The sequence below is a fragment of the Pecten maximus genome, chromosome 7 (assembly GCF_902652985.1).
Source record: "Pecten maximus chromosome 7, xPecMax1.1, whole genome shotgun sequence".
Classification (NCBI taxonomy): Eukaryota; Metazoa; Mollusca; class Bivalvia; order Pectinida; family Pectinidae; genus Pecten; species Pecten maximus.
Genome location: NC_047021.1, coordinates 8,718,014 through 8,790,102, shown reverse-complemented (window position 1 = coordinate 8,790,102; position 72,089 = coordinate 8,718,014). Strand labels below are relative to the sequence as shown.

Genomic DNA, 72,089 nt, shown 5'->3' with positions numbered 1-72,089 from the left:
TACAGTAATTATTATGTGTCATAAGCAAACATAAGATTTATTTAGTAATCTTATGGTTGTCCAGAAAAGATACAGACAAGTTTTGCTAAAAATAATCAGTCTTTTAAGATGTTGTAAATTTTTCTAAGTCCAGAAAAGGTACAAAAAAGTTATACCCGAAATTTTCAAAGTCCAGAAAAGGTACAAAAAAGTTATACATGCAATTTTCTAAGTCCAGCAAAGTTTTGCTAAAATTAATCAATCTTTTCAGATGTTGTAAATATTTTCTAAGTCCAGAAAAGGTACAAAAAAGTTATACCTCAAATTTTCAAAGTCCAGAAAAGTTACACAAAGTTATACATGAAATTTTCTAAGTCCAGAAAAGGTACAAAAAAGTTATACCTGAAATTTTCTAAGTCTAGAAAGGTACAAAAAAGTTACATCTAAAATTGTCTAAGTCCAAAAAAGTTATCAAAAGTTACATTCATAAATTCTAAGTTTTCAAAAAGGTACAAAAAAGTTATAACTTTTCTGTACCTTTTGAAAAAGGTACAGAAAAGGTACTAAAAAGGTACTAAAAAGTTATAACTTTTTATACCTTTTTTTGGTATGGGATATCAACGTAGAAAACCCCGTACCTCAGTAGTCAGCTATATCAACATAGAAAACCCCGTACCTCAGTAGTCAGCTATATCAACATAGAAAACCCCGTACCCCAGTAGTCAGCTATATCAACATAGAAAACCCAGTACCTCAGTAGTCAGCTATATCAACATAGAAAACCCCATACCCCAGTAGTCGGCTATATCAACATAGAAAACCCCGTACCTCAGTAGTCAGCTATATCAACATAGAAAACCCCGTACCTCAGTAGTCAGCTATATCAACATAGAAAACCCCGTACCCCAGTAGTCAGCTATATCAACATAGAAAACCCCGTACCCCAGTAGTCAGCTATATCAACATAGAAAACCCCGTACCCCAGTAGTCAGCTATATCAACATAGAAAACCCTGTACCTCAGTAGTCAGCTATATCAACATAGAAAACCCTGTACCTCAGTAGTCAGCTATATCAACATAGAAAACCCTGTACCCAAGTAGTCAGCTATATCAACATAGAAAACCTGTACCTCAGTAGTCAGCTATATCAACATAGAAAACCTGTACCTCAGTAGTCAGCTATATCAACATAGAAAACCCTGTACCCCAGTAGTCAGCTATCACATTACAATAGAATCTGAGAAACTAAATAATGAAGCCTGTAGCCGTTATATTGGTCAAGATAATATACTTCAACAAATGGCATTAATGTATCTTATACAGGCAAGCTCAAAGGATCAATATTACATACTGTCCTCTTCATGGTCAAACTCAGAGATTCCATCCTATAGTCACAATTCTAATGACTGGAACAAAGTAAACTAAACCATTCCTTTTTTTTTGATACATTGTACCTGCAAGATTTTAAATCTAAATAATAATCTATTAGAAGAAATTTGATGTCCTTTTACCAGAGCATGCAGACTAAACTGATGATACCTGTAGGAATTCTGGTGCTAAAGAATGTCTGTCAGTTACATAAAACAGCTGATTGACAGGTGACCAGACATTGAGGCAAAGATCACGTCAAGACAGCTTAATAATTATAAATAAGATAAGTTCTATGAATTATTGAATTAAAGATTAACTATAAATGTTATCGGTTGTAATCCTGTCTGTGCAGGCCCCAACACTTACAGAGTCTATCCCACACTGTATATCTATATATGGATTCCTAGCCCCTATTTCCACTCCTCTATAGATTATACACCAAATGTGGAAACTGCAGCATCCGCAACTTTTATCAGATTAATCACCTGCCTGCCAGACGAGGGTCTTAACCAGAGATACCCTTATCTAAACTTTTTTTTCAATTTATCGTTAATATTGCTTTAAATATAGATAGCAACAACATCACACGTGTCAACATTGAGAGAATGAACCAGAAAGCCATACTCCATCATTATCAGGTTCTTATTGGCACTGAAGCTCTTTCTAATCATCTAAAAATATCCACATAATACATTTTAGAAGTCAAAATCAAATTGTTTTTCATGTCGATCAGTACAGATCCCTTAATTTGACGTTCTCATATCTAAAATTTCACACCAGTGAAAGATGTGTTAAATTGTGGTAAAGCTGACAACATTAGAAATATTGGTTAGCTTAGAAAGTTGGTAATTTCAATCAAAATCAATATAAGATATTTCTCATTTACTCTCAATAAATATTTATCAAAATATATATTCCTTGTTAGGTAGCCGAGAAAACAGTACTACTATGAGAAGGCCTACTACTGTATCTCATAACATTCAACGATTCAACCAACGAAGAAGCATTAATGAAATATCAAAATGATCCAACTCTGACAATTGTAACCAACTTGTGTACTTGACTTAAATTTTGAAGTGCAACATCCTCCGAAAAGCAAATTTGTCCTTATCTTTGTGACTGTTTGAAGTCATTGATTGACTCGTAATTTTACATGCTCCTTAGCAGTTTAATCCCAATATGTTTCTCTAAATCCTGCTGAAAACTGTTTGTTTATTTTCGTTTATCGTCCTATTAACAGCCAAGGTGATTCAAGGACGTGCCAGGTTTTGGAGGTGGGGGAAAGCCGGAGTACCCGGAGAAAAACCACCGGCCTACGGTCAGTACCTGGCAACTGCCCCACGTAGGTTTTTAACTTGCAACCCAGAGGTGGACACCTTTACCACTCGGCACCGCGGCCCCTCTGTTGAAAACTGATTTTGGTTGGTCCTAGATAAACATGACCTCTTATGGCCAATACATATAGAGTTCATCCTCATATGAAAATGAACAATTGGGTTAAGTCTTAGATTATCTTCAAACTGACATTGTCTACAGAAAATGACCCATTGTGACTTTGATATTTGACCCTTCCTCTGTAAATTGATGTTATCTTTTCATGAAGTGGAAAAAGTTATTGCTTCGCTTTATTGTTCTCATGTTTACCTCCAAATCATGATGAAACCTGGTTACACAAATCTAAAATGACCTCATACTTTGATTGTGAATCTTAAAATGACCAGGGTTGATATTATCAGGAATACTCTCAATCTACAGAATAATTTCCCCTTAACCATGATGACCTGCTCAACACAGACAAAAGGAGGGAAAGCAGTACTAGATGATCCAACTCAGTATTTTCCAAAACACAGAGGTATATTCCATTACAGAAACATACTACATGATTTAATGTATTTCTAAGCATTGGTAAGATTTATTATTAACAATCCACATCTCTCAGCTGTAGCATTTTATTCTCATAACCAGGGAGAAATATGTAATTTCCGTTTCATTTCAAACTGTTACAGGCCAGTAAACTACTGTTAAACAGGCTTCTGTTGGGTCTCTAGGAGACACTATCCTCTCTATAACTTACAAATATAGTAATTCATCTCCTATACCTCTCCATCCAGAAACCCCATAAATTCTCCAAATCATACACTGGATATAGTCTTAGGCTGAAGACCAGAAATGTGTTACTGAAATTCTCCTATTAATTTTTTGAATAACAAGTATTTGGAGCTGCCAGTCTCACATCATGTTTTACATACTGCTATCATATTACACAATTTCTGGAGTACTTCATCATCCCTCTATACGGGTAACATATTGTACAAATTGTTTCCGACCAGTCAGAATCATGTACACCATTTTATGGCCTGTTGCCGATTTTTAATAGGTCAGAGACACATATTTGTGGTAGGACAATAGCTTCAATGGAGGATAGTCACACACTGGTTCATAATGGGGGTTTATAGCCTGAACTAACTCCCCGTATATGTAGTGGAACTGGACTGGACTGGTTAGAGTGTCCGTCTAGAGCTCAGAGGTACTGGGTTGGAGTCCTGTGTTATCACTGCATTTTTTCTCTCCTGTTACATTTGATACACAACTAAATACCCATGGAGGTGATATAACGTTTCAGGTATCTTCTAATTCGAAGACTTGTTGAAGGAGTAAAAAATAAAGCAGAACTGGACTGGGCTGACTGCAGATTACCGTGCAGGTAGCTTAAGGGTCATCTATATAGCATGTCTAGAGTTCTCTATAGTATCTAATATGTGCATTTTTGGCGTTTGAAATACCTTCTTATATGCCATAATTGTCTGATCTTATTCACAACCGCCATTTGCATTTCAAGGTCTAAATAAAATCAGTGTTAATACATATCATAAAGTCCAATCTAGTCAAACCAATGCTCCTAGTTTGTGCTTTAGACCCTAGTGAGCAAAACGACATGACTGTTTTGCACAATAAATGAGATACGAATGAGTTAATTATGTCCCCCTGAAACATGCATTTTTCCCATGTTTTGTTGAAATTTACAAACAGATGAACAAATTAAATGTCAACAGCAAGGCCCAAAGTTTGACATGATACATATCAAAATTTTATCAAGTTACTTCTATTAAATTGCATCCTAGTAGGGATGTATAGCCTTGTAAAATATCAACTGTTTTGGCTGGATTTGCTGTTTAGATGCCCCTTAAAAGGTTAGAGCATCAATATGTCTACAATTTGGAGACTCTGTTTGAGTCCCAGTCAGGTGATCATAATTTCGTCCTCTGCTGATACATACACATGTATAACGAAATTTTGAACAGTAAGCAATAGATTACTATCCCCCTACTGATGGTAGTAAATCACAATGTAGATATACTGTGTTATTAAAATAATAACGGTTACTGTTGTATGAGCATTATTCCATAAAAAAATCTTATTTTATATTTGGAAGTGTAAGTGGATAGGACTTCTATTCCCTACTGACCAAATATCAAGTCATTTGTAAAGTAAGTGAATTCTGCCATGTCATAAAAGTGTTAAAAAAGTTTTATGAGCATTATTCTGGAAAACGATGTTTTATTGTTTGGCTATGGCGCAATGATGCAAAGGGGATAATTTAACTCCATATATATAATAGCTAGATAAAACTGGCAAATGTCTGTAAGACATAAATGTCCCTACTGCCATGTGACCTTTGCAGAAGTTTGACCAAAATCTGTGAAAGAATTTGCACAGCGATTAAATTGAATCAATTGATGGTTTTCTATATATAGCAAGCAAAGCATAATATTACACTCTGAAACACATGTTGTCCAAAGTATACTCGTATACTTAACCTACTCGTATACTTAACCTTCGAGTAAAGTTTGACCAAAATCTGTCAAAGAATGAAGCTACAATGTGTTAATATTGAATCAGGACAGGATGCAACGATGTCGATGAAGTGACTTGGAACTTGGAAACCTGAAGCACAAAAACTAATGTTCAATGACATTGATGATTTTTCATATTTAGCAACAATGACCTTGCCCTCGATACCCTGAATCACATTATGATCGACCTTTATATAAAGTTTGATGAAAATCTGTCAAAGAATGAAGTTGCCCGGAGTTAAAATGGAGCCGAACCATATTAATCATAGCAGCATCAATTTGAGATCTTCGAATCCTATACCAGTATTTTTGTTAAAATTGAACATTGTCACATTATCATCACTCCCACATTGTTTCATTGTGATCGGCATCAAATAGAACAAAAGTTATTTCAGCATATGATTTCAGTAAGTAAGGTGAACAAGACATCCTACTTATTATGTATGCAAAGTTTGGTGAGCATCGGCAGTTGCTGAGATAACTATAGTTACATTGGACAGGACAGGACGTGACACGGTGAAACAGATATGGGCACAATATACTTTAAAACTTCTAGACAAGACATTGTTGTCTATAATAATATAGCCAAATTGACTAATTTTTTGCCCAGCCCCTCAGCCCCCCGAGTGACGGCCCCACCATTTTGTACAATTTAGAATCCCTACCACCTAGGGATACTTCCGGTCAAATAACATTAAATTCTGAGAGGTACAGGCTGACGAAGACTACGGCCAAGTTTTATAGCCGCCATTGTTTTATGTCCTTGTGTAATATGTATCAGACATGGATGCCAGCAGGGTGATTTTGACATTACTACAACAGTTCATGTTTAGAACTTGACATCACATGGAATATATATTTTACATGACAGGTGTTGTCAGTGAAGTAGACTTACCTTTCTCGAACATCTGGTCTGGCTAGTACTTTTTAGGGGTCTCCTTTAGTCCATATTTTGACCTTGTATAATTGGTTTTGAGTTATATCTGCAGTTTTTCTACATGTTCCGTTAATAATATTCAGTCAATAAATCGTGTTGGTATCACCATAATTAAGGTACACTATTTTCTCAGTGCTATATGAATGCAAGGGGATTTTGATGTTTTTTTTGGATTTTTGTTTGCATTTTAGTTGGTTTTTTTTAAACAAAATAACACTTACCTTCACTGTACAGAAGGTTCCCAGTTGACGGATATCAGAAATTTAAACTAAAATGGTCTTGAGTACAGGTTGCTGTTATAAATGACAAGATGGACAACAGAAACAATCAGCACAGCTACATCCAACTCCCGTTCTCCCTTCTGTAATCAATACAAAAATTTTCTAATTAGCAAAAAGTAACCCTCTCTACCATTACAGCATAATGGTATCATACAGTAAAGCTGTAGATTTACCAACACATTTTTAAGAGACCAAGGTCAAGGTCACATTGAATATTTTAACAAATGTTTTGAAAAGTCAGCATGATTCAGGAAAAAAGACTTGGCATTGAGGTAATTAAGTTTGACATACTCAATCTTCTTCATAAAAGAATGATTTATATCTAGAGTTAGGGGTCAAAAGGTTATGAATTAAACGTGTTCTCATTTACAAAATCTTGTCACAAATCCAAGGACGTTAAGTCTGTAAAGTACAATCAGCTGTATAAATAGGTCACCTGCTTTCTTCATTACAAAAAATTACAAGTGCCATATTTGTGTAATATAAGCCAACACACAGGGTAAAGAGTATGGAGAGCAGGGCAAAGATAGATTAAACCACACACTGATGAAGTGATTTCAAATTTTAACAACAACGTCATACGAGCCATTTTTATTCACGTGAGAAGTGCATCCCACCCCGAGTGTAGAAGACAATAGATAGTGTGATGTAATGTGGCTGGTTGCTAAGGTGACACTTGGTGTCCAGGTTTCCTGGACTACAGATGGTGATCATCATTCTACCTATACCAACTTAACATGGTAGAGTGTAACCATTTGTATAATGTACAAAAACCAACAACATGTTTTCTGTCCTAATGGGTACATAGATCAACTGAACCTTTAATATACACAGCAGCCATGACAGGGCATTTGTACACAGCTAGTGTAAATCTTACTTTGCCATATAAAAACACAGTACAGCATTGGCAGTAAATGAGAAAACGGAACGTCACTCGGACTGGTTATTCTAGCCTAAATTGAGCCTTGTGTTTTCAAATGAAGTGAGGAAAATGACTAGAAAGCACTACTGGTCTGCGATTTGTTTCCAATTATAGGCCTGCAAGATTGAGTGATTTTATGGCAATACCAACTGATGGTTTCCCTTAGGTTTAGTGATGGAAAGTCTTCCTGCATGTTTGCAACACAATTTCCATGTACATCAAACCAAATCTACGTCCACATCTTAATCTTGCAACATCATGCCATGGGATGAAACTCCACACAAATTGTAATGAGCAATTACATCTGGTTTAATCCTGACACTTCCCGCAGGCATTGTGTCTTAAGAAATGGAGAAAAAAAACTTGTTTTTCAGAGCCAATCTTACACTCAGAAAAAGCACTTTTCAATCTGCAGTAAAATGTCTCATTTCAATACAAAGTATCTTTTTCAGAATGACAAAAATAGCAAATATATTTTTGTAAAAACATATTTATGTACCTATATATATGTACATATTTATGAGGTAACCTCTTAAGATAAACAAGAGGCCCAATGGACCGCAGTGCTCATTTGTTATCATCTCACGTCTATGACCTTCATCAAAACAGGAGCAGGTTTACAAGGGTTTATCACCCACATAAATGAAACTCATCCTACTCGAGTATTCCAAGCGTAGACTGTGATATATACATGACGAAACTCATCCTACTCGAGTATTCCAAGCATAGACTGTCACCTGGATTTACCAATCACTGCCATTAATTAGTTATAACCATATTTGGAATTTTCTGATAGGTCAGACATTTTTGTTGTTGTATGAAGTTAATGAGTATCGTGTAAATTCCCAAATCCTGTATGTTTTCATAAAGTATTTAATTTGACACAGGTATATCTGTAATTGCTGACGACCTGACTACATATAGATATCACAGACATTTTATATCTGTTACATCTGTGGGAGGGATATGTACTTTTATTTTGATTAAAGAATCGGTCAATAAATTCAATTTTAGAATTAATTTGAACTTCACAGAAAATAAAGGTTTAAAACCTGAAGAACTAGAAAGGCTATTGCCTTATTAGGTGGTGTAGTTTTGAATTCTTCAGCACTTTCCTAGTCTAAAGGTACAATGGTGTGAGCTGACAAGAACAGCATTAACATGGAATCTAAATACCAATACAATCTCAGGCAAAATTCATCAATTCCATATACATACATTACAATGGGACTGGCAGGTCAATTACTAATATGCTAGTAGCTATAACAGAAAATAAAAACTCAATTTTGAAACAGGCCAGAATCTCCATCATAACGATACTTAATTACTGCACTTGTCGAATGCAGAGCAAGTTTCACCAGATTGTATTAACCTAACATTCTTGAATGAATATTCAATTTTCATGTCTGTGCAAGTACCATTTTCGACGTGCAGCTTGCTCTGTGATGAATTAAAGACTTCAGAATGGAATAATAAGGATTATTGCAATGTACTTACCGAGGTCAATGTCATTTATCAAAATAAATGTCAGCATAAAATTTCATTTGCAAGAATGAGACTCTCACAAATCAAATGTGACATTTCCTTCAGGTATCGCTGGTTGCCTGGTAACTGCAACCACAATTTGATTATTTTTGTTGCCTAGGAACAGCAACCACAACTTGATTATTTTAGGTTTCTCCATACAAACATTAACCATAATTCAGATATCTGTGAGATAGTCTCCAGGTATTAATTATATGGGATATTTGAATATGGCAAATTATATTGGAGTTTCAGATGTTTGCATGAAAAAACAACACAAAATAAATGTTATACTATTATAGGCATTGTTTAAACTGGCAAGTTATGCAGGTATTTACAAATTATTGCTTTGAAGTTAAATCTTACTTAAACAAGAGGCCCATGGGCCTCAATGGTCACCTGAGCTTTGAAATATTAGAGTTTATTTGACTCTTTTTGTCCCCACCGATCACCCCACTGGTCAGTCAGGGCCAACATGTGCATACCTTCAAACTGTCATTCTAACCTGCTAATTAATTCAGAATTAATTCCAATCAACAAATGATCAACAAAAACAGGTTAGCCACATGTTCTAGGGTTTTACTGACACCCCAGGTTGGCCACATGTTCAAGGGTTTTACTGACACCCCAGGTTAGCCACATGTTCTAGTTTTACTGACACCTCAGGTTAGCCACATGTTTTAGGGTTTTACTGACACCTCAGGTTAGCCACATGTTTTAGGGTTTTACTGACACCCCAGGTTGGCCACATGTTCTAGTTTTCACTGACACCTCAGGATGGCCACATGTTCTAGTTTTACTGACACCCCAGGTTGGCCACATGTTCTAGTTTTACTGACACCCCAGGTTGGCCACATGTTCTAGTTTTACTGACACCCCTGGTTAGCCACATGTTCTAGTTTTCACTGACACCTCAGGATGGCCACATGTTCTAGTTTTACTGACACCCCAGGTTGGCCACATGTTCTAGTTTTACTGACACCCCAGGTTGGCCACATGTTCTAGTTTTACTGACACCCCTGGTTAGCCACATGTTCTAGTTTTACTGACACCTCAGGTTAGCCACATGTTTTAGGATTTTACTGACACCTCAGGTTAGCCACATGTTTTAGGGTTTTACTGACACCCCAGGTTGGCCACATGTTCTAGTTTTCACTGACACCTCAGGATGGCCACATGTTCTAGTTTTACTGACACCCCAGGTTGGCCACATGTTCTAGTTTTACTGACACCCCAGGTTGGCCACATGTTCTAGTTTTACTGACACCCCAGGTTGGCCACATGTTCTAGGGTTTTACTGACACCCCAGGTTGGCCACATGTTCTAGTTTTACTGACACCCCAGGTTGGCCACATGTTTTAGGGTTTTACTGACACCCCAGGTTGGCCACATGTTCTAGTTTTACTGACACCCCAGGATGGCCACATGTTCTAGTTTTACTGACACCTCAGGTTGGCCACATGTTCTAGTTTTACTGACACCCCATGTTGGCCACATGTTCTAGTTTTACTGACACCCCAGGTTGGCCACATGTTCTAGTTATACTGACACCCCGGATTGGCCACATGTTCTAGTTTTACTGACACCCCAGGTTGGCCACATGTTCTAGTTTTACTGACACCCCAGGTTGGCCACATGTTCTAGTTTTACTGACACCCCAGGTTGGCCACATGTTCTAGGGTTTTACTGACACCTCAGGTTGGCCACATGTTCTAGTTATACTGACACCCCAGGTTGGCCACATGTTCTAGTTTTACTGACACCTCAGGTTGGCCACATATGTTCTAGGGTTTTACTGACACCCCAGGTTGGCCACATGTTCTAGTTTTACTGACACCCCAGGTTGGCCACATGTTCTAGTTTTACTGACACCTCAGGTTGGCCACATATGTTCTAGGGTTTTACTGACAACTCAGGTTGGCCACATGTTTTAGTTTTCACTGACACCACAGGTTGGCCACATGTTTTAGTTTTACTGACACCACAGGTTGGCCACATGTTCTAGTTTTACTGACACCCCAGGTTGGCCACATGTTCTAGTTTTACTGACACCTCAGGTTGGCCACATATGTTCTAGGGTTTTACTGACAACTCAGGTTGGCCACATGTTTTAGTTTTCACTGACACCACAGGTTAGCCACATGTTCTAGTTTAACTGACACCTCAGGTTGGCCACATGTTTTAGTTTTACTGACACCCCAGGTTGGCCACATGTTCTAGTTTTACTGACACCCTCAGGTTAGCCACATGTTCTAGGGTTTTACTGACACCTCAGGTTGGCCACATGTTTTAGTTTTACTGACACCTAATGCCTCACATTTGGAGTTTGCATTTTCTTCCATCTGACATTAGACATATTATCTAATGTACTATCCCCCTTTTCCAGAGTGATACTGTACCTCTTAAGACTAACTGATCATACAGACATTTCCTCTATTTATTATACTTAAGCAGTTGTAGATTTTCAGTTCTCAGTTCTCTCTGACCTTTGTTTCGGTACAATGTTCGGTTTACTATCCCTCTGGTCATCTTGTGTCCATCTCGTGTCCACCACAGGTCCAGACTATAAGGACATGACAATCCAGCTGACCCAGATATTTCCTGAGATTAAGCAGAGGAAGCTCCACGTCCATAGGCTGTTCTCAAAAACAAATCAATTTGGCTTCGAAAGCCTTCTAACTCTATTTCCTCTGAAAAGACAGGACATGTGCGCCATCTACAAACAATTCAATTGTCATTTATCGAGGAAAAGTCTTAAGAAATGTCGATCTTCTAAGATGAATAACATGTTTTTCACTGTATTTGACCTCCCGTCATCAAAAGACGTTCACATTTCAATTCCTACATTCTAAATCTACAAGACATTCAATATACATAGACAATTTAATTGGCAGTCATTGCATCAAACCTTCACCTTAAGTCTTATCTGAAGAACCAAAACATGTTTAACATGATCTACCAAACCTTCGCTAGAGACTTACCATTTGGTATATTTTTTCTTCAATCTTAGTGTCCAGTTTAGCTTAGGGATGATTTGATTTTCATTCATCTCAGAAAGACTTTTCCTCTGAAACTAATCATCTAATACCTATGAAGTATTCTGAATATTCTCCACAGAGTTTTAGTTGTTTAGCTTGATGCAGTTTAAATACGACAAAATCCATGATGTAGATGAAATGCGTATAGCCTGAAGAGGCTAATGACACTGTTTGTAATATTCAACAGTTCCATTTGTCTGAAACAAACCCAATACAACTAAAACAAATGGACAAATCCAATGCACTATTTACAGAATTAATCCCAACAAAATCTCTGTAATTACTTACATCAGATTTCTATAGTTGCTTAATAGGTCCTTGGTGGGTTTATCTTAAAGATTTGAATTTTCCAAATTACCGTTTCTTGTTGCACATCAATGAAATAGAAGTAGTGGTCTTAATCTAACTATCTAAAGAGGGGTTTCCTGGTCACTCGGATATGTTTTAATTGTGTCCATCACACAATGAGATCTCCAGACATTTACATGTCACAAAGATGTCCCAATATATGGGGAGGTCTTTGTAATGTCTAGGACTTAGAAGAGACCTATTTGACCTGGAATCCTTAACACAGCATGTACACCCAATGATCTCAGGAGCGACCCCCTCCACATTGTCAAGGGTGTATTCTCTCTCAAAGATAGTTAAAACCTATGGTGTTATCATGATCCTTGTTTAAAAACCCCTTTGTGTACAACTGTTAGGTAACACACATCATCACATGTACACTACAGCTTACGTGGACTTTGCGGTTTCCACGCGTCCGTCACGGACGTGGGCAGCGCGGACCCCACTCGCCCACCGGATATGGCATTCCGCGACGTTCCGTCATATATCGTGGACATCAGCTGACTGATACGGTATCCACTCGGCATCACGGTATGTGACGATACGCGATTAGTGGTGGGCATAGTTCAACTCGAGACGTGTTCCACGACGATCCACGATACGTGGTGGACATGCATTTCATTTTAAAGCCTGTGGTCCATGTTGATCCGCGATATACAGTGGGTACAAGTTGTTTGCTGTTCATTTCTGATCTACACGAGTTATATCCCTTCGTCTTTCGGTAGCGGTAGTGGTATCGGTATCGTTTATCAGAATTATGCGTGGTTCCATGTTGGCGGTGTAGATAAGCCTTTATGATTCGGATGAAATTGAAGAACATTTCAAGTTTTATTTAAAGCTTTAGACCCTTGGTCCATCAATAACGTTATTATGGCCATATTATAAACATTAAAAAACAATTGCAATATATTAAGCACCATTAATATTTAATGTAACTTAACATAAGCTGTTTCATCCATCCAGCATTCTCCATTGACGTATTCACGTTTTTAAAAAATATTCATTTATTTTAGAAATATTGCATTCATTACACGACATTGAATTGGGAAAATAGAAAATATCACTGCGACATAAGAACAGCTTTACCAAATCTCATCAAAATATCTAAACTTCGGCATTTGAATCCTTATTCCGTTATCTTTTAAACATCGGTGTTATCATGTTATCAGGCTCCGACCATATTAAAATATGCGGAATATCGAATGTTGTGACAACTAGTTGTACAAAAAAAATGTATATTTATTCTAAAGTGTACACACAAAACAGCTGTAAATAACTGCCTATCTGGGTATCTTGTAAACATGTAATATCGTTAATGTGGTATCTAAACGGAAAACACAAAAATGAATTAAACATTACATTATTGCATCAAAAGCAGAATGGATTCAGAATGTAATTAAAACATTACTACGGCCCTTTCTGCAATATTATTTACATGTACAATGTTTATATACATTCCCTAAATGTACCGATTTATGATAACCATTTAATGTCTTTATATTTATTATGTATATTGAGTGCTTTGCATTCAGGTCCAATTATGGTTTCTGTTTCTATCACCACTGTGATTTCAATGATTTGTATTCAATCATATTTTAAGTCATAAATTACTCATTGAATGCAACACTTTTTATGCGGTGTTTTGCATAAACATGGCAGCCATAACCTCTGATTTTCTCGGCAGCTCGTCACACGCAGATGATTCTATTTTAGCTGTCTGTCAATCAAATGGGGTATCTGACGGCATCCGTGAGTTTCATTGGTTAGTGAGAATGATTGACAAGACACTAAAGCTTGTTACACTCCAGTGATCTCTGACTCTGTCAATCAAACACTGTAGAAAGGCGTCCGTTAATTCCATTGGTTGGTGAGAATGATCGACAAGTCAGCGTACGTGCACATGTTTTGTCGTCAGCTGTAATAGCAGACGTAAAACCCGTTAAATAAATATTGAGAAATATTATCAAAAACTGTATCGATACATACCGTCAAAACTGATTATCTACCGGTTCTAATAGCCTATATAGGGATATATTCCGCACAGTGACCTCACGTGTGAGGTTCGCCCAGAGACCGTATTTGAGTCATTGCATTAATAGTCTATTAAAAGTTTATTCTAGAGATGCTAATATTTTAGGCAACAATGTTGCACGATTTGTGATATTCTGTTCCGACTCATCCACTCATCGGTTTTGGGTTACATTTCATTTGTTGGAGAGCTCGAGCTAAATTATTGGAGATAGGAAAGTCTCAATGCACCGTCGATATCAGAGACGGGAATCGGTTGATCTGTGGAATAAACAATAAAAAAGTCCTGTCCTAGGACTGGTCATGATAATGTTATATGAATATCTACACGTAGAAACACGAACTGAGATACATCCGAGTCCGTTTTATAACCGACGAGTGGCCAACACCACAAAGGCCAGAGACCGGCAAGCCGCGGTCACAGAAGCGTGTTAAGATAATAGCCCGGTAAATACCACATCTTACAGGTGTATCTCTAAACTCTAACATGTTGAATTTACCTGTAGGGCAGTTTGTTTTGATAATAATTATATAAAAGGACTCCCAATGCCAAGAAGTGGATCCTTAACTGTAGGTAAATTTAATTCATTTATTCCTTTGGCGTTTCAGCCAATCTGATTTTACAACATATACAAAGACATATACATTAGCAATACAAGATCGTGATATCACAGGTTCAACGGGATCAGACCACTATTTAGGAAATATATATAAACAAATGTAAACACGTGCCTGCAATTAATGCGAATAAGACAACGATAATGCAAATGTAACATTTGGTATAATGTTCTATTATTACGGGCCGTATACAACATGTCACAATTATATAATGTTCTGTTTTAACGGACCGTATATAACATGTAACCTCCCACTAAATGTGTATTATAACGGGCCGTAAATCATATGTAACATTTGAGCAATATTCTATTATAACGGGCCGTATAAAACATGTAACATCTCACTAAATGTCTATTGAAACGGACCATATATAACATGGAACATTTATATAACGCTCTATTATAACGGGCCGTATACAACATGTCACAATTATATAATGTTCTGTTTTAACGGACCGTATATAACATGTAACTTCCCACTAAATATGTATTATAACAGGCCGTAAATCATATGTAACATTTGAGCAATATTCTATTATAACGGGCCGTATAAAACATGTAACATCTCACTAAATGTCTATTAAAACGGGCCATATATAACATGTAACATTTATATAACGTTCTATTTAGTGTTATAACGGCACATATATAACATGTCACAATTATATAATGTTCTGTGTTAACGGGCTGTATATAACATGTAACTTCTTACTAATTTTCTTTTATAATGGACCGCATATGGCATATGGCATTTGTATAATGTTCTATTATAAACGGGCGATATATAACATGTAACTTCTTACTAATTTTCTATTATACGGGCCGTAAACAACATGTCACAATTATATTATGTTCTGTTTTAACGGGCCGTATATAACATACATATTCTTACTAATTTTCTTTCATAATGGGCCGTATATGACATATGACACTTGAATAATGTTCTATTTTAACGGGCCATATATAGCAAGTAACTTCTTACTAATTTTCTATTATAACGGGCCATATACACCATGTCACGATTATATTATGTTCTGTTTTAACAGCCTGTATATAACATGTAAAATTTGAGCAATATTCTATTATAACGGGCCGTATACAATATGTAACATCTCACTAAATTTCTAATATAACGGGCCGTAAACAACATGTAACATTTCACTAATTTTCTATTATAACGGGCCGTATATAACATGTCACAATATATAATGTTCTGTTTTAACGGGCCGTATATAACATGTGATGCTGATGTAACCTCTTACTAATTTTCTATTATATCGGGCAGTATACAGCATGTAACATTTGAATAATATTCTATCATTAACGGGCCGTATACAACATGTAACATCTCACTAATTTTCTATTAAAACGGGCCCTATATAACAGGTCACAATTATTTGATGTTCTATTTTAACGGGCCGTTTATAACATGTAACTTCTTACTACGAACCTCACCTTACGACCACCTCAAAATTACGACCACCCCGCTATTACGGGCACTTTTTTTCAGTCCCGATTTTTTTTCTATATATATCTTTGTATTGGTCGCTTCACTATTACGACCACTTTGCTATTCCGTATTACGACCACCTTGGGCAGTCCCAACGAATACTAATTAACGCTTATTACCCCCACAATTACGACCAGTTGGTCGTGTCTAAAAAAATTACCTGGTGTGTAGCGAACCGTGAACAGCTTATGGTAATGCGTGTCAAACTGGCCATTGACGTGTGTATACGTAATTATCGATCTTTTGTTTACTGACCAGTGTATCGACAGGTGAGTAGAATGGCTATTAATCTTTTTGAAATCTTCGCACTGACCGGAAGGTAAAATAAACATCCAGTCTTTCATTGTTCGTAACAAGCCAACATGTGCCGGGTTTTAGTTTGTAGTCCTTTGTTTACCGTTACGGATGATCGCCCTTCCTTGGTGGCGCTGTGACGGATTAAATACACAAGTGATCAGATTATCTATCTTGCCTTGAAAATTGTAATAACCGTACATTTACTTATTAATTATGGTATTCAAATAATTGATTTGTGGCTGTTGGTCGTTTTAAGACCCGATTACATACAAGCGAGTAAAATAAACATAGTAACGTTTGATTTTTTTTTCTGGTTTTTTTCAGCGATCTCGATGTTTTTGTATCAATGCCGAATAGGGTCTGTAGATAGATGTTATTATAATTTGAAACAAGAGATCCCAGAGGGATCTTGGCGCCCACCACTGAATGTTCTTCATAGGTTCCATGTCAGATTGATCTTTTCTCTACTTTTCTCTTCTTCTAAGTCTTACTAATCTGTGTAAATTCAGAAGAAACCTCTAATACTTTTCAAACAAGGGAAACCTATATATAAAATTTAAGATTTGGGCACCAAGGGGAACCTATATATGGAATTTGAGAAAGATTCCTTCAGTACTTTCTGAGAAATAGCAATAACGAACTTCAATGGTCAAAATCCAAAATGGCTGCCTGTCAGCCATGTTGTTTTCCGATTGGTCTCAAAATGCATTATGCATAACTCGGCACCTGGGGGAACCTACATATGAAATTTCAGGAAGATCCCTTCATTAGTTTCTTAGAAATAGCGATAACCAGTTTCAATTTTCGAAATCCAAGATGGCTGCCTGTCGGCCATGTTATTTTCTGATTAGTCTCAAAATACAATATGCATAACAAAGCACAAAGGGGAACCTACATATGAAATTTCAGGAAGATCCCTTCAGTACTTTCTGAGAATTAGCGATAACAAACTTCAATGGTCAAAATCCAAGATGGCTGCCGGTCGGCCATGTTGTTTTCCGATCAGTCCCAAAATGCGATATGCATTACTAGGCACCAAGGGGAACCAACATATGAAATTTGAGAAAGATCCCTTCAGTGCTTTCTGAGAATTAGCAATAACAAACTTCAATTGTCAAAATCCAAGATGGCTGCCTGTCGGCCATGTTGTTTTCTGATTGGTCTCAAAATGCAATATGCATAACTAGGCACCAAGAGGAACCTACATATGAAATTGGGGAAAGATCCCTTCAGTACTTCCTCAGAAATAGCGATAACAAACTTCAATGGTCAAAATCCAAGATGGCTGCCTGTCGGCCATGTTGTTTTCCGATGGGTCCCAAAATGCGATATGCATTACTAGGCACCAAGGGGAACCAACATATGAAATTTGAGAACGATCCCTTCAGTACTTTCTCAGAAATAGCGATAACAAACTTCAATGGTCAAAATCCAAGATGGCTGCCTGTCGGCCATATTGTTTTCCGATCGGTCTCAAAATGCAATATGCATAACTAGGCACCAAGGGGAACCTACATATGAAATTTGAGAAAGATCCCTTCAGTGCTTTCCAGAAATAGCGATAACAAACTTCAATGGTCAAAATCCAAGATGGCTGCCTGTCGGCCATGTTGTTTTCCGATCGGTCCCAAAATGCAATATGCATAACTAGGCACCAAGGGGAACCTACATATGAAATTTGAGAAAGATCCCTTCAGTACTTTTTCGGAAATAGCGATAACAAACTTCAATGGTCAAAATCCAAGATGGCTGCCTGTCGGCCATGTTGTTTTCCGACCGGTCCCAAAATGCAATATGCATAACTAGGCACCAAGGGGAACCTACATATGAAATTTGAGAAAGATCCCTTCAGTACTTTTTCGGAAATAGCGATAACAAACTTCAATGGTCAAAATCCAAGATGGCTGCCTGTCGGCCATGTTGTTTTCCGATCGGTCCCAAAATGCAATATGCATAACTAGGCACCAAGGGGAACCTACATATGAATTTTGAGAAAGATCCCTTCAGTACTTTCTGAGGATTAGCGATAACAATAATTGTTTACGGACGGAGGGACGGCCGGACGGACGGACGGACGGACAGACGGACGGACGGAGGGACGGACGGAGGGACGGACGGACGACAGACCACGGACGCAGGGCGATTTGAATAGCCCACCATCTGATGATGGTGGGCTAAAAAAACATGTTTGGTTTCAAATATTTCGCTAGAATTATGCTATTCTTTCTAACTTCATTTCTTTTTTCGCTCATGATGGCCACATCATGTCAACGTAACGAGTTATCACTAAAAAAGAAAATTGACAACGACAACTTGCTGAACAGTTTGGGGTCGGCAAAACATAGGTCAGAGCATCTTGAAAAGAAAGACAGAAATTTTAGAAGGAAATGAAGAAAATAAAGGAAATGATAGACAAAAACAGTTGTCTTTGTTTTTATTTAAAGTTAAGACTATGGCATGTATTTAGCCAAATCTATACAACTTGCACCTGAGTTCAGTCAATTAAGAGTTACGGTTCCTGATGGTCTAGCTCAAATTGGTCCACCTCGGCACTTTGACCCGGACCCCCAGGTGTTCTTAATGACTATTTTTCTTAATAGTGAGGTTTCACTGTAATTTTCTTTTATAACGGGCCGTATACAACATGTAACATCTCACTGAATGTCTATTATAACGGGCCATATATAACATGTAACATTTATATAATGTTCTATTTTTCTGCTTGAACGGACCGTTTATAACATGCTAATTTGCTATTGTAACGGGCCGTATACACCATGATACATCTCACTGATTTTCTTTTGTAACGAGTCGCATATAACATTTAACTTCTTACTAATTTTCTACTATACTGGTGTAATGGGCCGTATACAACATGTAACATTTGAATAATGTTCTATTTCAACGGGCCTATATAACATGTATCTTACTACTTTTCTTTTATTACGGGCCGTATACAACATATATAACGTGTAACGACTTACATCACCCTGTTCATAGCCTTTATTACGAGGACACGGGTTTCGTTGCATACCAATAACGATTTCGATTACAACACTTCTAATAATATAAGTTTAAAATGGAATTCGTACATGAAATAAATGCTTAAAGTAAAGTTTCAACATCGTGGGTATGTGAATGTTCAAACTTAGGCTAATTATTTTATTTGTGATACGAATGTTTATTGTTTTAACTCAACGGAATTTAAATGTAAATAATGTGTTTAATTTAAAAATGAATCCCTACAGTAAAAAGAAATTTTTAACAAAACTCAAGCTAAATATACGTACAACCTGTAAAAGCATATATTCGGAACATTTTTGACGTGCACGGAAACCATACGTGTCAACTCACCAGCAGTTATAGGCGGGTTCCGATTAGAACACCCGACAGATCAGATACCTGTGGTGCTGTGACAGGCGTGACGACCGTGTCGACCGTAATTTCACACCTGATTATTGTTAAATGGTATACTAACCCACTCACAGTCGAGTACACTTTTATGTATATATGATTTGTAATCAGTTAAGTTAAATAATATCAAGAAAAATATCAGTGATAGTTCGTCATGTTGATAAGGGTTATCGGATTGTAGTAAATGGTCTGATGTGATTTTGTTTCGCATTTTCAATCATTTAAAACAGTAAAATATCTACGTTGTTGTACTATAGCTGTCTTCTGCAAATTTGGTTTATGAAAATGGTATGCAAAATTATTAATAAGGAATGAAATGAGATGAATACAAAGTTCGTGTAAAATAGAGGTAAAGATCATGTAATGTCGGAGAATACAGATAAGATACAGGTAATTTTGGAGAACTTTGGAGAACACAGGTAAAATCCAGGTAAGGTATAGGTGAAGACTATAATGACTGTCACAACATACCAGCCCCCGTCACTTATTTGTAAGAAGTGGGAGAAAGGAGACCCCCCCGCCGCGGTAATCCAGACGATTTTTCTTACCTTGTGGGTCAGTCACCCGTGTCGACAGATTCACAGCTCTAGCTCGTTTGTCACACCAAGTCGTCATAGCAACCGCTGCGAGGCCTTAGCCCCAGGCATTTACCCGTTCAACTCAGTTTTTGTAACGGTATTTTGCTTTCCTATACAGCGAATTAATTAATGATTATAGACTGGTCTTGCTTTTGTTTCAAACTTAAAGCAGATGATAACTATGATATCAACAAATTTTATTCCGTAGTTAGTACGTGAGAACCCAAAAACCAACATACATAATGTACGTAACCAAAATATGATTATTATTGATCAGATCATAAGTAATATACGGAAAGAATGTCTGTAATATAGTTCACAATTAATGAAATTTAGATATATATATTTTTTAAATAGAAGGTGCTTCACAAAGACATGGGCTCGTAAAGATGACGCATTAAAAGAATTTATCATATAACACAGTATCAACTGATATAAGCACATCGTTTACTTTGCGTTTTAACTTCTGTAACATAAAATACATTAATACAATGGTGTACACGCAAATTACATAAAAGATATTTACGAGTGTTAATCTGAGATTATTAGATTATTTACAATTAAAATTATTATGTTATATACGGCCCGTTACTAAAGGAAATTAGTGAGATGTTACATGTTGTATACAGCCCGTTATAATAGAGCATTATTGAAATATTACATGTTATATACGGCCCGTTACTAAAGAAAATTAATGAGATGTTACATGTTGTATACGGCCCGTTATAATAGAGCATTATTCAAATATTACATGTTATATACGGCCCGTTACTAAAGAAAATTAATAAGATGTTACATGTTGTACACGGCCCGTTATAATAGAGCATTATTCAAATATTACATGTTATATACGGCCCGTTACTAAAGAAAATTAATGAGATGTTACATGTTGTATACGGCCCGCTATAATAGAGCATTATTCAAATATTACATTACCAGTGAAACGGAAGGGAAGTAACTCTTATATATCGGGAGGAATCCTGCCTTCGGCCGTGATTAGAAGACGCGGTAAAGTAAGCATAACTTCAAAACATAAGCTAGCCACGCTATCTAGCGTTCCACGACGGATCGCGCTGTTCCGTGGACATACACGGCATCCGGCGGGCCACGATATCCAGTGTTCCTCGACGGGCCGCGCTGTTGCGTGGACACCCACGGTATCTGCCGATCCATCACGAATCGCGGAATCACGTGGACACTTTGCCCACGCATGTCCACTAGTGGACATTGCGTGGGCAGTCCACCGTGGGCGCGTGGAAACCGCAAAGTCCACGTAAGCTGTAGTGTACCCATATATCAACTTCCTTCCATCATTTCGAATTGGAGGTTTAATATTTAAAACAGTTAAATATGTATGCCACTTAGTAGCAAAACAAAAGACTACCAGCACATTCTAAATAGATTTGTCATTTAACTTATCACACAGGGCCTCCATAGTAAGGAATAGGTTTGTCATCTCACTTATCACACAAGGCCTCTAGAGTAAGGAATAGGTTTGTCATCTAACTTATCACACAGGGCCTCCATAGTAAGGAATAGGTTTGTCATCTAACTTATCACACAGGGCCTCCATAGTAAGAAATAGGTTTGTCATCTAACTTATCACACAGGGCCTCCATAGTAAGAAATAGGTTTGTCATCTAACTTATCACACAGGGCCTCCAAAGTAAGGAAAAGGTTTGTCATCTTATTTATCACACAGGGCCTCCATAGTAAGGAATAGGTTTGTCATCTAACTTATCACACAGGGCCTCCATAGCAAGGAATAGGTTTGTCATCTAACTTATCACACAGGGCCTCCATAGTAAGGAATAGGTTTGTCATCTAACTTATTACACAGGGCCTCAATATTAAGGAACAGGTTTGTCATCTAACTTATCACACAAGGCCTCCATAGTAAGGAATAGGTTTGCCATCTAACTTAACACACAAGGCCTCCATAGTAAGGTATAGGTTTGTCATCTAACTTATATCACACAGGGCCTCCATAGTAAGGAATAGGTCTGTCATCTCAATTGAAACACAGGGCCTCCATAGTAAGGAATAGGTTTGTCATCTCAATTGAAACACAGGGCCTCCATAGTAAGGAATAGGTTTGTCATCTAACTTATCACACAGGGCCTCCATAGTAAGGTATAGGTTTGTCATCTAACTTATCACACAGGGCCTCCATAGTAAGGTATAGGTTTGTCATCTAACTTAACACACAGGGCCTCGATAGTAAGGTATAGGTTTGTCATCTAACTTATCACACAGGGCCTCCATAGTAAGGTATAGGTTTGTCATCTAACTTATCACACAGGGCCTCCATAGTAAGGTATAGGTTTGTCATCTAACTTATCACACAGGGCCTCCATAGTAAGGTATAGGTTTGTCATCTAACTTAACACACAGGGCCTCCATAGTAAGGTATAGGTTTGTCATCTCACTTGAAACACAGGGCCTCCATAGTAAGGAAAATGTTTGTAATTTCATTTACTAAAGTATCAAACAAGGTTTTTTTAGTAAGGAATGAGACCTTCAGACCAGGAAAGCAGTCCTTATAAACAAGCATATTCAATGAGGAAGTGCAGTGCATGGAGCTTGTGATTCACAGGCCCAAAGTAACTGAAGTTAACACAATCTTTGGTGTAGGAGTCACACCTCCATATATGGATGCTTACAGGTAATATAGATATTCAGGAAACTGAAATAGGTATTAAAATTTTCCTTTAAGAATATGTTCGCATGGATTGCCATGATTTTCCCATTAATCTGGTAGCTGATTCAGCTATTATTTGCTGTTCATTATTCAAGCTTCCAACCAAACAACAATTTTCAGCACTTTTTTTGGACCTACCTTTTTTTTAAATGGTGATTTTATCAGAGCTTAAGTAAGGAGATATCAAGGAAAACACAATGTAATGTGATTTCCTTTCTAAGACACTGATTTAAATGTAATCCTACACCACATCATTAGGTTCTGCTCCCCTTTCTGATTAACCAAACCCCCTATAGCGCTTCCTAGCAGTCAAATGCAATAAGTCTGCAAATTTTCTGTTTTGAAATTGAAACAAGTGTAAAGATACAAGACTCGACTGTGAGGTTTCTATTTCCTTAGAAAGGCTTCTCGACAACTTTTGGAAATTTTCCTAAATTAAACTGTTTTGCTAAGATTATACTCTATAATATGATACGTTAACAGGACAATTGAATTTTTGTTCTTAATTTCAAGTTTTCACTAAAAAAAATTCTTTCACATAGCTCAGAGGAAATGACCTAAATCGAAGGTTTCAATTGTTAGACTTGAGTTACAAACCAGAGAGGTTTCTAATAGCACAAATCATCAGTAAAGATGGGAATTTTAGACACCAAAACATAAATCACAGATTCCATGTCTATTCCCGTTCAACTTTTTGCAGACCATATACTAAAGTAATGATTTTTAGTCAAATCCATATTGTTGTCTTAAAGAAATAAGACTAGACCTGTTTTACTTAAGTTACTGGTCAAAATCCTGACACCAAAATGGAGACGATAACATACGATCATATTAAAGGTAAAGTTAATTTCTGTGTTGAATCAGGAATTCTGTCTATCTGATCAAAGGAATATCTTTCATCTTAAATCTGGGCTCAAGCCTAGCAGAACTCCTTAAACTAAATACTATAAAATGACTATTTATATAATAGTTGATAAAATCCATTAAACTGCAATAAAACCATTACCAAAATGTAGACTTTTCTTTTTAGATAACAATTGAATATCAAGAAATAGAAACCAAGCTATTTTTCATATTCATTGGCAAATTTCACCATCAAAAATGAAGAAAATGCCAGACAACTTATAAGTATTGTGAATGAGACTGAAGTGTTATACAACAGGCACCTATCATTCTATCTACAGTATAGGAGGTGCACCTATCATTCTATCTACAGTATAGGAGGTGCACCTATCATTCTATCTACAGTATAGGAGGTGCACCTATCATTCTATCTACAGTATAGGAGGTGCACCTATCATTCTATCTACAGTATAGGAGGTGCACCTATCATTCTATCTACAGTATAGGAGGTACACCTTTCATTTTATCTACAGTATAGGAGGTACACCTATCATTCTATCTACAGTATAGGAGGTGCACCTATCATTCTATCTACAGTATAGGAGGTGCACCTATCATTCTATCTACAGTATAGGAGGTACACCTATCATTCTATCTACAGTATAGGAGGTACAATTCTATGTCAATGAAGTTTGAATTATTCTGAGGTTATATCCTAAGTTCATTGTACAGTATAGGAGGTACAATTCTATGTCAATGAAGTTTGAATTATTTTGAGGTTATATCCTAAGTTCATGGTACAGTATAGGAGGTACAATTCTATGTCAATGAAGTTTGAATTATTCTGAGGTTATATCCTAAGTTTATGGTACAGTATAGGAGGTACAATTCTATGTCAATGAAGTTTGAATTATTCTGAGGTTCTATCCTAAGTTCATGGTACAGTATAGGAGGTACAATTCTATGTCAATGAAGTTTGAATTATTCTGAAGTTAATGAACTTTTCTATATAAGTCTGATTTCCACTAAAACAAGGTGAGTATAGAACATGTTTCAAATGACCCTACAATACAAGAACTTTGAAAAGCGTCCCACTAGTATGGGTCACTTATTTCAGGCGTGTTTTAGAGTGTCAGAGTTCTGACGTAATTCGATACCAGACCATTCTAATACAAGTCAATAAGCTGAGGAATACACATCGAAAGCTTCAGACATGCATTCTTTTATGAAGCTATTGTGTGCAAGGATACCACTACCGAAATAAAGCACACTAAAGTATACTTTTATGCTACTTTAAGTATACACTTTTTCCTACTTTTTTGAAAAAGTACCAAAAAAGTATACTTTTTTCGTACTTTTCTGGACTTAGAAATTTTTCAGAGTACTTTTTCTGTACTAAATTTGGACTCTGAAATTTCTCAGAGTACTTTTTTTGTACTTTTCTGGACTTAGAAACTTTTCAGGGTACTTTTTCTGTACTTTATTTGGACTCTGAAATTTTTCAGAGTACTTTTTTTGTACTTATTCTGGACTTAAGAGATTTTTCAGGGTACTTTTTCTGTACTTTATTTGGACTCTGAAATTTTTCAGAGTACTTTTTTTGTGCTAAAATCTGACTTAGAATTTTTTTGAAAGATTGTGAAAATATGGATGTACTTTTTTCCTACTTTTTTGGGACTTGGAATTTTTCAGCTAATGCCATTGTGCTTTTTTTGTACTTATTATGGACTTAGAATATTTTCAGACATTGCGAGGGGTTATAGCATATTAATATTTTCAAAATTAAATCTGACTTTTTCAGTCGACTACAAATCTAAGACTAAAAAAATAATACCCAGGATTAACCACAACAAATATCTATCAAATAAGATACAGAAAATTATCATTTGGTAATATTAAATGTTTTTGATCTCGTTTTTTGTTGGTTTTTTTGTTGTTGTCTTTTTTATGTTCTAAAAAATACTTTTCATACTTTGATCAGTACCACAGAAATTTATCTAAAAATAATTAAAATTCAACAATTATTATCATAAGTATTTCACTTCAATGTACTTTGTTAGTAAGGTTCACACATTTTAACGGTGATTTCTTTGTCACTTTTCGTTTGTATTTCCATATGCATCTCAAAAGATATAATTTCTTTCGGTTGAATGCAATGAATTAGAATGAAATTGTTTTCTCCTATTATGGAGAGGGCCGCTGGGTGGCGTACCCGTGTCGGGTAGCGGAAAGTGCCGAAAGTTTCCGAGTAAGAAATCAGGTGTGCAGGTAGCGCACGTGCATTGTTCATTCAGCGAGACCACGTTGAAGGCTAAACACCTGTGCTAGTGTTACGTATTTTTGTTGGTACATAGTTCGTCCAAACACAGTTTTTACACATGGAGGACACCTCAAGTGCTTCACGTTCTTCCAGTATAAGTCTTGGAGACATTTGGAATGCTGTTCAGGCACAAGCTCAGAATATTAGCACTATAGACGCAAAATTGTCTCAGGAACTCGGCGATATTCGAGAGGAAGTGAAAGGCGCGACAGTAGCAGTAACCTCTCAAGTCAAGCGCATAAAAACTGAACATACGTACAAGTGGAAGTACGAAGGGAACAGAGTACAGTTTGGTTTTAACACCGAATTAGAAGAAGAGTTTGACCAGGTACTTTGGGCTATAGACAATTCCAAGTTTTCATATTCTCGCGAATTATTACGCGGCCTGAAAGAGAAAGTTTCAAGACGAAAAAAGGTTAATTAAAATAGCCGATTCGAGTGAAGGTGGATGGGAGACTGTTAGACAGTATGAGGCCAATCCCATTGCCAGCGACAGCGAGGATGAAGGCAAAATCAACAGGGCAGAAAACAGGGCCATCAAGAAGAGGAAGGCAAAAACTGCTAACACTAAAAAACAGTCTGGCAGTCGGAGTGGTGTGTATAACATGGGGCATGGCGGCAATAGTTCTGGTGGATATCAGCAGCCCTTTCGGGGGCCCTCCGTGCAGGAATGGTTTTCAGGTCCTCCCGTTTACCACGCAAACTCGGGGCCATACGTACGGAGGGGACAAAATGGAGCCTGTTATTCCTGTGGCTCTTTCAACCATTGGAGGAACGAGTGCCCATCCAATCAGAAATCATACTCGACAGGAGCAGCAGCGGCAGCTGGACGGCCAAAGCCACAGTGATGAGGGGCAATTTGTGAAAGATAAGTATCTTTTGAATGGTCATGCGCAATTACCAGTAGATAATAAACTTTCAGAATTTACTGAAGATTATTATGAGTACGAGCAGGGCCAAGCAAATATAATCGTTAGGGGTAGATTGAGGAACAATGTTAAGTTCTGGGAGGAGATTGGTAGTAGCGAGTTCATTGTTGAAACTTTAAGATCAGGTTATAAGATACCCTTTTATACGGAACCTCCTTCTGCAATTTTGAAAAACAATGTATCGGCTCTTAGACAGAGCGATTTTGTAGTAGAGGCGATTGATGATTTATTAGTTAGATCGTTAGTTGTGGAGTGCGAGACACCTCCTGTCGTTGTCAATCCATTGACAGTTTCTGTACAAAATTCAGGCAAAAAGCGTTTAACTTTAGATTTAAGACATGTGAATATTCATTTGTGGAAAGCGAGTGTGAAATTTGAAGACATGAGAACTGCAATGCAATTTATCAAGAGAGGGAGTTACTGTTTTAAATTTGATATTCATTCAGCATATCATCATTTAGAGATATTTGAGCCACACACTCAGTTTTTAGGTTTTTCATGGAAATATGAGAGCAAAGTAAGATTTTTTAAGTTCATGGTATTGCCTTTTGGGTTGAGTACAGCTTGTTATATTTACACGAAAGTGACCAGACCTTTAGTTAAGAAATGGCGTGGTGAAGGTAAACAAATACTCATGTACCTGGATGACGGGTTGGGCGTTCATAGTAACGAGCATGAGTGCGCACGCATGGCGAGTCAGGTCAAACTTGACCTGATAGCTAGTGGATTTGTACCTAAGCCCGAAAAGTCGACCTGGTTACCTGTTAGGAATTTGGTGTTTTTGGGAAATTTTATCAATACTGTAGAAGGTACGTTAAGTATCACAGAGCCCAGATTAAACAAACTGACCAGGTATATACTGGGTGTTTTAGGGGATACGTGTAAGTCTGGACAAGTTCATGTCCGTAAGGTAGCTTCTACCGTAGGGCAGATAGTATCAATGTCATATGTGGTAGGAAACGTAGTATACATTATGACCAGAAGTCTAAGTATAGACATAACTACATGTATGTCCTGGAATAGGTCCATCACATTGTCTGATGAGAGTGTGAAACAGTTAAAGTTTAGGAGGGATAATATACATGATTTGAATGTGAAGAATTTTAGTGAAGATTGTTCCTCTCACACTGTTGTATATAGCGACGCTAGTAGCTCTGGATATGGTGGTTATGTGGTAGATACGCCCAATGGGACCGCTCATGGGATGTGGTCGGATACAGAGAAGGCTCAAAGTTCTACCTGGCGGGAACTTGCCGCTGTGAAAAATGTTATTTTGTCCATATTACATGTGTTTAGAGACAAAAGAGTTAAGTGGTTCACAGATAACCAGAATGTGGTACGTATAGTATCAAGGGGCAGTATGAAGCCTTGTCTGCAGGATATCGCTTATGCTATTTTTAATGCCTGTTTGAAGGCAAATATTTCACTGGATGTTGAATGGATCCCTAGGGATCAGAACGATCAGGCCGATTTTTTGAGCCGATTGGTAGATTCTGATGATTGGTCAGTTTCTGATGATATTTTCCAGTGGCTTGAAGGGTTGTGGGGCCCTCATGAGATTGACTGGTTTGCTAATCATGTTAACACAAAACTGTCCATTTTTTATTCCCGTCATTGGAATATAAGCGGGCATGGTGTAGATGCCTTTACTGCCGATTGGTTCGGTATTAACGGGTGGTTTGTACCCCCAGTGTGTATTGTACATAGAGTACTGAAGTACATGCGCCAGTGTTGTGCGTATGGGACTATGGTGGTACCGTTATGGAGGTCCGCGAGTTTTTGGCCTTTTTTATGTCCTACTGGTGACGGGTACATTAGCGAGGTGGTGGGAATGGTGAATTTGCCTACTAACAAGGAATCGTATGACCCCGGGAGAGGGAATAAATTCTTATTCGGAAACGTGGACCTCCCGTTCAAAATGCTAGCTTTGCATGAGGCTGGACTTTCGAGGTGGCAATACTAATATGTAGTAGCTGGTGGCGGTATAGTTAGGTTGGACGCTAGTAAATGTATGTACTGGTACTGTTAGTAGAAAGAGACTTGAGTGTGATTTGTATTATTTTCTTTGTGTTTGCTAAAATTCTATGCTTTCATGATTATTTAGATTTTGTTATACATATGTTTTTGCAGGCTTTCAAAGACGATCTATCGAATTTGCCGGGTAAATTAGCCGACAGTGTAGCTTTACTACCGGACTTGTTGACAGAGTGTAAAGCCGCTGCAACCGCTAAGATTGTATCATCACGGGTTTCTAAGATGGAGGAGGTGGGCCAAAAGCAACGGTTTGACGGACAGGGACTGCTTTCCCGCCAAATCTATTCATGTGTCGTTATATATCGCGTCATTAGTACAGCAAGTGAGTACTCCCAGTCCTGTTTTAACAGCTTTTTACAGTATCAAGTGGGCCCATAACGTTGTGGGTATTCCATCGCCAACTGATTCATATCTAGTTAGGAACATTCTGGAAGGAGCTTAGAGACGTTTATCCGTCCCAAAAGTTAAAAAGGATCCAATTACTCCAGAGATTTTAGGGAAGATGTTTGACAAATTTAATGGTGACATTAACTTATACAATCAGCGAACTGTATGTGCATGCTTATTAGGGTATGCAGGGTTTTTCAGAGTTTCAGAGCTTTTGGCTTTGAAAAAACGTGATTTTCAGATGTTTGAGACACATATGTTGATTGAAATTCATCAGAGTAAGACTGACATTTATAGAGACGGGGATCATGTAGTTATTGCGCGAACGGGCACTCGGCTGTGCCCTGTGTCTAATATCGAACGGTTTTTCGGTATGTGTAATCTGAGTTCTGATGATTTCATTTTTCAGACGATATCGAAAACATCCAGCGGGTATGTTTTTCGTTGCGGTAATAGACCTTTATCTTACACGAGAATGAGAGAGTTGTTTATTGAGGCTTTTAGTCCGTTTGTTTCGGATATTAAACGGTATGGCCTGCATAGTCTTAGATCTGGTGGAGCTACCAGCGCGGCGAACGCGGGTATCGCGGACAGAATGTTCAAACGACACGGCAGATGGCGCTCCGAAAACGCCAAAGAGGGCTATGTTAAAGATTCTTTAGAGCAGAGATTATTAGTATCTAAGAATATAGGCATATGACAAGTTGTTTTTTGTTGTTTTTTTTTTTCCGTGAAAGATCTTTCTTCTCCCTTTCTTTGATTCAGCCTCGGCGTGGTCGAGCCTTTGCAATTTATTTTGGAGTTGTGTTATTTCTTGATATGAGATTATACGTAGGTTTTTGGACCGATACAGAGTCATTGGAGAAATATAATTTCTTTCGGTTGAATGCAATGAATTAGAATGAAATTGTTTTCTCCTATTATGGAGAGGGCCGCTGGGTGGCGTACCCGTGTCGGGTAGCGGAAAGTGCCGAAAGTTTCCGAGTAAGAAATCAGGTGTGCAGGTAGCGCACGTGCATTGTTCATTCAGCGAGACCACGTTGAAGGCTAAACACCTGTGCTAGTGTTACGTATTTTTTTTTTTTACGAGTATGTATTTTGAAATCTTCCAGTGTTTTGTCAGGAACAAGGGGAGAAGGAGGAATTTTATTTCAGGGGTTTAATATTTTCTTAGATTTTGGTGGTTTAAATTCAGAGAGTGGTGTACATGTATGTTGATGTATAAGAGTATTGTACACATTTGTCGGTAATAAACGAACTAGCACTCGGCGTGGTCGAGCCTTTGCAATTTATTTTGGAGTTGTGCTATTTCTTGATATGAGATTATACGTAGGTTTTTGGACCGATACAGAGTCATTGGAGAATAATAAACTTCACATTGATGAATGTTACTATACGTTCATGTGACGAACGTCAAAACTTAGCTCTATACAAATTTTGTTCCAGATCGTTCTTTGAAGTTACAGTATTTTGGCTTTAATTATAAACTCTTTAACGGAGTTTAAAACATTTCGTTTATCCAAACGTTAACCTCTACCAGATCGGGGATCACTCTACGAACACACATGTGCCCGTGCCTGTAATACGCTTTTAATTCATTCAAATGAAATTAAAATCACCTGCTCTTTGTCTGCATATCATATACTTGCTGGATATACGTGGTTTTAAGATTACATCTGATAATTGCACCCGAAATCACGTCGTGTTCTGTCAAAATATTCACCGATATACTCATATAAACATGTGTAATACTGATATAGTCACTCGGACGCTTCTTTGTAAAACGTATATTGAAGTCAAGCGCTGTGATGATCTCGATCTCGATATGGCTTGACTGACAACAAACAGGCATGATCAAGGAACAATATTCCGGTATTTAAATCAGAATTACATCGCATTCATTGAAATGGTGAAAGTGAACACAAAAAGAAAACTTTAATTTGTCTGATATTTATTTAGCAAGATCGTACGATAATTCGGACAACGACACAATGTAGCTGTACTCTAATCTGTTGTAGAATGATCTCGTAGGAGTGTTGCGTGTACAAATAAAATACTCTATTGTATACAAAAATCAAGATCAATACCAAGATCTATCATAAATATTTTAATTGATATAGTAGACGGCTTGAATAACTGCTACACCAAGATCGATCAAAACTATTTCAACTGTTTTAAACTAAATCTTGAAACCTGTGTGTTAAGCTAACAAAGCGATCAGGATATATGCTTAACGTCGTACCGAAAGTTAATTTCACCCGTGGTGTTAATTAATATAAGCGACAGTCGACTGTAATGGCAAATCATACCTAGCTTTATTGTTTATTGGAGTTACCTGTGTACCTCCCGTCTCACCTGTACACATATTGCCCCTCTTAGACTAAGTCTTATGCCCGCGGCGTTAATTATAACAATTTATATTGTCAAGCTTGACTGCCTTTCACTACGATCAGATCACAGGTGCCTACCCTCATTTAAACAAAATATCCGGATTACATAACAGGTACTGACGAGGCTTATACCTGTGTCAGATTACCATCGGTCGGTTCACCTATGACCTCGGGGCCGTGATCTCGTTTGTTTACTTCGGTTTACGGAATCTACCGAGATTTGACGAGTTCGCTTCGTGCGATCATTTTGTGCAATGTGCAAGCTTTAAATGCTGAAGTAGTAATACTAAAAGTATGAAACAATAGAGGTTAAGGAAGTAGAATATAAAAAAACAAGTAATAAAAGAATGAAATCGATACAGTAGATCTCCGACAAAACTTTTTTTTTATCCCATGATGCAACAAACAGCGAGATTTTAGCGGGAAGTCTGATAGCCATGTTTGAATTTCACCGGATGTTTATCTACGGAAGAAACATAAACAAACACGATTTTGATATAGAATAGCCTAAAAACGAAATTCATTTTCTTGCCTAACTGAAGAAGATCGACTATCTGTCAGTAAGTGGCCAAAGAATATCAGCTTTCTTGTTGTTTTTGGCGACAAATGCTCATTTTCACCCGAAAATATCACAGATATCGCGACCAGGTAAGTTTACAATTTTATTATTTAAATCTATTTCGTCTTCTGCACGTTCCTACATCGTTTCACATTATATAGGTGAATAGGGGCCTACACATGTTAATATTAATACTTGATTACTTCGTGTTTCAGGGTTTTCATAATGAATTCATCACCGATTACAGTTTACACGGCCCGAGTTTAATTAACAAAGAACTGCTAGAGATCCACGTGTGTTTCAATCGTAAGTATTCAATTTACAGATCTATGCTACCATACGCCTGGGAATTTATAAGCATCCTGATTGATAGCACCCAAATATTGAGAACAAGAAGAATTTTATTTCTTTATTGACGAACTTCGACGTAGTTATATTGCATATTTATTTCTGTCACGTAACGGTAAATTCGTAATATCTTTACTACATATTTCATGCATTTTGACAAATTTCCAATTAATTTTTATGACTTCGTTTTTCAATGGAATTTATTGAAATTTCACTTACATGTAAAGAATTATTTGCTCATTCATCTGATAATATTTACAGAATTTTTTGTAGTTGATTTCAAGAGATATTGCATAAAATTTCAAAAAAAATAGCAATGACATTTTTAAGTTAGAATATAAGAACGAAAGTAACGTCACATTTCGGGCAACATGTGTATATCTATTTTAGGGAATATATGTAAAAATATCGGTAAATGAGCTAATAATTGTCTACTATAGTATATGGAATTTGAAGAAAATACATTCAAAAACGAAGTCAATAAAATCCATTGAAAATTTTTGTATGTCATGATCATGATCAATTCACAAAAAAATGATCTCAAGAAATGATTGAATAAAAAAAAATCTGTGTTTTGGAGTATTTTGATAGTTAGTTGCATAATTTAAGATGAAACAAACTGTCAGAGAATTCTGGAGTAGCTTGATTTTTATTAAAGTACTTATCCTTATAATTAAAAGTTTTATGTTGTAGCTTTAAACTTGTATACCTGTGGCTACCTTTTCTTGATAAAAAGACTTCCAAGCAGACATGCATGTAATAAATGACAGTAAAGTGATCAGGTGCATATATAAGGAAAATTATCTACATTTTTATATTGAACAAATCTTCACAATTATTCTAAGTTTTGATATAAAAAATATTTTAAAATTTTCTTTCTTCCAACAGATTATGCAGTACATTCTGAAGTGACGGAAAGCTTGAAGATATTGCATTGTGGTCCGAATTGAGGGCAATGATTCGCATAAAGCAAAAAAGGAATGAAGAGAATCAGACATTTTATTTTCGAATTCACACTTACTTGGATTTCACCAGTTTAAGCAAGCAACATTATGCATATACCATACTTCATTGTATTCAGTATGCATTTATGCATTGTTTTTTATTTACATTTTTTTGTTGTGTTTCCTCAAGAGGAATTATGATTCGACAATTTTTACAAATGTTATTGCCCTTTTTATTTAGAATAGTATATTTTTTTTGTCTGGATCTCCTACATACACATGATATAAAATTGTGTTTTCCTGCTTGAAAAAAATATTAGAATAATTTATCAAAAGTTATTGCCCTTATACATAGATGTCCATCTGTAAATCCTTAACCTCACCCTTAAACAAATTTCGAGCTTATTAGATCAAGACTTTGCTATGGCATGAAATTATACTCAGTGGAATTGTGATTGGATAACTAATCTTGTATTTCAATGTTTGTTTTCACTTGATACAATTGTGCATTTCTCTTAGGAGTGGGACTGATGTATGTATTGTTTAAGCATGCAGTATTCTCATTTAAGCTTATCTCCTATATTTTCAGAACTAATTTCCTACACCATTAAATTAAGTCCCTTTTTTTGGTAATTTTTTCCTACTTTTTCAGTACTTTTTTTATACTTTTTCAGTACAAATTTCCTACTTTTTTAGTACTATTTTCCTACTTTTCTAGTACTTTTTTCCTACTTTTCCACTACTTTTTCAGTACTAATTTCCTACCTTATTGGTACTTTTTTCCTACTTTTTCAGTCCTAATTTCCTTCTTTTCAATACCATTTTCCTACTTTTTTGCTACTTTTTCAGTACAAATTTCCTACTTTTTTAGTACTATTTTCCTACTTTTCTAGTACTTTTTTCCTACTTTTCCACTACTTTTTCAGTACTAATTTCCTACCTTATTGGTACTTTTTTCCTACTTTTTCAGTACTAATTTCCTGCTTTTTCTGTACCATTTTCATACTTTTTTTGTACTTTTGTACTTTTTTTGTACTTTATGGACTTACCTGTAAAAGTACTAAAAAAGTATAAAAGCACAAAAAAAGTACACCATCAATTTGGCCCTGTGCACTTTATACTATTATTGTACTTTTAATGTACTTTTTCTGTACTATATTTGTGCTTTTTCTGTACTTAATGAAAACATTAAAATGTACTAAAGGTATACTTTTGTTAGACTTTTTTTGTACTTTAGTACTTTTTTTGACTCAATTTGGAACTGTGTTGGAATATCGGTTCCAAATTGAGTCAAAAAAAGCATACTTTTTCTATGCTTTTTTAGTACTTTTTTCCCATACTTTTTTTGTACTTTATTTCGGTGTGGGTAGTTTTTCTTTGTGAAGTTTATCTTGTGAATTGCTCCATGTCTTGAGGAATCAGTTGTAATTGCTTCAGATAAGACTTTCTAAGAAAAAGGATGTTTTATTCTATAAACAAGAAAGCTCAAGACCCATCAAGGTTTTTGTCCAATAGTGATGCCTTAACATGCTATTGCAATATCAACAAATGGTGAAAAATTCCAAATTTTACATTCATCCAATTCACAGAGTAAATTCAATATAAACTGAAAGTGGTGAAGGAAATGACAATCAGAGAATGTAACATACAAGTTGACAAGCAAGAGGCAAACTGTCGGAATGAAATTACACAAAGATTGTCATCCAGTTCCTGCAGGCCAGCTCCACCAGCAATACATCACCCTTGGCAACAATGGAACATGATTGCGATGAGATTTGACCAGACAAATTAAGTTAGGCATACTGGTGAGTTCGAAGAAATGCTCAAACGAACACAACAATTAAAAGCAATAATCTCAATTATACTTGGGTAGATGGCTAAATCTGGTTATAGCTGCCCTTGGGTTACCTAAGTCTTGGGCTGATGTTTGGGTGAAGGATATCAACATATTTAGGGCGTTCATTATGCGATGAAGCAGACAGTGCATGTAAATATGCGGACAACCTGTGGCTTTTTAACATTAAAACATCACCACATAATACAATTATAATACAGTTCTGTCTATAAAACTCAATCACAAAATTATTCTCCCTTCGGGACATATACATTGCCATCCACATAAAAAAACTGTACACTCTTCTGACATCATGTAATAATTTCAATAGTATATAAATGAATGGAGCAATTTATTAGAGTTCAAATTTTGAAATACCATTATGATCAGATGTCAGTAATTAGGGTTCAACTTTTGAAATACCATGATGATCGCAGATGTCAGTACTAAATAAAATGTGTTGCTTGTATATGATGTATGCAAATCATGCATTTACTGCTCTTTAAATGTCTGCGTGCAGTCTGCACTATCATATTTCAAAGTTCTGTTTGGCCTTCATTAATTCATTTGAAAATTTCAGAGCCGTGATGAAGAATGAAAAAAAATTATAATCAAATTCAAATTCAATACTTGAAGTTTAAAGGTATCTATTTATATAAAATCTTAATATTCTAATTTAAATATAACAAGAATATACCAGAATTCAACACTAGGCGCAAAAATAGACCTGCAAAAACATTCAACATATTTTTCTTAAAAAATAAAATTTGACAGTGACATCCAAACATCTGCAGTGTTCCAATCATCAAAATGACCATGTGGTTTCCTAAAGATCCATATATGACAAATGATTTCCAACAATGTCCAGCTGGGAATTCTGACCATCGGCTGAACTTTATCCTGGATTCCATGGTGACAGCATGATTGTCATCCCCGGGGAACTTCCTCCCAGATGTAGATACCAGTTCTGTAGCAACACTGTAAGTAGGACAAGATTTTCTGTTTCGTAGAAGGGGTGATACAATATCCAAATAAAATCTTTATTATTTACAGACAGCCACCAACAAACCCTATTATAATACTAATACTTCATAAAAACAAGTTTTACAGACAGCCACCAACAAACCCTATTATAATACTAAACCTTCATAAAAACAAGTCTAAGTCAGGAAACTATTAAACTCACCTACTGGTGACATTTTATCTATATACTAAAAGAAATATTGAGGTAATGATACTGTTGTCTCCCTCAACATTAACCAATTTCAATGAAACTTTTTTGAGCCCCATATGTATGAAGACATCAACTGACATACTCCCCCAGCGGGGTTACAAGGGGCAGAAGTGAACATCACAATTTTACAAAAAGCGGAATTCTGCTTTAAAGTGGAAAATAAGTATGTCTGTATTAGTTGATCAAATACTGCTTAATCCACTTGAGAAACGTTAAGTGCAAGATTTTATCTAATACTGTAACAAACCTCCGGGCCCCATCAATATCAAAACAAATAGACAAGAGGCCCAATGGGTCTGTACCTCTCACTTACTTCTAAAGCAAGTCATATTTATGCAACTGCTCTTCTGATTACCATTTCATTCAAATATAAAAGTAGGCTAGGTTTATTCATTTAAATAAATTTTGTAGCCCTTATTCCAGGATGCTACTGGCCAAATATCAGGTCTCATTTAGGAATCTTGGCTATTGAGAAGTTGCCGCATAAAGATTTTAACACATTTGACTCTTGTGACTTTGAAAATGGCTCCTAAGTTCATTCAGTTGAACAAACTAGGTGACCCTTTACCCCGCCATACTACAGGCATAATATTCATTTGATGGGCATTTTTGTTAATGAAAAAAAATGTTTAAAACTTTCAATATATCTGACCCCTGTGACCTTGATATCCTGTCAATGTCATTAATTTGAACAAAATTGGTAGACTAGGATCTTCATTCCAGCATGCCACAGATTAATATCAATTATTTAGGCATCTTGGTTATTAAGAAGAAGTTGTTAAAATTTAAGCCTATTTGATCCGTGACTTTGAATGCAGGTCAATGCCATTCATTTGAACAAACCTGGTAGCCCTTCACCTCAGCATGCTACAGGCACGATATCAGATCTCTAGGCTTCTATGTTATTTAGAAGAAGTTGTTTAAAGTGAAAAGGTGACACTGGACAGACATAGGATGGACACCCCACCTAAGAATATATAAGCTCACCTGCCCTTTGGGCACTGGGTGAGCTAAACCTGACAGTTTATTAGAGACACCCACCAACACTGAGGTGACTATAATTATAAGCTGATCCCCTCATCAGGGAAAGCTTGAAATTGTCAAAGGATGTCATGCACCAAAGTTTGGTGGCGCCTCAGAGGAAAAAGTAAATACAGGTACTGATATTGTCTCTTGATCTTCAAACAAATTTCTTATTTTAAAGAACACAAATGATTTTATAACATTTTCAAAATACAAACAGTTTGAGGCAGAGATCATTAATAGTGCCACAAAGTGCTTCAATCTACAAAAGCAATTTTCTGCTGTTCATCGTTATGAGAAGAGCACCTAAGTACAAATGGAGAGCAATTAAGCCTAACTTTCTCTCTCTCACTCAGGAATTTTTTGCTGGTGAAATTAGACATAAAACCACATAAGCAAATGACTAGTCCTTTATGTGGTTTCCTGGTATAGTTAAATTCCCTGCCGATGGCATTCATACAGATTTTCTACCTCCTGGTCAGTCAATCTTGCATACAAAAATTGGACATTTCTATGGGTCGTAACGGCTGACATTTCCAAGGATTGAGCGGAAAGTGTTCTTTCTCTAATTTGGTTACATGTTTTGTCACTTGTCAGAGATCTTCAAGATCAATTAGACATTGTACACCACTTCTCAGTTATATAAAAGACAAGACAGCTTGATAAAGCATCAACTACAAATACATAACATAGAAGGCAACATAAATGATAAGTCTATGTTTAGTTTCGAATTAATATTTAAATCATTACTGAATGAAAAATGTTTTATATATTAGTGTTCAAGTTGTAAATGTATCTGAGTCTTTCAATATTAAATGCTTTGTTAAGCTGGGTATGGCTGCAGTTTCAACCTCACTGGTCGACATTTGGGGTTCCTTACTAGCCAATTACAATCACAGGCTAATCTCTTTTGCCTGTCACGTGAGTGACTACACAAGCTTTCCGTTTGTACCCAATGCAGTTATCGTGCCAAGCATTAGTTTCAGCCTGCCTCGCTGTTTGAAGGACTTTATATTGAAATGAATGTCGATCCCCTATACAATCTAAAAAGGATTACGAGAAACCAATTCTGTAACTGCTTGACCTAATTTCTTGCATTTCGTTCATTTACACTTGCCTAAAATCTCACTGATTATAACCCATCATAGCATTTTCTAAAACTATCCAAAGATAAATTAGAAGAAATATTTCTCATGAACTTTTGAAACTTATCTATATCAATTAATCAATACTGATTTGATTTTTAACATTTTTCAAACTAAAAAAACAGGTAACCAAGGAACAAATATGATAAAACAAATACGTAACTAAGGAACAATATGATAAACCAGTAGGTAACTAAGGAACAATATGATAAACCAACAGGTAACTAAGGAACAATATGATAAAACCAACAGGTAACTAAGGAACAATATGATAAAACCAACAGGTAACTAAGGAACAATATGATAAACCAGTAGGTAACTAAGGAACAATATGATAAAACAGTAGGTAACTAAGGAACAATATGATAAACCAGTAGGTAACTAAGGACCAATATGATAAACCAACAGGTAACTAAGGACCAATATGATAAACCAGTAGGTAACTAAGGAACAATATGATAAACCAACAGGTAACTAAGGAACAATATGATAAAACCAACAGGTAACTAAGGAACAATATGATAAACCAACAGGTAACCAAGGAACAATATAATTCACCAATAGGTTACTAAAGAACAATATGATAAAACTAACTAAGGAAGAACATGATAAACCAGTAGCTAACTAAGGAACAATATGATAAACCAGTAGGTAACTAAGGAACAATATGATAAACCAACAGGTAACTAAGGAACAATATGATAAAACCAACAGGTAACTAAGGAACAATATGATAAACCAGTAGGTAACTAAGGAATAATATAATTCACCAATAGGTTACTAAAGAACAATATGATAAAACTAATATGTACTGTAACTAAGCAACAATATGATACACCAACAGGTAACTAAGGAACAATATGATAAACCAACAGGTAACTACGGAACAATATGATAAAACCAACAGGTAACTAAGGAACAATATGATAAAACCAACAGGTAACTAAGGAACAATATGATAAAACCAACAGGTAACTAAGGAACAATATGATAAACCAGTAGGTAACTAAGGAACAATATGATAAAACAGTAGGTAACTAAGGAACAATATGATAAACCAGTAGGTAACTAAGGACCAATATGATAAACCAACAGGTAACTAAGGACCAATATGATAAACCAGTAGGTAACTAAGGAACAATATGATAAACCAACAGGTAACTAAGGAACAATATGATAAAACCAACAGGTAACTAAGGAACAATATGATAAACCAGTAGGTAACTAAGGAATAATATAATTCACCAATAGGTTACTAAAGAACAATATGATAAAACTAATATGTACTGTAACTAAGCAACAATATGATACACCAACAGGTCACTAAAGAACAATATGATACAACTTTAAGATAACCAAGGAACACCATGATAAACCAATAGGTAACTAAGGAAGAATATGATAAACCAGTAGCTAACTAAGGAACAATATGATAAACCAGTAGGTAACTAAGGAAGAATATGATAAACCAGTAGGTAACTAAGGAACAATATGATAAACCAGTAGGTAACTAAGGACTAATATGATAAACCAACAGGTAACCAAGGAACAATATAATTCACCAATAGGTTACTTAAGAACAATATGATAAAACTAATAGGTCCTGTAACTAAGCAACAATATGATACACCAACAGGTAACACAAGAACAATATGATACAACTATAAGATAACCAAGGAACACCATGATAAACCAATAGGATATCACACAATACTCTGTATTGACTCACCATTGAAATCATCAGCACTTTTGCTCTTTGTTATTGTTACAAGCAACACCTAGTGCCACTCAATCCTATCTAGACTACTTGAAATATTGTTGCGATAATGTTGTAACCACAAAGACATATTTTGTATCACATAAGTAATTGAAATGTTGTAAGAAATAAGCATTTCGCTATATGTTTGAGATATAAAGATCATCATGGCAAGCAAACCCATTTTTTTAAGATATGCACAAGAATATTGAAACATTAAAACGTTACACACTAAAGTCAAAAAGTGAACCAGACCAGTGCCAGGTAGTCTTGTATCAGAAACGAGTTCAAGTCTGGCAAAAATTTACATTATTTTTTAAAAGTCCAATAAAAAAATCTTTTTTTTTTCTCTTAAGTATTTGCCTGCAGACACCTAATGTAATTTGACATATTGCTAAATAAGATTATCCGTACCAAACCACTGCCATTTAATTTCTGGTATATCTGGTCCATTTTGATCTCGAAATGGGGAAACATTTGCAATTTCAATCCGTAAATTAGATTATATTTTATGTGCTTGTATTTTCTATCAATACAGCGGGTATAGAACCAAGGAACATAACTCCCACATCAGTTTTACAGGAATTATTGTAACAACGAATAGATCAATATATCTGACTTCTGTTGTAGGCAATCAATATTAATGACTTAATGTCAATCTTGGTACTTGTTACTAAATTTTTTTTTCCTAACTTTATCTAACAAACAACTAAATAAAAACTGATAAGAGTACACTTAATCTTCTTAATCTATATTAGTACATTAAAAGACAGGGGCCAAAAGTGGGAAGACAGGGGCCTACAATGGGAAGACAGGGGCCTACAGTGGGAAGACAGGGGCCTACAGTGGGAAGACAGGGGCCTACAGTGGGAAGACAGGGGCCTACAGTGGGAAGACAGGGGCCAACAGTGGGAAGACAGGGGCCAACAGTGGGAAGACAGGGGCCTACAGCGGGAAGACAGGGGCCTACAGCGGGAAGACAGGGGCCTACAGTGGGAAGACAGGGGCCTTAGTAACAGTGGGAAGACAGGGGCCAACAGTGGGAAGACAGGGGCCTACAGTGGGAAGACAGGGGCCTACAATGGGAAGACAGGGGCCTACAGTGGGAAGACAGGGGCCAACAGTGGGAAGACAGGGGCCTACAGTGGGAAGACAGGGGCCTACAGTGGGAAGACAGGGGCCTACAGTGGGAAGACAGGGGCCTACAGTGGGAAGACAGGGGCCAACAGTGGGAAGACAGGGGCCTACAGTGGGAAGACAGGGGCCTACAGTGGGAAGACAGGGGCCTACAGTGGTACCTCGACAAACTCATTTTGTCGGGAAGGAGACCCCATACCTTTTCACGTTGGAACTTTGGCCGACCCGGGGAAAGGCAAGTGTGTTACCACTGCCCCACCCGACCACACTAAATCAGTTCATTAGCAGGTACACATACAAAGGTATTGAGGGTACAATATATCAGTAAATTAGGTATAAAGGGTACAATATATCAGTAAGTTAGGTATTCAGGGTACAATCTATCAGTAAGTTAGGTATTCAGGGTACAATATATCAGTAAGTTAGGTATAAAGGGTACAATATATCAGTAAGTTAGGTATTCAGGGTACAATCTATCAGTAAGTTAGGTATTCAGGGTACAATATATCAGTAAGTTAGGTATTCAGGGTACAATATATCAGTAAGTTAGGTATTCAGGGTACAATATATCAGTAAGTTAGGTATTCAGGGTACAATATATCAGTAAGTTAGGTATTCAGGGTACAATATATCAGTAAGTTAGGTATTCAGGGTACAATATACCAGTAAGTTAGGTATTCAGGGTACAATATACCAGTAAGTTAGGTATTCAGGGTACAATATATCAGTAAGTTAGGTATTCAGGGTACAATATATCAGTAAGTTAGGTATTCAACGCACAATATATCAGTAAGTTAGGTATAGAGGGTACAATATATCAGTAAGTTAGGTATAAAGGGTACAATATATCAGTAAGTTAGGTATAAAGGGTACAATATATCAGTAAGTTAGGTATAGAGGGTACAATATATCAGTAAGTTAGGTATAGAGGGTACAATATATCAGTAAGTTAGGTATAGAGGGTACAATATATCAGTAAGTTAGGTATAAAGGGTACAATATATCAGTAAGGTATTGAGGGTACAATATATCAGTAAGTTAGGTATTGAGGGTACAATATATCAGTAAGTTAGGTATAGAGGGTACAATATATCAGTAAGTTAGGTATTGAGGGTACAATATATCAGTAAGTTAGGTATTGAGGGTACAATATATCAGTAAGTTAGGTATAGAGGGTACAATATATCAGTAAGTTAGGTATTGAGGGTACAATATATCAGTAAGTTAGGTATTGAGGGTACAATATATCAGTAAGTTAGGTATAGAGGGTACAATATATCAGTAAGTTAGGTATAGAGGGTACAATATATCAGTAAGGTATTGAGGGTACAATATATCAGTAAGTTAGGTATAGAGGGTACAATATATCAGTAAGGTATTGAGGGTACAATATATCAGTAAGTTAGGTATTCAGGGTACAATGTATCAGTAAGTTAGGTATAGAGGGTACAATATATCAGTAAGTTAGGTATTGAGGGTACAATATATCAGTAAGTTAGGTATAAAGGGTACAATATATCAGTAAGGTATTGAGGGTACAATATATCAGTAAGTTAGGTATAAAGGGTACAATATATCAGTAAGGTATTGAGGGTACAATATATCAGTAAGTTAGGTATTCAGTGTACAATATATCAGTAAGTTAGGTATTCAGGGTACAATATATCAGTAAGTTAGGTATTCAGGGTACAATTTATCAGTAAGGTATTCAGGGTACAATATATCAGTAAGGTATTCAGGGTACAATATATCAGTAAGTTAGGTATAAAGGGTACAATATATCAGTAAGTTAGGTATTGAGGGTACAATATATCAGTAAGTTAGGTATTCAGGGTACAATATATCAGTAAGTTAGGTATAGAGGGTACAATATATCAGTAAGTTAGGTATTCAGGGTACAATATATCAGTAAGTTAGGTATAGAGGGTACAATATATCAGTAAGTTAGGTATTCAGGGTACAATATATCAGTAAGTTAGGTATAGAGGGTACAATATATCAGTAAGTTAGGTATTCAGGGTACAATATATCAGTAAGTTAGGTATTCAGGGTACAATATATCAGTAAGTTAGGTATAAAGGGTACAATATATCAGTAAGTTAGGTATTCAGGGTACAATATATCAGTAAGTTAGGTATAGAGGGTACAATATATCAGTAAGTTAGGTATTCAGGGTACAATATATCAGTAAGTTAGGTATAAAGGGTACAATATATCAGTAAGTTAGGTATAGAGGGTACAATATATCAGTAAGTTAGGTATAAAGGGTACAATATATCAGTAAGTTAGGTATAAAGGGTACAATATATCAGTAAGTTAGGTATAAAGGGTACAATATATCAGTAAGTTAGGTATAAAGGGTACAATATATCAGTAAGTTAGGTATTGAGGGTACAATATATCAGTAAGTTAGGTATTGAGGGTACAATATATCAGTAAGTTAGGTATTCAGGGTACAATATATCAGTAAGTTAGGTATAAAGGGTACAATATATCAGTAAGTTAGGTATTCAGGGTACAATATATCAGTAAGTTAGGTATAGAGGGTACAATATATCAGTAAGTTAGGTATTCAGGGTACAATATATCAGTAAGTTAGGTATAAAGGGTACAATATATCAGTAAGTTAGGTATAGAGGGTACAATATATCAGTAAGTTAGGTATAAAGGGTACAATATATCAGTAAGTTAGGTATAAAGGGTACAATATATCAGTAAGTTAGGTATAAAGGGTACAATATATCAGTAAGTTAGGTATAAAGGGTACAATATATCAGTAAGTTAGGTATTGAGGGTACAATATATCAGTAAGTTAGGTATTGAGGGTACAATATATCAGTAAGTTAGGTATAGAGGGTACAATATATCAGTAAGTTAGGTATAAAGGGTACAATATATCAGTAAGGTATTGAGGGTACAATATATCAGTAAGTTAGGTATTGAGGGTACAATATATCAGTAAGTTAGGTATTGAGGGTACAATATATCAGTAAGTTAGGTATAGAGGGTACAATATATCAGTAAGGTATTCAGGGTACAATATATCAGTAAGTTAGGTATAAAGGGTACAATATATCAGTAAGTTAGGTATTGAGGGTACAATATATCAGTAAGGTAGGTATTGAGGGTACAATATATCAGTAAGTTAGGTATAGAGGGTACAATATATCAGTAAGTTAGGTATTGAGGGTACAATATATCAGTAAGTTAGGTAATCAGGGTACAATATATCAGTAAGGTAGGTATTGAGGGTACAATATATCAGTAAGTTAGGTATAAAGGGTACAATATATCAGTAAGTTATGAGGTTTCTTTCGTCCAATTAAGGGCCTACAGGCACTGATCTCTACAGTTCTCTATTTATCTTCTTGGAACTACAGTAAAACTCACTTGTGTCAAACAAACTTGAAACAAATAAATCAAATAATCGTATGTTTTAATTAATCCCATTTTATTTTTCTTCCCTGTCTTAAGTTTATCAAACATGTATGAGTAAACCACTGTTGAATCGGATACTGTGGTTGTGTTGAATATATTTTGTGGTCCTTCCATTTTTATTACCGCATTGTATCCGAAGTCTAACCTGTTTGGAGCACGAACACAGGTTAGTATTTGGTGATCAACCTCCTTTTGTGTGTGACAATCGGGTAGTGTACCTTCCTGACCTCATCAGGTATTCCCGAGGAGTTCCGAATGGTAACGTTCATACCCAAATGAAATCCAGCACAATGATACAAAATAATAGAATTAATAGTAAAATAATTTTTAATTAGTCATACATTGAAAATCAATCATAATGTCTGCAGTCATATACAGTATTATCATATTAAGAAATCAAAATCATGGTATGGAAAGAACAAAAGGCTGAAATAAACAAGCCAGTCAAAAAAAGATTATTCAGGAAGAACATCAAGTTCTATAAATTCTAAATAATCAAGGAGAAAAAACTTTTGACAAACTTTACAGTGTTTGTTAATTTTTTTTATGCACACAACTACAAACAGATTACACAAAAAATCTGCATATACATGGAATGTTCTTGAAGACAATTTGTACCATTACATCCACCACTTCATGGCTGTTTGACTGTATGGTCAGATGGTTTGAAATTTATTTTGTTTGTGTTTGTAACGGAGATGTCAGGGCTTTATATAGGTGTCTGCTCGAATATACATGTAGTAGCTAGAGGCTACCTCACTGGACAACATACTGTACAGATACTCCAGAGTTATTGAGTGAAGTACGTCCTGTTTTCAAGGACACAATCCTGACAGTACAGAGCAGGCACTAACCACTACAGCTTCCTGAGAAACACAAACCATCTGGGTTGGGATACGACCACACATCCAAGATCAAACCATCTGGGTGGGGATACCACCACACATCCAAGATCAAACCATCTGGGTGGGGATACAACCACACATCCAAGATCAAACCATCTGGGTGGGGATACAACCTCACATCCGAGATCAAACCATCTGGGTGGGGATACAACCACAAATCTGAGATCAAACCATCTGGGTGGGGATATGACCACACATCCGAGATCAAACCATCTGGGTGGGGATATGACCACACATCCAAGATCAAACCATCTGGGTGGGGATATGACCACACATCCAAGATCAAACCATCTGGGTGGGGATACGACCACACATCTGAGATCAAACCATCTGGGTGGGGATACGACCACACATCCAAGATCAAACCATCTGGGTGGGGATACGACCACACATCTGAGATCAAACCCTCTGGGTGGGGATATGACCACACATCCAAGATCAAACCATCTGGGTGGGGATATGACCACACATCTGAGATCAAACCATCTGGGTGGGGATATGACCACACATCCGAGATCAAACCATCTGGGTGGGGATATGACCACACATCCAAGATCAAACCATCTGGGTGGGGATACAGCCACACATCTGAGATCAAACCATCTGGGTGGGGATATGACCACACATCCGAGATCAAACCATCTGGGTGGGGATATGACCACACATCCAAGATCAAACCATCTGGGTGGGGATATGACCACACATCCAAGATCAAACCATCTGGGTGGGGATACGACCACACATCTGAGATCAAACCATCTGGGTGGGGATACGACCACACATCCAAGATCAAACCATCTGGGTGGGGATACGACCACACATCTGAGATCAAACCCTCTGGGTGGGGATATGACCACACATCCAAGATCAAACCATCTGGGTGGGGATATGACCACACATCTGAGATCAAACCATCTGGGTGGGGATATGACCACACATCCGAGATCAAACCATCTGGGTGGGGATATGACCACACATCCAAGATCAAACCATCTGGGTGGGGATACAGCCACACATCTGAGATCAAACCATCTGAGTGGGGATATGACCACACATCCGAGATCAAACCATCTGGGTGGGGATACAACCTCACATCCGAGATCAAACCATCTGGGTAGGGATACCACCACACATCCAAGATCAAACCATCTGGGTGGGGATATGACCACACATCCGAGATCAAACCATCTGGGTGGGGATATGACCACACATCCAAGATCAAACCATCTGGGTGGGGATACGACCACACATCTGAGATCAAACCATCTGGGTGGGGATACGACCACACATCCAAGATCAAACCATCTGGGTGGGGATATGACCACACATCCGAGATCAAACCATCTGGGTGGGGATATGACCACACATCCGAGATCAAACCATCTGGGTGGGGATATGACCACACATCCAAGATCAAACCATCTGGGTGGGGATACGACCACACATCTGAGATCAAACCATCTGGGTGGGGATACGACCACACATCCAAGATCAAACCATTCGGGTGGGGATACGACCACACATCCCAGATCAAACCATCTGGGTGGGGATACGACCACACATCCGAGATCAAACCATCTGGGTGGGGATATGACCACACATCCAAGATCAAACCATCTGGGTGGGGATATGACCACACATCCAAGATCAAACCATCTGGGTGGGGATACAACCTCACATTGGAGATCTAACCATCTGGATGGGGATACGACCACACCCTATCACAACTAAAAAAAGTCCACATGGAGGAGGTGTGATTTCCCAAAGTAATATGGCATATAATTAAACCAATCTTTATATAATTTTAAGGTGTACATCTGGAACATTCACTTTAAAATAAAAAAATAAAAATCTGTTTGTTGCTAAAAAAATGTTGCCATTAATTCCTTTTAGCTGGGGTTCCAACACATATATCTATAACATAAAGGTAGTTCAAGCTCCTCTTTTTGTAATTTCAAAACATTAAAACTTTTTCTTCACCACAGGAGCAGAAAATTGAACTAATCACAGAACAGCTATAATTTTTCAAAAAGAATTAAGTTTCAGGGAGATCCCAACATATGAATCAAAGACTACATGGAGCTAATATCATGTACAGGCTTGCGTTAGCCCTGGAGACTGTGTCATCTTAGTATTCTTTTTTCTAGATATTTTCAATTTAATACATTTGTCTTGTAGACAGATATCAACATGCATGTAGCCCTAACTAATATATTCCTTACATATAATTGGTTGCAGACTAAAATGCAGGCCTAGGCATCGTGTTTGAATTATCTAAAGGAAAACACATTACTATGAGATCTTTATCCTGTACACATGTACATAAGCTAGTATTATTTTTTTCCTACATTACTCTCCCCACTGATTCCAAGAAAAGATAGGAAAAACTTCAATATAGACATTTCCAGAAATATCTCTACCGGAATAGAGATATGTCCAATTCTCTCGGGATTTCCACAGAATTTGGGCTGATAATGTTTACCTTTAAAAAACTATTAATCAAGACCTCATTCCTTAACCTAAAGTGACATATCTTCTGCACCCTGTTTCTATCTTAGCTATAAAATGCTGTGAAGTGTTCGATTGTCAGCAAATTTGACCAGTAGCCGTAGAAGACCGAGATCCTGCAGTCTCTCTGCACTCTTATCTCATTTCAATGTAGACTGCCATTGAGATAAGATTAGCCTTCACAATAAATCTCCTTTGAAATGTCTATCAGAACAGTTCTGCCATTTACTAAATCAAATTACCATTTATATAATCCTTCTTTTGATTCTGCAGCAGGCTACTTCCATAAAACATCCTTCTATAAGCTGAGCCTTATAATTGGTAGATGTTGGCTGTATTTTGTGGCCTCCACACCTGATAAGGTGTGACTGGCATCCTCATAACTGTTCCAGTATGTTAACAAAGTCTGGAGACGTCCTCTAATATACTTGAATCAGACACTTTAAGATTTTATTGCCCCAGTTGGACCTAGTCTTTGGTTTGGAATACTGATACTGTGATACTGGCCAGTGATCTCGGGAGTTTTTGTGAGGTTTTAAGAATGCAGTCCCTACGTAGTGATGAAGATATTGGATATGGACTAGACATGTCAGAAGAAATGTGCTTTCTCAATGTGATGCAATTTCTATCGAAATTAAGTGCTAGATGACAGTAAAAAGAAATGAATTCTGACAAAATTCTATCAGATGATAATTCTTTTCTCTGAATTAGCAAAAATGACGATGATCTAGGCCTTTGAACCATGAAATATGATTTCCAATAAGAGTCACATTTATTCTGATACAAGAGGTCCAGTAGGCCTATATCATGTGTTTGTGTTACTGTTTACACAATTATCAAAAGGACTAGTAAAGGACGTGTGGACTTTGAGTTGACCAAGCTACTATTAATAATTCAAATCCCTAGAGATGATCAGCTGACTCTTGAACAAGAACCCCATGCTGATAAGCAACTCCCAAGGGATTTCCCCATGATAATCTGATCAGGGATCCCCCTCAGATAATCAGATACTTAATCCCTAAAAATGATTAGGTGATTCCCTACCTGCAGGAATCTCCCTATGAGTAATCAGGTGATTCCCTATTAGGGATCTCTCGGAGATGATCAGGTGTTTCCCTATAAGGGATCTCTCTGAGATAATCAGGTAATTCCCTATCAGGGATCTCCGAGATAATCAGGTGATTCCCTATCAGGGATCTCTCTGAGATGATCAGGTGATTCCCTATTAGGGATCTCTCTGAGATGATCAGGTGATTCCCTATCAGGGATCTCTGATATGATCAGGTGATTCCCTATCAGGGATCTCTCTGAGATAATCAGGTGATTCCCTATTAGGGATCTCTCTGAGATGATCAGGTGATTCCCTATCAGGGATCTCTGAGATAATCAGGTGATTCCCTATTAGGGATCTCTCTGAGATAATCAGGTGATTCCCTATTAGGGATCTCTCTGAGATGATCAGGTGATTCCCTATCAGGAATCTCTGAGATAATCAGGTGATTCCCTATCAGGGATCTCTCTGAGATGATCAGGTGATTCCCTATCAGGGATCTCTGAGATGATCAGGTGATTCCCTATTAGGGATCTCTTTAAGATGATCAGGTGATTCCATATCAGGGATCTCTCTGAGATGATCAGGTGATTCCCTATCAGGGATCTCTGAGATGATCAGGTGATTCCCTATTAGGGATCTCTGATATGATCAGGTGATTCCCTATCAGGGATCTCTCTGAGATAATCAGGTGATTCCCTATTAGGGATCTCTCTGAGATGATCAGGTGATTCCCTATCAGGGATCTCTCTGAGATGATCAGGTGATTCCCTATTAGGGATCTCTCTGAGATGATCAGGTGATTCCCTATCAGGGATCTCTCTGAGATGATCAGGTGATTCCCTATCAGGGATCTCTCTGAGATGATCAGGTGATTCCCTATCAGGGATCTCTCTGAGATGATCAGGTAATTCCCTATCAGGGATCTCTCTGAGATGATCAGGTGATTCCCTATCAGGGATCTCTCTGAGATGATCAGGTGATTCCCTATCAGGGATCTCTGAGATGATCAGGTGATTCCCTATCAGGGATCTCTCTGAGATGATCAGGTGATTCCCTATCAGGGATCTCTCTGAGATGATCAGGTGATTCCCTATTAGGGATCTCTCTGAGATGATCAGGTGATTCCCTATCAGGGATCTCTGAGATGATCAGGTGATTCCCTATCAGGGATCTCTGATATGATCAGGTGATTCCCTATCAGGGATCTCTCTGAGATAATCAGGTGATTCCCTATTAGGGATCTCTCGGAGATGATCAGGTGATTCCCTATCAGGGATCTCTCTGAGATGATCAGGTGATTCCCTATCAGGGATCTCTGAGATGATCAGGTGATTCCCTATTAGGGATCTCTCTTGAGATAATCAGGTGATTCCCTATTAGGGATCTCTCTGAGATGATCAGGTGATTCCCTATCAAGGATCTCTGAGATAATCAGGTGATTCCCTATTAGGGATCTCTCTGAGATGATCAGGTGATTCCCTATCAGGGATCTCTGAGATGATCAGGTGATTCCCTATTAGGGATCTCTTTAAGATGATCAGGTGATTCCATATCAGGGATCTCTCTGAGATGATCAGGTGATTCCCTATCAGGGATCTCTCTGAGATGATCAGGTGATTCCCTATCAGGGATCTCTCTGAGATGATCAGGTGATTCCCTATCAGGGATCTCTGAGATGATCAGGTGATTCCCTATCAGGGATCTCTCTGAGATGATCAGGTGATTCCCTATCAGGGATCTCTCTGAGATGATCAGGTGATTCCCTATCAGGGATCTCTGAGATGATCAGGTGATTCCCTATCAGGGATCTCTCTGAGATGATCAGGTGATTCCCTATTAGGGATCTCTCTGAGATGATCAGGTGATTCCCTATCAGGGATCTCTCTGAGATGATCAGGTGATTCCCTATCAGGGATCTCTCTGAGATGATCAGGTGATTCCCTATCAGGGATCTCTCTGAGATGATCAGGTAATTCCCTATCAGGGATCTCTCTGAGATAATCAGGTGATTCCCTATCAGGGATCTCTGAGATAATCAGGTGATTCCCTATCAGGGATCTCTCTGAGATGATCAGGTGATTCCCTATTAGGGATCTCTGAGATAATCAGGTGATTCCCTATTAGAGATCTCTCTGAGATGATCAGGTGATTCCCTATCAGGGATCTCTCTAAGATAATCAGGTGATTCCCTATCAGGGATCTCTGATATGATCAGGTGATTCCCTATCAGGGATCTCTGATATGATCAGGTGATTCCCTATCAGGGATCTCTCTGAGATGATCAGGTGATTCCCTATCAGGGATCTCTCTGAGATAATCAGGTGATTCCCTATCAGGGATCTCTCTGAGATGATCAGGTGATTCCCTATCAGGGATCTCTGAGATGATCAGGTGATTCCCTATCAGGGATCTCTCTGAGATGATCAGGTGATTCCCTATCAGGGATCTCCCTGAGATGATCAGGTGATTCCCTATCAGGGATCTCTCTGAGATGATCAGGTGATTCTCTATCAGGGATCTCTCTGAGATGATCAGGTGATCCCCTATTAGGGATCTCTCTGAGATGATCAGGTGATTCCCTATCAGGGACCTCTCTGAGATGATCAGGTGATTCCCTATCAGGGATCTCTGAGATAATCAGGTGATTCCCTATTAGGGATCTCTCTGAGATAGTATGCCCAAACGACTGTTAACCTATTCATTATCTAAGTGATAAATTATCATGAAGCTAGTTGTCGATGACATATTTTCATGAAATGTTCTCAGTTGCCATATGTTTAGTAAGATAATAAACATCTTCATTAACTTTCAAAGTGGTAATCATACATCAACATTGCAACAAGCAAACTGATTTGGTATTGCTAAAACAAATCATGTCTTCTAACGGCTTCCGTTAAAAATATTAACACTGATCTAAGCCTTGACCGATAAACCAAAAAATACAAACTTGTCTGAGAATATTATGGCCCTTTATTATAGTGTGAATTTGATTAAAATTCCTCAAGGAACGAAGTAGCTAGAGCGCTGACAAAATAAAATAAACAGATCCTGGATTTGCACTTCAGTCCCCGGTGGGATAGGGCAAGCATTTCCTCCATTTAGGTACTGGGAGACCCAGTAAACAGGTATAGCACAACTTTTTACTTGTTTTGTCTAACAAAAAACATTCCCTATTCAATGGTACATGTGTCACCTTGAAGATATCCATGACCATGTTATCAGAATTACTAAAACGCTATTTGTCTGTATCCAACAAGTTGGAAAATCTAATAATCAACACCAAGATGCAAGCTATGATTCTACTCGATGATAGGCCAAACGGCTATTTCAATTTTCCGTGACATGTTGTCGCTCCCTTTGCCAAACTTTTCACTGATAATTTGTTGTGAAAATCAGTTTAGCGTAAGCATTTACATATTGGCTCTGTGCTAATTGAGTTTTCCTTTGACATCGGTGGCAACTTGAGATGAATGCAGGGCATACGAGTGTCGTCTACTGACAGCATTAGACAAATTCTGACCTTTTGAATTCCATACTAATTGCAATCTTTGTATAATTTACAATGCTAATTCACTTTTTATCACAAGTTGATGATATGAAATCAATGAAAAAATCATCAATCATTTCTCTTTTTTTCTTTTGCATATCTCAAGTTGAAGGCAGCAAAATTTCCAACTGCGAGTGGCCCAAAAGATATTCAAAATCAATTTCGGTTATCAATTTGATTCTGAACCTTTTCACCCAAAACTTGTGTGAAAGGATTATAGCACTCTTTCATCAATAATTCAATAAAATTCTGTCATGTACTTTGGGATTTTAATTAAAGAGGTGTTAAAGAAATAAAAATGTTCAGATGCCAGCACATCAAAACATAGACTTGATCTCAAATACCACTGATCTAACCCAATGATTACCAAGTGCTTTTTTACATCATACATCTAATATAATGTAGTAGTATAATGTAAGCCCTCAGGTACAAGTGGATGGTGACAGGTACTACACTCTAAACATCACCACATTATCAATATTAATGGCGACAGGTAACACACCCCAAACATCACCAACATTATCATTATTAATGGTGACAGGTAACACACTCCAAACATTACCAACATTATCATTATTAATGGTGACAGGTAACACACTCCAAACATCACCAACATCACCAACATTATCATTATTAATGGTGACAGGTAACACACTCCAAACATCACCAACATTATCATTATTAATGGTGACAGGTAACACACTCCAGACATCACCAACATCACCAACATTATCATTATTAATGGTGACAGGTAACACACCCCAAACATCACCAACATTATCATTATTAATGGTGACAGGTAACACACCCCAAACATCACCAACATTATCATTATTAATGGTGACAGATAACACACTCCAAACATCACCAACATTATCATTATTAATGGTGACAGGTAACACACTCCAAACATCACCAACATTATCATTATTAATGGTGACAGGTAACACACCCCAAACATTACCAACATTATCATTATTAATGGTGACAGGTAACACACTCCAAACATCACCAACATCACCAACATTATCATTATTAATGGTGACAGGTAACACACTCCAAACATCACCAACATCACCAACATTATCATTATTAATGGTGACAGGTAACACACCCCAAACATCACCAACATTATCATTATTAATGGTGACAGGTAACACACTCCAAACATCACCAACATCACCAACATTATCATTATTAATGGTGACAGGTAACACACTCCAAACATCACCAACATCACCAACATTATCATTATTAATGGTGACAGGTAACACACTCCAAACATCACCAACATTATCATTATTAATGGTGACAGGTAACACACTCAAGACATCACCAACATCACCAACATTATCATTATTAATGGTGACAGGTAACACACCCCAAACATCACCAACATTATCATTTTTAATGGTGACAGGTAACACACTCCAAACATCACCAACATTATCATTATTAATGGTGACAGGTAACACACCGCAAACATCACCAACATTATCATTATTAATGGTGACAGGTAACACACTCCAAACATCACCAACATCACCAACATTATCATTATTAATGGTGACAGGTAACACACCCCAAACATCACCAACATCACCAACATTATCATTATTAATGGTGACAGGTAACACACCCCAAACATCACCAACATTATCATTATTAATGGTGACAGGTAACACACCCCAAACATCACCAACATTATCATTATTAATGGTGACAGGTAACACACTCCAAACATCACCAACATTATCATTATTAATGGTGACAGGTAACACACCCCAAACATCACCAACATTATCATTATTAATGGTGACAGGTAACACACTCCAAACATCACTAACATTATCATTATTAATGGTGACAGGTAACACACCCCAAACATCACTAACATTATCATTATTAATGGTGACAGGTAACACACCCCAAACATCACCAACATTATCATTATTAATGGTGACAGGTAACACACCCCAAACATCACCAACATTATCATTATTAATGGTGACAGGTAACACACTCCAAACATCACCAACATCACCAACATTATCATTATTAATGGTGACAGGTAACACACCGCAAACATCACCAACATTATCATTATTAATGGTGACAGGTAACACACCCCAAACATCACCAACATTATCATTATTAATGGTGACAGGTAACACACCCCAAACATCACCAACATTATCATTATTAATGGTGACAGGTAACACACCCCAAACATCACCAACATTATCATTATTAATGGTGACAGGTAACACACTCCAAACACTACCAACATTATCATTATTAATGGTGACAGGTAACACACCCCAAACATCACCAACATTATCATTATTAATGGTGACAGGTAACACACTCCAAACATCACCAACATTATCATTATTAATGGTGACAGGTAACACACCCCAAACATCACCAACATTATCATTATTAATGGTGACAGGTAACACACCCCAAACATCACCAACATTATCATTATTAATGGTGACAGGTAACACACTCCAAACACTACCAACATTATCATTATTAATGGTGACAGGTAACACACTCCAAACATCACCAACATCACCAACATTATCATTATTAATGGTGACAGGTAACACACTCCAAACATCACCAACATTATCATTATTAATGGTGACAGGTAACACACCCCAAACATCACCAACATTATCAATATTAATGGTGACAGGTAACACACTCCAAACATCACCAACATTATCATTATTAATGGTGACAGGTAACACACCCCAAACATCACCAACATTATCATTATTAATGGTGACAGGTAACACACTCCAAACATCACCAACATTATCATTATTAATGGTGACAGGTAACACACCCCAAACATCACCAACATTATCATTATTAATGGTGACAGGTAACACACCCCAAACATCACCAACATTATCATTATTAATGGTGACAGGTAACACACTCCAAACATCACCAACATTATCATTATTAATGGTGACAGGTAACACATCCCAAACATCACCAACATTATCATTATTAATGGTGACAGGTAACACACTCCAAACATCACCAACATTATCATTATTAATGGTGACAGGTAACACACCCCAAACATCACCAACATTATCATTATTAATGGTGACAGGTAACACATCCCAAACATCACCAACATTATCATTATTAATGGTGACAGGTAACACACCACAAACATCACCAACATTATCATTATTAATGGTGACAGATAACACACCCCAAACATCACCAACATTATCATTATTAATGGTGACAGGTAACACACCCCAAACATCACCAACATCACCAACATTATCATTATTAATGGTGACAGGTAACACACCCCAAACATCACCAACATTATCATTATTAATGGTGACAGGTAACACACTCCAAACATTACCAACATTATCATTATTAATGGTGACAGGTAACACACCCCAAACATCACCAACATTATCATTATTAATGGTGACAGGTAACACACTCCAAACATTACCAACATCACCAACATTATCATTATTAATGGTGACAGGTAACACACTCCAAACATCACCAACATCACCAACATTATCATTATTAATGGTGACAGGTAACACACTCCAAACATCACCAACATCACCAACATTATCATTATTAATGGTGACAGGTAACACACTCCAAACATCACCAACATCACCAACATTATCATTATTAATGGTGACAGGTAACACACTCCAAACATCACCAACATCACCAACATTATCATTATTAATGGTGACAGGTAACACACTCCAAACATCACCAACATCACCAACATTATCATTATTAATGGTGACAGGTAATTTCGGCTGAAGAGTAAAGACCTGCTATGATAGGAACATTAAAAGTTTTATAAATAAATGGCACTGATATAGGCACAGTTTTGTCAAAAACTCTATGATTAAGTCCATATTACTGATGTTCAGTGTAAAGATTACATTGAAATGTAGTATATAGGGGGATTGAAGCAGATTGTCTCATATGAATCGTCACCCATTTTGTTGAAATCAACAATACTTGTATATATGTCATTTTGAGGTGGGAGTAGTGGAAAAGAGTTCAGATCTCGGTCAGTTTCTAGTGTTATGAAAGATTCATGGAAAATGTTAAAAAAGTACAAATGAATTCTTGGACACCAGTGAAAAAATAGTCCAGTATGAATATTGTAAGGATTATTTCTGCAGTAGATGCCTCAAATTGACCAAAAAAGAATAAGAGAGCTTCAAAACCCTGCCTTACATTGGTTGTGCCCACACTGTGTTAAGACAGTGATGAACAACCTACGTACTGACAGAGAAATTGAAGTAAGATGTTCAGAATCCATGCAACAAGAGGCCAAAGGGTCTTAAACTGTCACCTGGGTTTTGATTTATTTTGGCATATTTGATTCCATTCCTGTGACATCTCTGGGCCTCTTGCTTTGTAAAAAGAAATAATTCATTTGAAGATTTTAGTATATTTGACCATTGTGAACTTATGAAGGTCAAGGTCATTGATTTGAACAATCTTGATAGCCATTCATCCCTGCAAAATAGCCCTTCACCCAAGCATGCTATAGGCACAATATCTGGTCTCTGGGTCTCTTTGTCATCAAAAAGAAGTTGTTTAAATATTTGAGCATCTCTGATCCCTGTGACCTTGAATGAGGATCAAGATGATCCATTTAAACAAACTTGGTTGTACTTCATCCCAGTATGCTACACATCTAATATCAAGTCTCTGGGCCACATAGGTATCAAGAAGAAGTTATTTAAAGATTTTAGCCTATTTGAGCCATGACCTTGTATGAAGGTCAAGGTCATTCATTTAAACAACTTAATAGCCCTTTACTCAAGCATGCTATAGGCCTAATATCAAGTCTTTGGGCCTTACTTAATGAGAAGAAGCTGTTAAAAGATTTCAGCAAATTTGACCTCTGTGACCTTGAATGAGGGTAAAGGTCATATATTTGAACAGTTTTGATAGGGATAAGGGTCAAGGTCATATATCTAAACAGTCTGGATAGCCCTTTTCCCCCAAAATGCTACAGGCCCAATATCAGGCCTCAGTAGGCCTCTTGGTTATTGATAAGAAGATAAAAATGTAAATTATTTTAAATTATTGACAACAGACCAATTATAACCAACCATTCAAATAAGCATCATCATCCGTGTCTGCCAATAAGCAGGGTATATCAATGACAGTATTCTTCTAGCACCTTTTTATTACATTTATGCGATATACATTTATGCTTAAAACTTCTTAACTAATTTTAGCAGATTTATTTTCCCTTTTTATCAGAGAAAATTTTTCAGAGCAATGTAAGTTTAAATGACCATTTCTATATTGGCACAGATTTATTTTCACTGCAATGATCCACATAACTCGATCCCAGTCGACCCTAACCTGCTGATCACAGTACCCTCTTTCCTGTAGACCATCAGATCGGACCACATTTCCATGTATACATTCCGCTGCGACAACCTTTACTATTTTGGCTGAATGGCTGATCAAATGTGAAATTGTTGTACAATAAAGACTTTTATGTCACCTCATCGACTGCACACCTAGCTCTCTGATCAGATCATTTCATTACCCTATCTTCAATTATGATCCATTTTTATATACTGGTGAGCAAAAGAAGTTGGATTACAATATTCACTTTAATTTAGAAATGAAACAATGGATGTTGTAGAGGAAATAATCCATACACCATATGGCACTTTCTAACTATTGAATGTACATCTGTGTTAATTGTGTAGAATGTTCATTTATATACTCTCACAAGCATCAACAGTTTTGTAAGTTAAATATTACATTATCATATGTTCAGCATCAACAAGCTTACAAATAACATACCGAGTACCTGTGCTCTTTATCGTGCACTCAGTATCCAAGCAGGGTGTTGGAATTGTAACTGTTGTTCCCACTGCATGATCCTCAAAATTAACTAAACTTGGAATCTATCTTTTGATGCTCTAGCAACTTTATTCTTCGTAATATCTCCCTTGACACTCCTTACTTTTGGTGTTAAGTGTTCGCCCCCTGTGATGAAGGATTCGGAGGCCTGTTCCCTAACTTACAAGAGACAATAAAAAAAGGTAGTTGCTGCTTCTCCTGCTTAACAATCAGCTTTTATGGGAGTGGGATGACTGGTTGGCCCGTTGTCAGTATAATGTGACCGTGTGGGGTGTCCTGCTGGGTGTCTAGGCAGTATGCTTCAGTGAGGTAACACTATTAACAAAATTTGCATCAGTTCCATGCTATCACAAGCACAAACATACCATTAAGCCTAAAAACAAATTGTCCCACACACACATTGTGTACACAGAGGAGGCTTATTGGTACTAAACCAAACCTGTCTTAACTCAAAACCTGAAAGTTTCTTAAGAAAGTTTTAAAAAGCTACTTTTCAATAATCCCGTATCCTTTGACCTCATTGGTATATATACAATCATAAGAGGTGTCAGGTCTGTGATATTAAGGCATTCAAATGACGAAATTACATGTATGTGTTCCATTACTTCATATTTTACCTGATGTTTTATATTTGTAATTTTTTTAGAATTACTGACCAATACAATTATTAGAGCCTTTGATATAATTCTAACTGATAATCTCTTTTCTAAATTAAGCATCTGGTGTGAATGGACACCAAGACTGACATTGCAGTTTTTGAGTTTCATTTTGTATAGAATAACGGACCTTGTCCTTTTATCATATGTATATATGTATAATATGTATTCATTTAGCATTCAGTTTTCATTCTTTGATTCTGAGACCGATTTTCTTTTCCTGGAATCTTACATCTTTTTACTTAATTGATCTTAAAATTATGCTTGTCATAATGAAAATTACAATATTGAATGAATTTATAATAATTAGAGATTAAAATAGAGATTAATAACTTGACACTATTCAACACAAGACCTTCATCATCTTAAAAGTTAATCTGTAAATATATAAATTTGGGAATTGGTAGTATATTGCTGCATATGTGATATGACATATGATAAATGTCCAAAAATCTATTGTGGGACACAGGATAAACGTCCAGAAATCTACTCTGGGTCATAGGATAAACGTCTAGAAATCTACTCTGGGTAATAGGAAAACGTCCAGAAATCTATTCCAGGATGTATGATAAACGTCCAGAAATCTATAACAGAGATCACGGAGTATCCATAGCAGGGCTATCCATCTCCGAAGGTAATTCGGAGAAAAAAGAGTGGAAATGATCCTCATGTATTTGACATCTCAGCAAATCACTCAATTATGTGTAATCAAGTGACCGCTGGGCAGACCGAGTTAATGAGGTGACAACTCTCACACAAACCTGATTGACCGGTGGCATTTCTAACGTTACTTTTCTTCACCACTGATTGACCAGTGCCATTTCTTCACATCTCTTTCCATATTCCAGCATTTGATTTGACCGCGCGATAAACACCAAACGGAAATGCAGTTTGGTGTTTCCTCGAGCGCTGTAATCAATATAGCTGGCATGCAGACGGATAGGGGATCAATTGTTCCATCAGTCAGCGCGATGGGCTCTGTGACAGGAAACAGTAGTTAGGGATCAAAAATTACTAATAGTCAACACTTTCTGACCACCCTCTAGCCAGGGGTCAGACTGTATTGTAAATGAATAGAGTTAAGACTGTCAGTTAAACAGACTTCTGAATAATTCACTGTAGCATGCATTATTGGGTATTTCTAGTGTCTGTAGATTAATTAATTAATATGTTCTGATAATCTGTGATTTTTTAGATTTTTCTCTATATACTTCTGCGAAATCAGAGATGTTTACAAATCACACAGATGAAGGTGTGTAACCAAACATATCTCCAGTAATACAGGGATCCTAAAGTGATCTTGGCACTACCATTAAATGATCTTTATTGGTCCAGCAAATGACTAAATCTCCTTCTACATGTATTCTCTTCTTTCCTGTCTTCCTCGTAATCATTCGATAACATGGAGAACCTTTTTTGTTATACATATGCAGTCTAAGAAAGATCTAGGAACTTTCTGAAACACATGTACATGAATGACCAATTTCAACTATGAAAATTCAAGACAACTGCTTTTCAGCCATTTTGCTTTCTTTCCCAATCAGACTCATCACTATATGGGTATAACTAAGGACAAAGGGGAACCTATATGTGAAGTTTAGGAAATATCCCTCTAATACTTTACAAGTAATAGAGATAACAGACTTCAACTGTCAAAATCCAAGATGGCTGTCTGTCAGCCATTTCGTTGTCTTCATCAGACTCAAACTTAAATTGGTATGACTAAGGCAACCTACGTAAGAAGCTTGAAAAAGATCCATCCATTATTTTTCAAGAAATAGTCAAAACTCAAAATGGCTTCTTGTTTGCCATTTTGTTTTCCGATCATTCTTAAAATGCAACATGCACAACAAGGGACCAAGGAGAACCTACATATGAAACTTGAGATAGATTCATTAAATACTTTCTGAGAAATCGCGATAACCAGAATTGTTTACAGAAGGCTGTGACAAGACTGGCAGGATCCTGGGCAGGCAGACACCAGACCATGCGACCGAAAGGCAATTTGAATAGATCACTTGGCATACACATTTTTGTATAAAGTACACTACACAATCAAAATGCCAATGGATCCTTTCTATTGAGATCCTCCAATCCACCTGTGTACCACCAGAGGGAGTCACACCCTTCTATTGAGATCCTCCCATTTACCTGTACCACCAGAGGGAGTCACACCCTTCTATTGAGATCCTTCCATCCACCTGTACCACCAGGGGGAGTCACACCTTTCTAATGAGATCCTCCCATTTACCTGTACCACCAGGGTTGAGTCCCACCCTTCTTTTGAGATCCTCCCATTTACCTGTACCACCAGAGGGAGTCACACCTTTCTATTGAGATCCTCCCATTTACCTGTACCTCCAGGGGGAGTCACACCCTTCTATTGAGTTCCTCCCATTTACCTGTACCACCAGGGGGAGTCGCACCCTTCTATTGAGATCCTCCCATCTATCTGTACCACCAGGGGGAGTCACACCTTTCTATTGAGATCCTCCCATCTATCTGTACCACCAGGGGGAGTCACACCTTTCTATTGAGATCCTCCCATTTACCTGTACCACCAGAGGGAGTCACACCTTTCTATTAAGATCCTCCCATTTACCTGTACCACCAGAGGGAGTCACACCTTTCTATTGAGATCCTCCCATTTACCTGTACCACCAGAGGGAGTCACACCTTTCTATTGAGATCGCCCATTTACCTGTACCACCAGGGGGAGTCAGACCCTTCTATTGAGATCCTCCCATTTACCTGTACCACCAGGGGGAGTCACACTCTTCTATTGAGATCCTCCCATTTACCTGTAACACCAGGGGGAGTCACACCTTTCTAATGAGATCCTCCCATTTACCTGTGCCACCAGGGTTGAGTCCAACCCTTCTTTTGGGGTCATCCCATTTACCTGTACCACCAGAGGGAGTCACACCTTTCTATTGAGATCCTCCCATTTACCTGTACCACAAGGGGGAGTCACACCCTTCTATTGAGATCCTCCCATTTACCTGTACCACCAGGGGGAGTCGCACCCTTCTATTGAGATCCTCCCATCTATCTGTACCACCAGGGGGAGTCACACCTTTCTATTGAGATCCTCCCATCTATCTGTACCACCAGGGGGAGTCCCACCTTTCTATTGAGATCCTCCCATTTACCTGTACCACCAGGGGGAGTCGCACCCTTCTATTGAGATCCTCCCATTTACCTGTACCACCAGGGGGAGTCGCACCCTTCTATTGAGATCCTCCCATCTATCTGTACCACCAGGGGGAGTCACACCTTTCTATTGAGATCCTCCCATCTATCTATACCACCAGGGGGAGTCCCACCTTTCTATTGAGATCCTCCCATCTATCTGTACCACCAGGGGGAGTCACACCTTTCTATTGAGATCCTCCCATTTACCTGTACCACCAGGGGGAGTCACACCTTTCTATTGAGATCCTCCCATTTACCTGTACCACCAGAGGGAGTCACACCTTTCTATTGAGATCCTCCCATTTACCTGTACCACCAGAAGGAGTCACACCCTTCTATTGAGATCCTCCCACCGATCTGTACCACCAGGGGGAGTCAAACCTATCTATTGAGATCCTTCCATCCACCTGTACCACCAGAGGGAGTCACACCCTTCTATTGAGATCCTTCCGTCCACCTGTACCACCAGGGGGAGTCACACCCTTCTAATGAGATCCTCCCATTAACCTGTACCACCAGGGTTGAGTCCCACCCTTCTTTTGAGATCCTCCCATTTACCTGTACCACCAGAGGGAGTCACACCTTTCTATTGAGATCCTCCCATTTACCTGTACCACCAGGGGGAGTCACACCCTTCTATTGAGATCCTCCCATTTACCTGTACCACCAGGGGGAGTCACACCCTTCTATTGAGATCCTCCCATCTATCTGTACCACCAGGGGGAGTCACACCTTTCTATTGAGATCCTCCCATCTATCTGTACCACCAGGGGGAGTCACACCTTTCTATTGAGATCCTCCCATTTACCTGTACCACCAGAGGGAGTCACACCTTTCTATTAAGATCCTCCCATTTACCTGTACCACCAGAGGGAGTCACACCTTTCTATTGAGATCCTCCCATTTACCTGTACCACCAGAGGGAGTCACACCTTTCTATTGAGATTGCCCATTTACCTGTACCACCAGGGGGAGTCAGACCCTTCTATTGGGATCCTCCCATTTACCTGTACCACCAGGGGGAGTCACACTCTTCTATTGAGATCCTCCCATTTACCTGTACCACCAGGGGGAGTCACACCTTTCTAATGAGATCCTCCCATTTACCTGTACCACCAGGGTTGAGTCCCACCCTTCTATTGAGATCCTCCCATTTACCTGTACCACCAGAGGGAGTCACACCTTTCTATTGAGATCGCCCATTTACCTGTACCACCAGGGGGAGTCAGACCCTTCTATTGAGATCCTCCCATTTACCTGTACCACCAGGGGGAGTCACACCTTTCTATTGAGATCCTCCCATTTACCTGTACCACAAGGGGGAGTCACACCTTTCTATTGAGATCCTCCCATTTACCTGTACCACCAGAGGGAGTCACACCTTTCTATTGAGATTGCCCATTTACCTGTACCACCAGGGGGAGTCAGACCCTTCTATTGGGATCCTCCCATTTACCTGTACCACCAGGGGGAGTCACACTCTTCTATTGAGATCCTCCCATTTACCTGTACCACCAGGGGGAGTCACACCTTTCTAATGAGATCCTCCCATTTACCTGTACCACCAGGGTTGAGTCCCACCCTTCTATTGAGATCCTCCCATTTACCTGTACCACCAGAGGGAGTCACACCTTTCTATTGAGATCGCCCATTTACCTGTACCACCAGGGGGAGTCAGACCCTTCTATTGAGATCCTCCCATTTACCTGTACCACCAGAGGGAGTCACACCTTTCTATTGAGATCCTCCCATTTACCTGTACCACAAGGGGGAGTCACACCCTTCTATTGAGATCCTCCCATTTACCTGTACCACCAGGGGGAGTCGCACCCTTCTATTGAGATCCTCCCATCTATCTGTACCACCAGGGGGAGTCACACCTTTCTATTGAGATCCTCCCATCTATCTGTACCACCAGGGGGAGTCCCACCTTTCTATTGAGATCCTCCCATTTACCTGTACCACCAGGGGGAGTCGCACCCTTCTATTGAGATCCTCCCATCTATCTGTACCACCAGGGGGAGTCACACCTTTCTATTGAGATCCTCCCATCTATCTGTACCACCAGGGGGAGTCCCACCTTTCTATTGAGATCCTCCCATCTATCTGTACCACCAGGGGGAGTCACACCTTTCTATTGAGATCCTCCCATTTACCTGTACCACCAGGGGGAGTCACACCTTTCTATTGAGATCCTCCCATTTACCTGTACCACCAGAGGGAGTCACACCTTTCTATTGAGATCCTCCCATTTACCTGTACCACCAGAAGGAGTCACACCCTTCTATTGAGATCCTCCCACCGATCTGTACCACCAGGGGGAGTCAAACCTATCTATTGAGATCCTTCCATCCACCTGTACCACCAGAGGGAGTCACACCCTTCTATTGAGATCCTCCCATCTATCTGTACCACCAGGGGGAGTCACACCTTTATATTGAGATCCTCCCATCTATCTGTACCACCAGGGGGAGTCACACCTTTCTATTGAGATCCTCCCATTTACCTGTACCACCAGAGGGAGTCACACCTTTCTATTAAGATCCTCCCATTTACCTGTACCACCAGAGGGAGTCACACCTTTCTATTGAGATCCTCCCATTTACCTGTACCACCAGAGGGAGTCACACCTTTCTATTGAGATCGCCCATTTACCTGTACCACCAGGGGGAGTCAGACCCTTCTATTGGGATCCTCCCATTTACCTGTACCACCAGGGGGAGTCACACTCTTCTATTGAGATCCTCCCATTTACCTGTACCACCAGGGGGAGTCACACCTTTCTAATGAGATCCTCCCATTTACCTGTACCACCAGGGTTGAGTCCCACCCTTCTTTTGAGATCCTCCCATTTACCTGTACCACCAGAGGGAGTCACACCTTTCTATTGAGATCCTCCCATTTACCTGTACCACAAGGGGGAGTCACACCCTTCTATTGAGATCCTCCCATTTACCTGTACCACCAGGGGGAGTCGCACCCTTCTATTGAGATCCTCCCATCTATCTGTACCACCAGGGGGAGTCACACCTTTCTATTGAGATCCTCCCATCTATCTGTACCACCAGGGGGAGTCACACCTTTCTATTGAGATACTCCCATCTATCTGTACCACCAGGGGGAGTCACACCTTTCTATTGAGATCCTCCCATCTATCTGTACCACCAGGGGGAGTCACACCTTTCTATTGAGATCCTCCCATCTATCTGTACCACCAGGGGGAGTCCCACCTTTCTATTGAGATCCTCCCATTTACCTGTACCACCAGGGGGAGTCACACCCTTCTATTGAGATCCTCCCATTTACCTGTACCACCAGGGGGAGTCGCACCCTTCTATTGAGATCCTCCCATCTATCTGTACCACCAGGGGGAGTCACACCTTTCTATTGAGATCCTCCCATCTATCTGTACCACCAGGGGGAGTCACACCTTTCTATTGAGATCCTCCCATCTATCTGTACCACCAGGGGGAGTCCCACCTTTCTATTGAGATCCTCCCATTTACCTGTACCACCAGGGGGAGTCACACCCTTCTATTGAGATCCTCCCATTTACCTGTACCACCAGGGGGAGTCGCACCCTTCTATTGAGATCCTCCCATCTATCTGTACCACCAGGGGGAGTCACACCTTTCTATTGAGATCCTCCCATCTATCTGTACCACCAGGGGGAGTCACACCTTTCTATTGAGATCCTCCCATCTATCTGTACCACCAGGGGGAGTCACACCTTTCTATTGAGATCCTCCCATCTATCTGTACCACCAGGGGGAGTCACACCTTTCTATTGAGATCCTCCCATCTATCTGTACCACCAGGGGGAGTCCCACCTTTCTATTGAGATCCTCCCATCTATCTGTACCACCAGGGGGAGTCACACCTTTCTATTGAGATCCTCCCATTTACCTGTACCACCAGGGGGAGTCACACCTTTCTATTGAGATCCTCCCATTTACCTGTACCACCAGAGGGAGTCACACCTTTCTATTGAGATCCTCCCATTTACCTGTACCACCAGAAGGAGTCACACCCTTCTATTGAGATCCTCCCACCGATCTGTACCACCAGGGGGAGTCACACCCTTCTATTGAGATCCTTCCATCCACCTGTACCACCAGAGGGAGTCACATCCTTCTATTGAGATCCTCCCGTCCACCTGTACCACCAGGGGGAGTCACACCCTTCTAATGAGATCCTCCCATTAACCTGTACCACCAGGGGGAGTCACACCCTTCTATTGAAATCCTCCCATTTACCTGTACCACCAGAGGGAGTCACACCCTTCTAATGAGATCCTCCCATTTACCTGTACCACCAGGGGGAGTCACACCCTTCTATTGAGATCCTTCCATCCACCTGTACCACCAGGGGGAGTCACACCCTTCTATTGAAATCCTCCCATTTACCTGTACCACCAGGTGGAGTCACACCCTTCTATTGAGATCCTCCCATTTACCTGTACCACCAGAGGGAGTCACACCCTTCTATTGAGATCGCCCATTTACCTGTACCACCAGGGGGAGTCACACCCTTCTATTGAAATCCGCCCATTTACCTGTACCACTAGAGGGAGTCGCACCCTTCTATTGAGATCCTCCCATTTACCTGTACCACCAGGGGGAGTCACACCTTTGTATTGAGATCCTCCCATTTACCTGTACCACCAGGGGAATCCCACCCTTCTATTGAGATCCTCCCATTTATCTGTACCACCAGGGGGAGTCCCACCCTTCTATTGAGATCCTCCCATTTACCTGTACCACCAGGGGGAGTCACACCTTTCTATTGAGATCCTCCCATTTACCTGTACCACCAGGGGAATCCCACCCTTCTATTGAGATCCTCCCATTTACCTGTACCACTAGAGGGAGTCACACCTTTCTATTGAGATCCTCCCATTTACCTGTACCACCAGAGGGAGTCACACCTTTCTATTGAGATCCTCCCATTTACCTGTACCACCAGGGGGAGTCACACCCTTCTATTGAGATCCTCCCATTTACCTGTACCACCAGGGGGAGTCGCACCTTTCTATTGAGATCCTCCCATTTACCTGTACCACCAGAGGGAGTCACATCCTTCTATTGAGAGCCTCCCATTTACCTGTACCAGAAAAACCATCGGCCTACAGTCAGTACCTGGCAACTGCCTCACGTAGACTTCAAATGCAACCCAGAGGTGGGGGGCTAGTGATGAAGTGTCAGGACACCTTAACCACTCAGCCACTGCGGCCCTTCCCAGAGGATGCCCATGAGATATTTTGTACAGCTGGCAATTTGTCCTTGACTATATCCTTGATGTGTAAGAAAAAGTTCACTATCCACAATCAACTTCCAAAAGCAGAATTGTACTCTACAGTGTCATAGACCTTTTCATAAATGTGACAACAAAATGTTAAAGCAATTTTACTCAGACTAGTGGTAAGTTAGATAAGTTGGTCTTAATTGCTGGTATAAGATCTAACTTCCTAAAGGTTCAGTCACATGTACTGTGGAGGTATAATTCTCAATAGAATTACCAGCTAGGGCATATCTATCCTCATATGGCATTTGATTTCCAAGTTAACACAATTTAAAACTCATTTTACAGAAATATCCATTTCTCATCAAAAGCTACATTTATTTTTCATTTTATCTCCAGCAACCATATGCCACATGAACACCTTAAAATATATTATAGACTTTTGTCTCCGTAGTGCTTTTTGAAAGTTCTTCTCCTATAAGTATAATCAATATTTCTTTTTGTGCTAGTATAAGCAATGTGCTGTTGAGATGTACTATGAATAGCCTATAAACTTGTGTGCTTTTAAGGCAAGCTCTAAGAGTGCTACATCTATAATTAATCCATGCACAGTAAAAATCACCTATTTCAGAATCAGAACGCAAAATTATGGCTCCACAGATTTGCAGATTTTTTAAAATTTTATCTTACCTTCTTCTACCAGGCAATGCCCCTTTTGTGTTAAAATGAAATGAAGATTCATAGAAAGAAAAACAACAAAGAGTTATCCTGTTTCATTGTACAATGGTCTCTGTCTAAAGCGAACTCCATTGGGACTATATAATTTGGACGGTTTGTAGAGAGTTTGGGACTGTAGAGAGTCTTCTTTTATATCATTACATGTACAATAGAATTATGATATAGTTGAGTTATACGGTATGTAATTAATGTATACACACAGATAAGGAGCCAACATTGGTTTACACAGGGCCGATTTACTAAGGGTTTTTGAAATATGGATATACCCAATTTTTGTAATAAACTCAAATTAGTGTAAACTTGATAAAGTTTATACCTTTTTTTATTTTCTTACCTATTCTCAATTTTGTCAGCTTTCATTGAGAGGTTTCAATCCTACATATGGAACGACAACATGTGGAAACAAACACAAGGTTCATGATGGAAAAACAATCCATCCTGTCACTAGTTCCTGCCATGTCCATACACTGTAACAAATTTGTCTACTGTTGGTCATTGAATCCAGCTAAATGGGATTTTGGACAGATAATGACAAAATCTTGGAGAAGGAAGTGCTTGACAATGATTAAGTGCTGGCATTATGGATAGATTTAGGATGTTTTACCGGCCCAAAATTGTCATCTCTGTACGAAGCGTTACTGTCCATCGCTTCTCATCAAGCTCGGTCTTATATGTTAGTGCTTTTCTGATGGAATACGAATGACTGCACACTGGCTTGCCTCCCATACTTCTATCTCAGGGCTCAAAGTGGCCTATTTGGCTACCAAGTCATAAAATCTAGGCACAATTGGAAAAGTTAGTCGCCTAGGCAAGTTGTCTTAACTTTAGAAAACAAAAATCTTTTAGTTCTTTAGTTCAGTATAACATCTCACTGTAACTTTTTCAATTGTAAACGTCATTTTAGCATTGATTGCAAACTTTGAAAGATTAACCAAATCGCAAATTTACACAATTTTTTAGTTGCCATGCAGGCGCCTTATAGGTCAATAACTGGTTGCCAATGGTGAATTTAAGGTGTCATGGCCACTAAAATAGGCGCCACTTTGAGCCCTGTATCTGACAAGTAGATCCAACACAAAATTAAAATAAGATATATATATACAGCTTACACTTTGTTATTATCTACAAACCTGAGTATCTGCAAAGTATTTGAACTCTACAGTACTAAGAACTTTTTCTTTTCAGTGTTGTGGGAAAACCAATTTTAAATTCCATCATCAAATCAGATTGATCATATCCCCAAGCTGACATTAAAATAAAGCGCTTGTACAGTTTTTTTATCAAATGTGAACATATTGCAATTAATACTGTGAATATTCTAATTATAATTGGAACCAATCTGGTAACTATGCAATACTTCAGACCATTGTAATTTCATAAAGGAAATTTGATCATCAACACTATGTTGGACATGGCGGTCTATAAAATATGGACCAAAAACACACAGTATCAATGAAAAGTTTGGAAACCTGTAAATCCAATCAACATTCTAATTTTGTGTTTAGCAAGGAGTGTTCACATTAATTACTTATCAAAGCTAACGAAAGCCCAAGAGAAAACATCCTGCTGTATTAGTTTCTGTGACAGAAGCACATGCGACAGCCAGGAGTTGGCGCTCACTCCCAATTGCATTAACAGGGCTGTAGAGTGTCAATATTGGTACATGTCATTCACAAACATCTCAGCAACACTGATCAGGTCCTTCACAAACATTTCAATCACTCTGATGAAATTCTGGAATCAACAAACCAATGTGCCATTGAAGAGGTTAAAATCAAAATCAAGTGTTTCTGTTCATGCAGATAATGAAGTATCACCAGAAGTACTAGAGGACATGTTCACTGGTTGATATCTTGTTTACTTAAGAGAAATTCTGGATTAAAATCTGGTGATCAATTCTTCTGTTTATATAACATTTCAGTTAACAAAACTCTGACAATTCTGCTGATGAGATAGGAAACAAGGAAAGGAAACAAGTCACAAGCTAATTCTGTTAACAAACTTGTACAAGTTTAGTATGGCACTTGTTTCCTTTGAAGTATAGATTTCAAGTGTATTATCAATCTTATCAATCAGGCTTCATGAAAGGATAATCAGAATGTTGAAACAATATTTCAATAGGACTTTTACATACTTACCAACTTTTTAGAATTTTCATGGAGGAGATCGCACTTGTTTTCAATCCTCGTAGAAAAAACACATATAGACCTCTTTGCACCAATTGTTACCTTAAAACTACATATTTTGTGCTGCCCTTCTGATAGACTAATTGAGTTTTAAAATCTATGACCAATATTGAAGTTTTAACTATAAATTTAAGTCTCAATATACTGGGTTTAAGTTTGGGAGCCTCGAATATATAGCCCTCCAAAACAATAAGGATTGGCATTTATATGCATTTACATGCATTGTTTAGTGGTTTACTGACTGTTGTACTTTGCACAACCACCGCATTACCACAGTAACGTAAAGTTACAACCTGTGCTTTATCGTTACAGAAAAAAGCACTTCTGACATGTGAATAAGTATAAATCAATGTGTGAAGGTGAGAGCTGAAGGTCACCAGTGATTTGACTCCTTTGTTCCAGACAATTTTAGTCTT

General features: G+C 38.0%; 1 protein-coding gene across 1 annotated transcript; it reads left to right on the top strand.

Annotated features, from left to right (window-relative positions):
* The first annotated feature begins 28,180 nt into the window (after positions 1-28,180).
* On the top strand, positions 28,181-47,744 carry LOC117331035. Its single transcript, XM_033889626.1, has 6 exons — positions 28,181-28,301; positions 28,671-28,828; positions 29,623-29,757; positions 30,323-30,345; positions 41,905-42,490; positions 46,584-47,744. Exons 1-6 carry the CDS (start codon positions 28,181-28,183, stop codon positions 47,742-47,744), a joined length of 2,184 nt encoding a protein of 727 aa, XP_033745517.1.
* The last annotated feature ends 24,345 nt before the right edge of the window (positions 47,745-72,089 follow it).

Excerpts from the sequence above, each read along its gene's own strand:
- LOC117331035 (XM_033889626.1), top strand. The coding sequence starts at position 28,181 with ATGGCGAGTCAGGTCAAACTTGACCTGATAGCTAGTGGATTTGTACCT. Across the intron at positions 29,758-30,322 it reads GGGTTTCTAAGATGGAGGAG|ACGATATCGAAAACATCCAG; the intron begins GTGGGCCAAAAG and ends TTCATTTTTCAG. Across the intron at positions 30,346-41,904 it reads ATATCGAAAACATCCAGCGG|TACATTAAAAGACAGGGGCC; the intron begins GTATGTTTTTCG and ends AATCTATATTAG.